The 69778-nt window shown below is 47.8% G+C and overlaps 4 protein-coding genes across 9 annotated transcripts in view; 2 read left to right on the forward strand and 2 right to left on the reverse strand.

The window, feature by feature from the left end:
* The first annotated feature begins 5533 nt into the window (after positions 1-5533).
* NTN5 (netrin 5) lies at positions 5534-17141 on the forward strand. Its single transcript, XM_084805666.1, has 6 exons — positions 5534-6500; positions 6979-7167; positions 7511-7660; positions 11190-11243; positions 13791-13871; positions 14814-17141. Exons 1-6 carry the CDS (start codon positions 5579-5581, stop codon positions 15140-15142), a joined length of 1725 nt encoding a protein of 574 aa, XP_084661792.1. The 5' UTR covers positions 5534-5578; the 3' UTR covers positions 15143-17141.
* On the reverse strand, positions 16932-28070 carry LOC146342117 (sulfotransferase 2B1-like). 2 transcript variants are annotated; one of them, XM_084805668.1, is made up of 7 exons: positions 27486-28070; positions 22922-23072; positions 22187-22395; positions 21697-21823; positions 20347-20441; positions 20015-20195; positions 16932-17809 (listed from the first exon to the last, which is right to left on the reverse strand). In XM_084805668.1, the coding sequence occupies exons 2-7, from the start codon at positions 23064-23066 to the stop codon at positions 17670-17672; spliced, it is 897 nt and encodes a 298-aa protein (XP_084661794.1). In that variant the 5' UTR covers positions 23067-23072; positions 27486-28070; the 3' UTR covers positions 16932-17669. The 2 variants fall into 2 exon arrangements, with proteins under 2 accessions (XP_084661794.1, XP_084661793.1); XM_084805667.1 differs by lacking the exon at positions 27486-28070 and adding an exon at positions 23387-23458.
* Positions 28071-33897: 5827 nt separating this feature from the next.
* CA11 (carbonic anhydrase 11 (inactive)) lies at positions 33898-52326 on the forward strand. Of its 2 annotated transcripts, none has more exons than XM_084805669.1 (9): positions 33898-35097; positions 35995-36069; positions 39479-39621; positions 40840-41025; positions 44183-44278; positions 44390-44462; positions 47916-48070; positions 48558-48723; positions 50457-52326. In XM_084805669.1, the coding sequence occupies exons 1-9, from the start codon at positions 35034-35036 to the stop codon at positions 50489-50491; spliced, it is 993 nt and encodes a 330-aa protein (XP_084661795.1). In that variant the 5' UTR covers positions 33898-35033; the 3' UTR covers positions 50492-52326. The 2 variants fall into 2 exon arrangements, with proteins under 2 accessions (XP_084661795.1, XP_084661796.1); XM_084805670.1 differs by having other exon boundaries at positions 33911-34019.
* A 1083-nt stretch (positions 52327-53409) lies between these two features.
* LOC146342119 (sulfotransferase 2B1-like) overlaps positions 53410-69778 on the reverse strand; it is a 33245-nt gene continuing 16876 nt past the window's right edge. For 2 of the 4 annotated variants that reach the window (XM_084805674.1, XM_084805673.1), the window contains 6 exons: positions 64189-64356; positions 62492-62700; positions 61170-61296; positions 60796-60890; positions 58066-58246; positions 53410-55753 (listed from right to left, as the gene is read on the reverse strand). In XM_084805674.1, coding sequence (XP_084661800.1) covers positions 55638-55753; positions 58066-58246; positions 60796-60890; positions 61170-61296; positions 62492-62689 — 717 coding nt within the window. In that variant the 5' untranslated portion in view covers positions 62690-62700; positions 64189-64356 and the 3' untranslated portion in view covers positions 53410-55637. Of the gene's footprint in view, positions 55754-58065; positions 58247-60795; positions 60891-61169; positions 61297-62491; positions 62701-64115; positions 64357-69778 lie in introns of all 4 variants that reach the window. The other 2 variants (XM_084805672.1, XM_084805671.1) reach the window with 1 other exon arrangement.

The raw sequence follows: 69778 nt of genomic DNA on the forward strand, positions 1-69778 counted from the left end.
AAGTTGCTCAATCAGAAGTAATCCTATTCCTGCCTTTAATGCTTCTGGCCATTAAGTGAAACAAGATAACCGGGGCAGGTGTCCCGGGGCAGGCATGATCGGGCAACTGCCAAGAGCCCATACCTCATCAGGGGGCCCACTGACAAGAGCCCCCTCGACCTGCTCTCCTCGTCACCACTGCAGTCTTCTTGTTCACCCCACTCCTGATCTGGCCCTGAGGGAGCGAGAGAACAAGTAAGCAAGCAAACAAATTAAACTGCATTGTGGGAAGTAGTAGCTGTAGCTACCAGTGCCGGCTTGCTCTCCGGTTCTCTGCTAGTCAAGCAAGCAGAAATGATGAGGAAGAGGAGGAGGAGCACAGCAGGCAACAGGGGCACTGAAGGCCCAGACTGACCGAGTGAAGGGGGCTCATTGAGGGCATCTTGTCCAAGGGCCCCCAAAGCTGGAGCCGGCACGGAGGGATAACTCTCACTCAGTCCTTATGAAATGTTATCAAATTAAAATTGACTATACTAATAGTTAATGCAATTAAATAACTTGAGACTTACTCAGTTTATTTAGGTTCTGGCTTTTCTGCATTGATCCTACACACACCAGACACAGAGGTATATTTTAGGCCCCCTTACCACCCAATTTCTCGCTGGGCCTGGTCATCCAGTTTCACGCTGATTCTCACTCATTAGACTCTCCTGGGGAAAACCAATCCACATGGATGACCAGGTCCAGCATATGTCACGCGTAGACCTCCATGGGAGCCAGTCCATAAGCAGAGGAGGCGAAGATTACATGGGACGGAAGAGGCTTTGAGTTGTGGCGTGCCTGGGAAGAAGGAACTGCACGGCAGTGAGAAGGAGCCGCACACACACTGTGAGAGAAGAGACCTCCCTGGTGGCCGAGGAATGCTCCGTAATCAAAGCCCCCACCGTCCGCCCCCCTGGCAATTAGCTATTGGGGGGGGGGGAAGAATCAGAGACAAGACAGAGGCATCACTTTTCTCTCCTGCGAGGATTATCCCCTACCATGGGAGAAGAAACAGGAGATCAGGCTTCTAGGATCGCCAGACCTCCATGAGCGCCTTGGCCCATCCCATAATTGACTGTTTCATCCAGAGCTCAAGCTTTATTTGGGACTGTCATAAAAAAACCAACCCACAGATTACAAAGCCTCTTTGTTTCTTCTCACACTGTGGGCGTTTGTACAAAGTGAGCCATTAAAAGGACCTTTTAGCATCTCAACACTGGTGTTTAACTGTGTCCTTCCAGGTAACCAGTCTCGGGGTCTGGAAAGTCAATAAATTCCAGAACTGGACAGGTATTGCCCATCAAATGCCAGATTCACCTGTGGCCCGTGCTCTAACTTAAAGTTTTGCCTTAAGATTTTGCCCTTACTCTCTAGACTGCATCCTAGCTCTGTCTTGGTCCTCGAGGGCATAATTCTGACCTGCCAGGTTTTACCCTGTCTCCTCCCCTGACCTGCTAGTTTTGTATAGGCTCCACCCACTGCCCAACCAGCAACTGCCCTGGCTCCTCCCTAGACCTGTCAGTTCCCCAGAGGTTCCACCCCTGACCAATCAGCTTATACCCTGGCTCTTCTCCTGATCCACCAGAGCTTTCCCACCAGCCTCTGTAGCTGTTCTTTTAAGAGAGGCTGGATGTGCAGATGTTACAGGTGATAAAGGTTCTCCATGCTGTGAAAAGCTTCGCCTGCTGGTTGCTTCAGATCAAGCTGGTGTTAGGCAAAAGAATAGGCCAGGCTGTGTGTTCTTGTTTCTGGTCATTTGGCAATACTAAGAATCAGTACAGAAACACTTTATTTCAGATTCATCAGCATTTCATTTGTACTAGAAAGAAATAATACCTAACCAGATATCTAACCAGTGTGATGTAGTGGCTAAGACTGCAATGCTGTGGCTCTTAGGAGGTTGTCCCCAGGGATATAGGATGTTTCAGATCTTCCTCTCCAAGGCGAGAGAAAGAGAGGTCTGATCTCGAAGTGAGACATACATCCAACCTTTCAACCCCTCTCCCAGCTGTTGCGGAAACGTCCGTGGCCCTTGGATCTCCAATGCTGGAGCCCCAGCATCAGTAGAGGCCAAAAGGGGGGATTCCTTGGGCATGTCAAAGGTGGATGAGGGGAAGCTCCCATTTCCCCGATACACCTCTAGAATTGGGTGGGGGGATTTATGCCAGCCATTGACCTGAGATTTGTAAGCAATGAAAGGGAAATCGTAAAAGTAAAATCATAAAAGGGGAGGGGGACTGAATAGGAGGAAAACAAAGAAAAAAGCCACTCTTCCCTCTCTTTTGCCTTGTTGGCGCAAGCCCAGCAGAGCTTTGGATAAGGCAGTTCTTCCACCTTTGTATCTCCCACCCATCAGTAGGATTGCTCTGCCCAAGTGCAACACTAGGACCAGGGAAACCCAGGGTCAAACCCACCCCCTGCCACTAAGTTTTCTGGATGATCTTGGGCCTGTTATTATCCCTCAGTCTAAACTACCGCAGGGTTGTGGTGAGGAAGGATAAAATGGGCGGTGAGAAGGAGAAAGCCGTATCTGTTGTCCCGAGGTCCCTTGAAAGAAGGGCAGCATCAAAAGGCAATAAGTAACTATCCAAGTGGCTTGTCCCCATCAAAAGTGCGTTTGGCAGCATCAAACTAGTGAGTTTGGCAGTGGGTGGACGGGGGGCAGTGGTAAGGGAAGCTGGGATACCTGAGTTTTCTGGGAACAGAGTTCCACATTTTTGGATCCCAGCCTTCCACCTTACCTAAAAGGTGAGCTGAGGCCATCCGCCCTATACGAAGTCTGGTGATAAATGGTTTTGGGGACAGCAGGATCAATCAAGCAGGGAATGGCTGGGGGCTGTGTGAATCCAGAAATGAAAAGTGGGGTTGTGCACTGCAAGAGAAGGTGAGCTCTAGGGTCAGGGGGCAAGGGTCCAGAACCAGAAGCAATGCAGATCAAGGCTCCAGAACTCCTTGACAGTTGTATAGAGTTTTAGGTTGTGCAACATGTCTCATCATGAGAAAATGTGCACCCACCAAAGTTCTCTTTTCGGCATAAGTGCTCATGGGGAGGAGCCCTGAGCGCTCCTGCAGCTGGCACAAGGGGAGCAGTGCAGGCTCCAGATGTAAGGGCAGGATAATGCCCTTCCTTGAAAGGCAATGAAGAATGTGGAAGTGGCACTACTGGTTAAGGAAGCCTGCAAACTGAGAGATGCTCTTTGGGGGAAACTTTCCCCCAAGCTTGGACATTGCTATGGAAACCTACTGTTCCAGGGCCTGCTATTGCTAGGCTGAGAGGAGACCCTTCTTCCTCCTATGTCCTCTCGCCTTCAGACTTTGCCGTCCAGAAGAGCGATGATTGTAGCCCCCTTGGGGAACCAGTGTGTTTACTCAACCCCCAGCGTGCTGGAACGCAGGGAAAATTGAGAATTTGGCTTATCATAATCCACAAATTAGCGCTCCCTGATCCATTCAAATACATACCACCAGTCTCAAGGCATCCCTTCCCCTAAACACACACACACACACACACACACACACACGTGACCAGATGCAAGCCCTCATCGCTTATTACCTTTTCCCTTCTCTCTTTACTTCTCCCCCACCCTGCCCTTGGGACTGGGTTAATTCCCATTCGTGCCTCTACTGTGAAAAGGGAGTTTAGGGTTAGTTTCTCACGCTCATTAAATTCTCATCTATTTGCCTCTTTGGGCCTGGTTTCTAGATCCAAGTGGGTTGTTGAGATGTGTGTGTGTGTGTGTGTGAATTATTGTCCCATGAATGATCAGAGAGCCAAGAACAGGTGCAGTAACAACTTGAGGAGGGGGGATTCATCTCCCTACCTACTGGTTACCAAGGCTGGCCACCCGCAGGAACATCCCTTTTTAAATGCAAGAGAGTTTTGGAAGACAAGGGTGTTATTGAATGCGTTTCAAGTCCTCTGCCCCTCCCTCTAGGGGGCACTGCAATGCCTTGGGATTGGCTGCACATCAGAGATTGGAATATATGGGGCCTGTCCCATGTTGCATATAAAGGGGCAGAAGTTAGTAGCAAAGTTGTGACAAGACAGGGTTGTGTATTGGTTGGAATGGATCAAAATATGATAAGGCAGAGAGTGGAGTTTTTAAGAAGACCTTCAGAATCACAGAACTCCACATCTCTATGGTGCAAACGCTGTGGCATAGCATTAGTCATCCCTCAAATAGCCACAACCAGTCTGGTAATGTTAAGCACTGGTCAAATGCATTGGGATTGTGTTAGGAGCGGGCGGCTGCTCCTGAGAGCCTTGCTGGCCCTGCTCTCCTGCTGCAACAAATGCCACGGGGCAGAGGGCTGGCAGGGCTCTCTGGAGCACCTGCTGGAAGCAGGGATGGGGGTGGGGGAGTAGGTGCAATTTGCCACTCTTCCCGCTCCCCTGCCTGATGTGGGGGCTTCACTTTGCTTCATGGGAGGGCCAGCCCTGGGTGTAGAGGAGCCAGGGCTCACAAGAACACAGCGCTGGCAATTTTTATTAGCAGGGACACTTACATCATCTGCCACCCCAGCCAGACTTCCCTGTTTCCTCTGAGCTTAGCTGCAATTCTTACAGCAGCTGGGGGGAAATGATTTTTCCCAACCACGGTATATTGTTCCCTGTTGTAATACAAAGTATTTTGGGGTGGCTTGGTCTTGAATGGGCGATTAAGACCCATTAGCTTTACAGAAGACCTGCTCCTGGTGGGGATGAAAACTGCTAGAATGGGTTTGTTGATATGGATCAACACAGGTCCTTGAATCTTTGGCTTCTCCTTGGGGCATGGCTATGGGTACTGTCGTGATGAGCGCCCACACTTCAAAATTTACCACTACATCACTGCCCCTAAGGAATGTGGTTTGGCCAGATCTTGTCCAGAGGATGTCCTGAGTTATCTGAATGGCAGATGACTCATCCTTTTGTCCTACCGAGCTGAGGGAGGGGACTAGCTTAATCTGTTGTTCTTTGATCAGTCTGTGTTGGAACTGGATCTCCAAAGGAGGCAGAGAACCTGCTCTATGCAGGAAATCCTATGGTGCTATGGGTTCCCATAGACTTCTGATGGGGAGCAGGAATCTGTTGGGCGCGCTAATACTGCGGACCTTCACCTTAAGCTCAGCCTGTTTATGTGTGTACATAAAACCTATCACAGAAATGTCACGGGTGTCCAGTGACCTCCTTCTAAGGAGACACGAGTAAGTACTGGAGCCCTCGAAACTTCTCATTGCTTGGACATGGGGTCCGTGCATGTCACGATACTGTGCTTTGAATGCTGGGAAAATGTGATACCCCACAGCAGAAGTGCTGTCTTGAGCGAAAAGGAATAACAATCTCATATTGTTCTGTGGTATATGTAGCGGGCTTGAATAGGATCAAGAAATAAGGGGAAATATTGGGGAAATGGTGGGTAGAGTAAACAGGACTGTATGTGCGTGTTGCGGGGGGGAGGTTGTGACCCTTTCTCCTTCCCCAACTGCCAGTACCCCTGTTGCATCAACTATTTCCCCCTTTCTCTTCCAGGTGATGTAGAGTTAGCTTTTGACTTCTGGCTCCTTCCCCCCAGAGATGCTTCACTTCCCATGGGGCTTTGCTGTTTTCCTTCCGTTTCTTTTGGGCCTGGCTTCTGACCCTTGCTACGATGCCAACCAACATCCACGCTACTGCCTCCCTGAGCTGTCCGAACTGGCCTCGGGGCATCTGGTGGAAGCATCCAGCACCTGCGGCAGTCCTCCTGGGCGACTCTGTGCCTTCCGGGATTCCACCGACCCAGCCTCAAAGTTCTGTCAGCGCTGTGACAGAAATGCCCACTTGCCAGAATATCTCACCGACACTGACGGGGGTGCCACTTGCTGGTGGTCCCAGCCGGCCACCAATGCCACACTTACTTTGGCTATAGGACGCAGAGTGGAAGTTCTCTATGTGGCTCTCCGGTTCTGCTCTCCACGGCCAGAATCCCTGGCCATTTACAAGTCTATGGACTATGGGCGCAGTTGGGTGCCCTTCCAACTCTTCTCCACCCACTGCCGGCGACGCTACGGTTTGCCCCCAACCACCACCATCCTGAAGGCCATGGAACATGAAGCAGCATGTATTGAGGCCCAAACTGCCCCCAAGCCTCTAACAGGGGGATTGGTGGCCTTCGTGCCTCTAGCAGGCCGCCCCTCTGCCAGGCTGTTTGAGTACAGTCCTGTCCTCCAGGACTGGGTGACGGCTACCGATCTCCGGGTATCATTTGACCGCATGCACCCGACACGGACACTGGGGCTGCGAAGGAGGGAGGCGTCCTACGGGGTGGCCGAGCTGCAGGTCGGGGGCAGATGCAAATGCAATGGACACGCCTCACGGTGCACAGCTGGGAAAGACGAAGGGGTGCCCCAGTGTGATTGTCAGCACAACACAACCGGGCCTGAATGTGACACCTGTAAAGCCTTCTACTGGGACAGGCCCTGGCAACGGGCCACACCCAAAGATGCTCATGAGTGTGTGGGTGAGACGGAGCACACATGGCAGGGAATTGTGTGTGTGTTTGCAGCAGGGCTGAGATGAGCTATTTGGTCCTCTGCATGAACAGGGAGACACTTATACCCAGGGAAGATCTCCATCCACCTGAGTCCAGGTTCCTTGAGCCTCCACTTCCCAAGGTTTAGCTTTGGGTGGTGGATTGAAGCCTAACTCACATGCTTACCACCAACAAACATCAACCCTGCTGGTTGTTGAGAGCATTCACCATTAGGCTGTTTTCAATGGGGCAGACAAACCCTGATCTAAGCTGGGGTCTTAGACAAACATGACCCTGGCATCCTGCAGGGGCAGTCTTGGTTCCAAGTGAAATATGGGACTGGGGGCAACCTTCAGAAGTGGGGGACTCCAGGGCTGGGAACAGTGGTGGAGGTGGGGGGACAGAACATTTGGTCGGGGTTGAGAGGAACTGGTGGAGCTGATAGACCCCCTTCCTGCGTCCTCAGCTTGCGACTGCAACCTCCACTCCCACCGCTGTCGGTTCAGCATGGAACTCTTCAAACTCTCGGGGCGCCGAAGTGGTGGAATCTGCTTGAACTGTCGCCACCACACAGCTGGCCGCCACTGCCAGTACTGCCTGCCAGGGTTTAAACGTGACCTCAGCCGCCCCATGACGAGCAGCAAGGCCTGCAAAGGTGAGGTAGGCCAATGTGGCGTTGCTATGGGCAACACACTGATGGAGCCCTTACCGCTGTCTGCTTTGCCCAGGCTTAGAACCATAACGGCAACTGCATGCAGCATAACTAGCCATGGAGGCTGGTGGCTCTGATGTCAGTGGGGAGGTGGGTCCGCTCCGGGTTTTAGTCAGAACTCTAAAGGAGCTATCCAAGGTGCTGCTTTAGGGTTCTGACTGAAACCTGGAGTGGATTCACCACCCCACTGGCATCCAAGCCACCAGCCTCCACTGGGAGGGATGGGCTGTTCTGGTGAAGTCCACAGCATTCTAATCCAAGAACCGTGACTGTGTTTCCTTTGCAGCTTGCCAGTGTCATCCCATTGGAGCATCCCGTGCTACTTGCAACCAGACTACAGGGCAGTGCTACTGCAAGAACGGGGTCACCGGCCTGACCTGCAACCGCTGCGCGCAGGGATTCCAGCAAAGCCGCAGTGCCCACGCCCCCTGCATCCGTGAGCTTTGCCGTGTCATCAAACCCTGTACAGAGTACCAGCCTTTCACTAGGGTTCCACCCACATGGCCATAGCTCACATCCAAGCATGGCTTCATTTATGGGTATCGCACCTCAGTTAAAGGCATGGATGCCTTCGTACTGCCATAAGAGGGTCAGAACCGGCCAGAATGTCAGAACAGCCCAGGTCCTTCTGAGAAGCCCATAGGCAAGGTATGAGGGCTGTAGGTGTCCCCCGTTGTTTGCCCCAAGAAAGCCAGCATCATATGGTAATAGCAGCGTGTCAGACTAGGACCAGGGAGCTCTTGGCTCACATCTCTGCAGAGACACAAAACTTGGGCTGGTCACTCTTCTCAGACAAATCTAGCTCACAGGGTTGTTGTCAGGATAAAATGAGGATAGGAAACCATTTACACTACCCTGAGCTCCTTGGAGGAAGGGCAGGATATCAGTGTGATAATAAAAATATTGGTATTCACAGGTATACTGTCTCTGAACATGGAAGCTCCATGTGGCTATTGTAGCTAGTAACCATTGATGGTCTTATGATAATAATAATTTGTCTAATCCTCTTTTAAAGGCATATTCCCTTCTATTTCTGATGTTCAGGAGTGAGTGCCAATATTTACATAGCCAAAACAGCACAACTCATGCACATAAGGGAGGTAACAGTAGGCTTGGTGCCCTGGGTTTTGCAGAAATGCAAAAAATCTTTAGGAAAAAACTCCTAAGGGAGTTAGGCAAGGTGAATGGAAAGGAGTAGGTGGGGGAATGCAATGGAGTATCCTGAAGGAGGGTGTGGCTGACTAAAACTAGACAGGGTCACTCCACACTGCAACACTTCGTTGTAGCTAGTGGCCACTACAACCTGGGGCCCTTTATTTTATTTTCTGCCCTGAGTCCAGGCATGGACATCTGCAACAGAGGTGGAATTCTAACTCAGGGGAAAGGTAGGCCTCCACAGATGATACGATATACCATTATTCCCTCGTCATTAAATGACTTACTTGCCTACTCTTCATCAGAGTCAACAGACCGCCAGTTCAGAAGATTAACCCAACACATTTGATCAAGAAATGCTGATCAAATTTGCAGATGACACAAAATTGGGAGGGATAGCTAATACCTTGGAAGACAGAAACAAAGTGATCTTGATAGACTGGAGCGCTGGGCAGAAAACAGCAGAATGAAATTTAATAGGGATAAATGCCAAGTTCTGCATCTAGGAAAAAGAAACCAAATGCACAGTTACAAGATGGGGGATACGTGGCTCAACCACACTACAAGCGAGAAGGATCTTGGCATTGTTGTCGATCACAAGCTGAATATGAGCCAACAATGTGATGTGGCTGCAAAAAATGCAAATGCTATTTTGGGCTGCATTAATAGAAGCATAGCTTCCAACTCCCGGGAAGTACTAGTTCCCCTCTACTCAGCACTGGTTAGGCCTCATCTGGAGTACTGTGTCCAGTTCTGGGCACCACACTTTTAAGGAGGATGCAGACAAGCTGGAGAGTGTTCAGAGGAGGGCAACAAAGATGATCAGGGGACTGTAAACAAAGCCCTGTGAAGAGAGACTGAAATAACTGGGTATGTTTAGCACTGAGAAGAGAAGATTGAGGGGAGATATGATAGCGCTCTTCAAGTACTTGAAAGGTTGTCACAGACAGGAAGGCCAGGATCTCTTCTCAATCAACCCAGAGTGCCGGACATGGAATAATGGGCTCAAGTTACAGGAAGCCAGATTCTGGCTGAACATCAGGAAAAACTTCCTGTTACAGCAATACAACAATGGAACCAATTACCTAGGGAGGTGGTGGGCTCTCCCACACTGGAGGCAGCCATCTGTTGGGGATGCTCTGACTTGGATTCCGGCATTGAGCAGGGGGTTGGACTCAATGGTCTTGTAGGCCCCTTCCAACCCTAGTATTCTATGATTCTACATCACATCAAATTGTGGCTTCTTATGGGCCATCACTCAGCGTTAATTACCCAGACCAAGAGGAAAGCCGAACAAACAATCTGATGTGTTCTGCGGCCTGATTTATGTTTATATTTATATGTCTGTGTGTATGAATACACACACATGCGCGCGCGCGCACACACCCCGTTTGAAATAAAATGCAAAAAGACACCCAGAAATTTAATTTTCTAAATTTTCTTTTGTTTCCTGTCATCGTCACCCGGCCACTCTGGGCGATGTACAATAATACAAATAGTTTAAAAACAATAAAATTACACATTAAAACATCATTTTCTAAAATTTCCCTAGCCAACCCCAAATGCCTGCCTGAACAACCAAGTTTTCAGAGCAAGGCAGAAGCTCATTAAAGAGCGGGCATGGCAGAGTTCCCTAGGGAGGGAGTTCCAAAGAGTGGGGGCCACCACAGAGAAGGCCCTCTGCCTCGTCCTCACCAGCCTAGCTGTCCTGGCTGATGAGACAGAGAAAGGCCACCCGAGGCTGATCTTGTTGAGCAGCCTGTCTGATGTTGCTGGAGGCACTCCTTGAGATAGGCTGGGCCGGAACCATATAGGATTTTAAAAGTCAAAACCAACGCCTTGAATTTGGCCTGGAAAACAACTGGTAACCAGTGCTACTCTTTCAGTACTAGTGATGTGATCACGCCGGTGGTTGCCTTTAATCAGGCAAGCTGCTGCATTCTGCACCAGCTGCAGCTTCCAAACCATCTTCAAGGGTAACCCCACATAGAGCACATTACAGTAGTCTAGACAAGAGGAGACCAGGGCATGTACCACCGATGAGAGCAGATGGTTGGGAAGGTAGGGGCCACCCCTGGTCTACATATGCTTATCAGCAAAATTAAAAGGAAAAGTTATGTGTGTGCTTTTAATTATTCAGTACAATATCTGCCAGTGCCTTATATTCTACTATATTCTCTCCAATAGTAAGTAGTAAGGCTATGCCAGTATATCCTGTTCTTTATGAAAAATCTTTGTAAACCAGGAACCATCTCCCCCTGCCCTGCCCCGTAATATATCAGGGATTACTGATGCTAATTATGGTAAAGTGTGAGCCCCTCCTACTAAGTTTTCCATCACAGCCCTAGAATGAAAGGGCATCTCGGGAAGTTCTGCCTCCCAAGCCATTGCTAAAACAGGAAGTGATGTCACAGCCATGGAAGCACATATTTTCCAGCAAGCCCTTGATCTTTCTGTAGGGGATGCTGTATCAAGAAATAACTTCATGGAGCATAGCATAAATATCTCACCTGTATTGAGAGTGATGAAGCATATAAGACAGCCTCACTCTGGACTTCTACTAAAAACATTTTTGAAAGCCTCAACTTGGGTGTGAGAATTCATTACAAAAATCTCTGGAGGATGAGATAGGTCTCATTACTAATATTCTTTTCTTTTAGCAGAATCACTGGTGCAAAAACAAGTGCATGCAAATAGATTTCATATGAATCCATTCACTCAGGCTTTGGAATTTATCACTTCTTGGTGAAGATTTCTCTCTCCCTCTCTCTCAAAAGCAAATGACTTACTCTAAACCTTCCATCTCTTAGGGATCCAGGAAGTGTTGACAACTACAGCTGCCCCCCCACAGGAATGGAACATAGGTGAGAAGAGGAACGGGGTGTCAAATATTATTTTGCCTTTTGAATGAAAGGGGCTTGATTTTAGAAAGAGGTGCTGAACCTTCCCTCAAGCTACACTGTTGAACCTGGTGCCCCTCTCCCCCTCCAGTGCTAAATTTGGGGGGCAGGCTGTAGTTAGTGGTGTGGGGAAAGGCACTCTGCACATGCTCAGAAGCGCTGTATCATTAGTGGTTATCATCAAAGCGTTGAAAACAGGCCCTGGCTTAAAGTAAGCCTTGCAGGTTTTCCGGGTTCCACCTCAAAGCTCAGTCCACCTTGTTCCTGTTCCCGAATGCAAGCTTTTTCGTTGTTCAAATGGGAAAAGCACACATTTAGGTGCACATTTTTAAAGTGCTCATTCAAATGCCTACTTTCCCCTCATTGACTGAAGCATGAAAATGTATTTTCCCCCCCAAACGTGCATTTTCAAAATGTGCATATTTCTAATGAATCTATTTTACGGACACAATTGCAAGCTTGGGAATATGCATGCTTTGGCCAAAAAATGTATTTGCACTCAGAGGGGCAAAGGGGGACAAGTTCTGATCTTTAATCAACTGAAACGAAATTGTCTTTCATCCCTACCTGCAGGGAGGTAACAAATCTCTGTAGCTAGCTTAATCTCTCTAGTGGGAAGAAAAAAGGGGAATAGATAAAAGGTCTTTACTGTTGTCAAAAGACTTTCTCTTGGCTGTTTCTGTAGGAGGATTATGTATGTGTTGAGCTGTACTCCCCCTTCCCAGTTTACCCAAACGACAGTAGTCACCCCAGCTCCACCCCTAGATCCCACTTCAGATTGCCTTTATTTCAAGAGTTGGCAACCCTAAAGATTAGGTAGCAGCATGTTCAGGGATCATCATGAAGTATGTTTGGGTATTCTTTTGGTTCTCCCAAACTCCACTCTCCCATTTTATATGAACCGCCACCAACACCCCAGTTGCTCATACCTTTTGCTATGTAGGCTTGCCTCCTCACCTTCCTTTGGCAGCCATTTTGAAGCAAGGAGCTAATGGTGGAAGGTGAGAGTCGGGAGCAGCCTGGGGGTCCCACATACACAGCTCCTTGCTTCTAATCACCATCCATGAGCCTCAGGTTGCTCTGAAATACATTAGCCTCTGCCAACCTGGTGCCCTCCAGAAGTGTTGGACTGCAACTCCCATCATTCCCAGCCAATGTGGCTATACTGGCTGGGGATTGTGGGAGTTGCAGTCCAACACATCTGGAGGGCACCAGGTTGGTGAAAGCCCATCACCACACATGCCCATCATCACATGAACACACGGAAGCATGAATCTGGCCGTACACTAACACAGCAGTTAGTACATTCATGGAGGCTGGGGCAAAAAATGAGACTGTGATTGCAGAAATTGCTGCTGGCTGTTCCTCTGTACGGCCCTGCTTTCACAAATCATGAAAACCAATGGGGTGCAAAAATAACAGCCAGCGATTCTCTAGTTGATTGCAAGGCATACATGTGTGGCCAAGAACAGGTCACAGTCACTCACATATTGGCAAACTGGCTCTGAGGCTAGCTAGACACATGCAGGAGAATGGGGTGGTAGCATGGGCTGTACCACTTTACACAGCAGGTGGGGGGGGGACCACCTTTGAATGTTCCCTATGTGGAAAGACTGCCTGCATGTAGAAACTAGCACTTAATAGATAAAGCTTCCAGCTCTATATCTGCTACTTTTCTACTTGCATGGTGTGCATGCGTGTGGTTTAATACAGAGGAACATTCAAGAACGTGAGACACACACCCGTTCCTGCAATCTGATGTGATACAGTCCATTCTACCACCTTATTCTGCTGCATGTATAAATCAGGCCTTTTTGAGCAAAAATGAGGCATGGAATTAGCTCAAAGTGTAGAGAGCTTGCTTAGCATGCAAGAGATAGCAGGATCGCAGGGCCGCAGCACAGTGGTAGAGCACATGCTTTGCTTGCAAAAGGTCCCAAGTTCAATTTTTGGTATCTCCTGAACCCCTGGAGAGCTGCTGCCAGTCAGTGTAGAACAGGGGTGTCAAATCTCTTCCAACCTGAGTGCTGGATTCACTTTCGGAGAAGCTCTCTGGGCCTGCATGGCTATGTGCGAGGGGCTAAAGGCAAAAGGGGAGGGGCCAAAGGCAAAGGAGGTGGGCCCAAAATATCAGTATATTGTAGCTTAAACTCTTACTGCGAGTGGCTAAGGAGAGGCATTCCAACAGTTTGGAATGGAGGGGAAATTGTACAAAAGCCAGGAAACCACCAAACCATTAGTGGTTGGGGGAAACCCCAGAGGGCCTGATTGGAACCCCAGGAGCTTGAGATCCGACACCCCTGGTGTATACTATATTGAGAGAAATGGATCAACAGTCTGGTATAAGGCATCTTCTTAACGTTCCTATGAGACAGACAGGTATGCATTCACCAGGGAGAGGTTATCATTACTCATGTTCCTGGAAATTTAACTTCCTGGGACTAGAAGATGGTTGATTTAGGAGAGTTAAGGGGATGATTTTACCCCAGCCTAACTGTGCTCATTCACCAGGTACTGAATGTCAGACCCACTGTAAGCCACCACGAGGACGTGTCCACATGAACCTAAGGAACTACTGCAAGAAGGATTATGGTAATACAGACTTGCATCCCAAACCACAGCTCCCCCTTAAATGCCACCTCGCTCGCTGCCCCCAACCTCACTGTGAGAAGTTGTTCTCCTGAAAGAGCAATGGGGATGCTAAACTAGGAAGTGATGTTATAGTCCCTGCCCCTCCAAAAGAAAACCAACCCCATCCAGGAAGCTCCAGTGACATGAGCAATCCTAACTTCAAGAAATACCATTGCTTTAAAAAGGTGAACACTGGAAAATCCTGCCTCTAAGGGTAAATATGAGGCAGGATGTGCAGTCTTGGAGCCTTTCTACATGAGGCTTGTATTGTGTGCTCATGATCGTTCACTCACGGTAGTTTGTGGGTCCTTTACATGATGCAGTCAGCCTCCAGGGCTTCTCTCATGCTTTGCAACCATTATCGTGTTTTTTTTTTTCTAATGAGGAAAGTCCGGTATTTTTCTCAATAGCGTTATAGACGCCTCATGTAATTGTGCAATTTTGCTATACCACAGTACCACCTACTGGTTGTGTAATGGAATGTATAGACAGGCAGAGAAAGAAACCCCCCAGAAAAACTACGTGTAAAGGAGCCAACTAAATCCCAGAATTTAGAATCCAGAAGCAGAAGCCTCAGTAAAGGTGTTGGTTAAAAGTCTCACAGAGAAAAGCCCTTGTTCATTCAGAAAGTGATGTCATTGTCTCCCCCCCCACACACATACACATCATAGCTGGAAGCCCAAGCTTTCTGGGAAGTATTGATTTTGCAAGGGATGGCCTGTCTGGTGGTGACATCATAGTCTTGAAAATGGGAACAGTAGGCAGTCCTACTTATGGGGAGGGAATAATAGAATAACTTGAAAGTCAGTGATGTCATAACTCTAGAATTAGGGCAATAACAGATAAGTTCACTTCTTGATAGTTATTTCTCTCTTTTTCTGTAACCTTCACATGCAACGGCAGTTCTCCGTGCACAGCTGTTGGCCATGGAGAAGTCCGGCACGTGGTGGCAATTCACCACCTCGGTCCTCACTGTCTACCGCCAGCGTCGTGTGCCGATTCGGCGGGGTGAGCAGCCACTCTGGGTGCCCGAGCAGGATTTGGCCTGCCGATGCCTCCACCTCCAAGTCGGCAAATCTTACCTGGTTATCGGCAACGATGAAGAGTCACCTGACCCTGCCCGGTTCATCCTCGACAAAAACAGCCTGGCCCTGCCCTGGAGGGATGCCTGGGCACACAAACTACGCAGTTTCCAGCAGCAAAACAAACGCGGAAAGTGCCGGGGCATCTGAGCCATGGCAGCGCGGGGGGGGGGGGAATCGGGCTGAAGAAACAGAGCTAGGGAAGGCGCGACCATCTGTTTGGGTTCTGAGGTACCGCCAGTTCTGCAAGCCCAAACTGCTGTTACAGAGAACAAGGGAACACTATCATGCGCAAAACAACAGTCCCCAAATGGAATGGATGACCACCTGGATTTTTAAATGCTAGTTTCGAGTACACATGACCCTTCTTAACTCCTTCATCCCCCCAGCAGGCCTGTGTGGCAAGACTACTGTCATTCCCCTTTTAGAGACTGAAGAGCTCTGGCTGAGCTAGGAAACTTGCCTCAGGCTGTGCCGGTGAAAAATATTTGGGCGCAAAAAGGCTGTCGAATCTGGCAGTGGGTGATGGAACAAGAATTGGGTTAAACAGGCTCAAATGAAACACAAGGTATCTGTGGGTCTGGAGAGGCAGATACATTGAAGGCAGTGGAAGCTGGTGGCTCCAATATCAGTGGGGTGGTGAATCCACTCTGGGCTTCAGTTAGAACCAGCCAGAACTCTTAAAGAGCTATCTAAGGTGCTTCACACCTTAGATAGCTCCTTTAGAGTTCTGACTGAAACCCGGAGCGGATTCACTGCCCCACTGACATCAGAGCCATCATCCTCCACTGATTGAAGGATAAGGCTATCAATGGCTACTAGTCATGATGGCTATATATTACCTCTAGGATCAAAGGCAGCAGGGCCCTGATTACCAGCTGCCGGGGAACACAAGTGGGAGGTGCCATTGTGCTCCCATCCTGCTTCTGGGCTTTCCAGGGGAATCTGGTTTGCTACGGTGTGAACAGGATAGATAGGCATTTGCTGTGATCCAGCAAGGCTCTTCTTTTGTCCTTATGATACCAATCCAGGTTGTCAACGGAAAGGGTGGATTCTCCTTAGCAAGTCCCCACCACCACGAGAGACCATGAGGTGAAATTCTCTTCGTTAGAACCCCAAAGATCTGGGAAGTCTCCAGGTGACCTGTGACTTTGGACCTAGAATGTACTTACTGAAATATGCAGAATGACATGAAATATGTTTTCAAAATCATTACCATCTTCCTGATAAATGTGTCACATGTGTGGGAGGAAAGAAGTAATGGTTAGGGGTTGACCAGTGTAAGCCTGACTTGCATTGGCACTGAAGAATCAGAGATGAGGGTCTTTTTGGATGGCATTCCTCCAATATTGGTTCCCTCAGGGGACCACAAGCCCTTGGGGCCTAGAGCTTCTTAGAAATGATAGTCACAGAAATACTCTCTAACCCACAGTGGGAAGACTGTGGTCCTCCAGATGTTTTGGCCTAGAACTCCCATCATTCCTCATTATTGGCTATGCTGGGTAGGACTGATAGGAGTTTTAGGCTAAAACATCTGGAGGGCCCCAAGTCGTCTACCCCTGCTCTAGCTGGAGGCCATTTTTTATCTGATTTTGGGCTGGTTAGGCTATGAGGCCTTATCATAGAGAAAGGGGAATATGGGCCTAAAATTAGGCCCAAGTGCACTTTCATTTGAGTCACTCAGGCTGCAGTCCTACAACTTACCTGGGAGTAAATCTAATTGAAATCAATGGGACTTACGAACAGAAAGACATTCATAAGATTGCATTGTTAGGGCAAGTATAAAGAGCAAAATGCAAACTAGTTTAACTATCATAGCTTGCTCTTACGCACAAAAGAGCTTGTGATTTGTGGCTGAGAGGGAAAAGATTCAACTTCCAGAGTTCCTTGGAGGAAGTCATGGCAGTTAAATCAGTTTAAAATAATTTCCCATTACTGTGGCACTGACAGGCCCACAATTTTATTATTCCCTATTGCCCTTGTTATGTCTAAAGCAACAGTACCATCTGGTGGACAGCCAGGTCAGCTATTACTGTTTTATTTATTAGTTTGGGGAGGCAAGATTTTATAACCAGTTGAGACTGCAAGTTTTTTTACATCCTCAATAAATTGGCAGACAAAACTGATAAAAATAAATGTTGCACTGTAGAAAAGAGAAACACAGAATTATATATGGCAGTGACAAAACAAAATAAACTCTTCTGTTCCATATATTCCATGGCAAAACTCCCTGCATGAAGAAAACTAGGAAATGAAGGAGAAGACTAGGCCAAAACTCTTTTCGTGATATGCTTTGTCCCTGGCAGGCTAGGCCAGATCTTTCTCCCTGGCAGGCTAGTTTTCTACATGCAGGAAGGCATTTTGGGGGGGCAGGTAGCATTCAAATATAACCACCACCACCTGGTATGATACAGTCCAAGAAAATCTTTACCACTTCATTCTGCTGGTGGCATGTGCTGGCCCTCTGGTTGGTATCCAAGTGAGTTAAGAGCTCTTACTTGGTAATTGCTCAAAGCCAGAATCCAAAATAGTGCCAACAGCAGAGATTCCTGCATTGTGTGAGAAGGGAGCGGGGCCTACTGGGGTAAAGGAATAGGCTGGTTCTCAAAGCAAAGACTGGTGGATGAGTGAGTTAGGGAAAAGGAAATGCAGCACTAACATTTCCCTCTCCAAAATCTTAAAGTTCCTGGTGGATTTCGCTTTGGAGTTCATCCCAGGGAAATTTGATCCCCATATCTTTCATCTTTTCCTGGTACAGCTGATGGAATGCAACACTCTGCTCCAAGGTGAAATGATTTTTCCAGTCCCCAGAAATCCCTGCAAAGTGGGGAGAGGAAAAATGTGAGAGGGAGAGAAAGATTCTGTATTCTACAGTATCACCTTTTAGAATGTCATTGGATTGCAGTAGGGCTGTGCACTGACCCTCTGATCCACTTCATGTGCCACTTCGGATCATCTAAAGCAACCTCGATCCGCCTCGGACTGATTCAGACCCCCTCCGATCTGACTCGGATCTGAATCTGAAGCCTTATCTGGATCGCACAGTTTTGGTGTTTTCCCATTGACTTGCATGGGAAAACACAAGTGGTCATAACTTTTCCATTTTTTAGGATACAGGTATGAAAATTGGAGTCCTCTCCTCCCCCCTGGAGAGGAGGCCACCTGCAAAATTTCAGACACTTTGGACAGTGGGTTTTTTTTTGCTAGGTGGAGTTAAAATCTGAGGTTTCCCAAAGAAACTCTCCAAGCGAAGGGCTGTAACTTCTCCCTGATTCCACACATGCATGTGACACCTCAGCCTCTCCCAGCCCCCCTCCAGGGCTTTGCACCCACCAAAGCCCAGGCAGTTTGGCCCATTGGCTTGTGTGCTAGGCACTGGTGACATTTGAGTTTTTCCAGGAAAACTCCCAAAGCAAAGAGCGGTTACCTTCTCCCCAATTCTACCCCTGCCAACAACCCGAAGATGCCTCATATTGCGCTGAATTGCTTTGCCACACAATGGACTGTTATTGGAATAAGAAGGTAATTAATATAAACACTATGTGTCTCGGGCTTTTTCAACACTGCCTTGAAATTTGGACGCATAATGTTGGTGGAACTACAACCTAGCACACACACGCACACCGACACAGACACACAAGAGCTAAAGAAAAGCAGAACTACCTAAGCAAATGATGGGTGTCTTTAATTTATTGTTTTAAATTTCATGTTCTTTTATAGAAAGGAGGATAACTTCAAGAAATACAGGGCAATAGCACAGGCGATTAGATAACAGCCAAATCAAACCCTAATTAAAAAAAAACACCCTTCTTTAATTTCTGTTTTGGGAGGATCAGATGGTTCGCTTCAGCACAGGGGGCGGGGGGGGCGGGACACAACACACAAACACTACACACATAGGCTGTTATAATATGCCTTTCTTTAAGAATTTAGAAAGAAAAAACTAAATGCTTGAATATGACTTAAAGGGGAGGGGGGGAGGAACATGCCCAGAAGTTAATGTTTTTTTTTTTAAATTGAAATAAGACTGGGTTTGTAAAAATTTAAAAGAGACAAGAGTTGGCTGACAAAAACGACCAGGAGATAGAACGGAGAAAGCAGAAGGGTCAACATTACACAACAAACACAGACTTTCCTGGAGTCCAAAAATGATATAAACAAACAAACACAGGAATGGTTGAGGAGGGGAAGCATAGCAGCAACTTGCAAGGAAAAGCTATGTTAGTTTGAAAAAATATGGAAAGGAGAGATGAATCTAATCAAATACAAATAACAAATGAGCTGTAGGTACAACGATATAGGAGAACACGGCTGGACAGCTGCAAAAGACACCATCCCAATGGGGATGGACGATCAAGGAGCGAGGGAAGGGAACACTCCCAGTACAACCAAACTGTTTCCTTTTAATTTAAATTCTGAGGAAAGCCTAATGGCTATCAAAATTGAATAAATTGAAGGAACAGCTCCCAGGAATGCATGTGCATGCATGCACACAGGCACAAACGATCATCTACCCACACCAGCCCTCTCTCACAAAGACACAGCTAGCGCAATGACTAAACACAGCCTTTTGCTGAAGTATATATACCCCCTTCCTCCACCACTCTCTCTGATTGGAGACTGCTAGTGTTGGTTCTGACTGAGGGTCCCTATTTGCCAAAGCACACTCCCTCCTTCTCCTGCGCTTGCCTTCCTGCCTCCCTCCGCCTCCGCTCACCTTTCCCCTCCCTCCCTCCTCCTCCTCCTCATGCCCCTCCATGTGAGCGTTGAGAAGTTGATAAATTTTGGAGACAGCCTGTCTGGACTGCTGAGGCATTCAGTAGAGCTCCGAATACACGAGGTGGAGGAGGTGCTTTGTGGGGAGGGGGCGCTTCGTCTCGGGGCACCTCGGTGCTGCTCTGAACCACCTCGTATCATGAGGCTTTTGCTCTGAAACAGCTCGCTTCACCTTGTTATTTGGGCTTCATAATGAGGCGCTGCACAGCCCTAGATTGTAGACACTTTCCTTAGCTTTAATTTTACCTTTCCTGAGGAAGGGGCTGATCTTGTGGTTCATAATTTCTTCAGGAACAAGGCTGTAATTCACCATCTTGTTGCCCTTCATCGTCTCAAAGGAGGCGTTTTTCACAACAGAGTTGACAGCAGATGCATCTAAGTCCATGCCCAGGAATTTGCAGATACGAAGAATGCTGCCCTGTAGGTCCTGGGAAGATGGGGTAACGTGGGTCAGATCTGGACTGCCAGGGCCTGATACTAGGTTAGAATGGCTTGTGGATCTAGGCTGGGGCAACGGAGAATGTAGACATACATACATACATACATACATATATATATATATATTTAAAGCCATTCACCTTCAGCAATTCATCATAGGTCAGAAGGAGAAAATTTGTCCGGTCCTTGTAGGTCAACCAGGTCTTCACATGATCAAACCAGGAGCCAAAAAGAACTGGGATAAACAGATACAAAGAAGGAAATGCTTTTTTAAGAACATGCAAGGATTTAAGATTAGGAATGTTAAGGCTGCAATCTCACCATGGCCAATGCCAAGGGTAGGCATGATTGGGCACCTGCTGAGGGCCCACACCTCAGCAGGGGCCCACTGACAAGAGTCCCCTGGACTTGCTCCTCTTCACCATTGCAACCTGCTTGTTCACCTCCCTCCCATTCTGGCCCAGACAATGGTGGTGGTGGTAGTGGTGGTGGTGAGGAGGACAGCAGCAGCAGCAGCAGATGCTGCTACCTACTTGCTCCCTGGCTCTTTGCCTGTCAAGTTAGCAAGTGATAGCAATGATGAGGAGGATGAGAAGCAAGAGCAGCTGGTGACAATGGCGGTGTCCAATGGCCCATGGAGCGTGTCTTGCCGAATGGCCTACAAGAACCTGGAGCTGGCACAGAATCCCACACACACTTACTTGAGAGCGTGCCCCATTGAGCTCAATGAAAGTTCCAAATAAACATACATAGGCCTATTCTGTAACTGCCTATAAACCTGTACACCAGGAACTACACTTTCAACTGCAGGGGTGAATGAGAGAGACTGAAAGGTGTGAAAAGAACCTATTTTTAACTACTAACAGCCAAAGCAGATTGTTAGAGCAGAACAGAGTACAAATACATGTCATAGGTTCATACAAAGAACTGACACTATGCTTGATCTGAGATCATAATTTAACTGGTTCCAGGTCAAGCAAACTTGACCCACCTGAACTCAGAAAGGATCAGTCAGATTTACCAATTGCACCTTTCACTAAACTAGCCAGTGGATTTTGTTTCAGAAGAGTAAGAAGTGAGGAAGTATTGATAGGTGAGGGATTAAGAGAACAGAGGGAGTAAAGGGCAAATGGGATGTCATGTGGGATTAAAGGGAGGGGAAGGCCACAGCCAATGGACAATGTCTGACATTGACCTCTCCTAAGTTGCTTCCAGACAAGGCTTTTAGGGTGCCATCTCCCTTGCCACATTCGCAGAAGCTTAAGGGGGCTCCAGAAGATATCTTCAACTTGTGACCCTCCCATGTTTTCCAACCACTTTTTTCATCTTTTTCTCTTACCATAGATAATCTGTTAAGAAAAGAAAAGGTGGAATTGCTTCACAGTGTCTTCTAACTGATAGTGCTGGGAGCCCCCCAGCTGGAAGCTCCCCTATTGAACTCTAGATGCCACTGCCATTGCTAGAGAACTGAGTCCTCATTGCCCACATACTTTTCCCTGCAGTAAAGAGCTTGAGGAATTCTCCAAAATTCTCCCTGTATTCCAGAAATGAAGACATCTTGGCATAATAGTAGAGCGATACGCAGACATCCCTGGGGTCACGGACAGTGTAAATGGCCTGGAAGAGAAGGTTGCCAGGTGTTGGAATGACTAAGTCAGCCTTCCCCAACCTGGCTGTCTGGGGGATTCTGGGAGGTGCAGTGCATCGCACATGGAGGGCACCAGGCTGAGTAAGGCTGCTCTAACCCAGTGGTTCTTCTCACCTTGCAAGGTGGGCCTTCTTACAGAGGCACAAACAGTTGCTGGGGCGACACAAGTACCTCCCAAGGTGCATCTCAAATGGGGCCAGGAGGAAATACCAACCGCTCCTGCCAATCAGTGCAGTACAATATGCTCTGGGACCCACCCTCTATGCTGACTGGCTCCCTAGCAGTGACAAGGGTGCCACACTCTCTTTTACCAACACCACCCCAACCCATACCTTAGCCTGTGAGGTGAAGAAAGATTCTGGAAAGACTGACGGGGGCAAGTGAGAGCTTATGAGGCGGGGGCAGGGCAGCTTCTCCAGGTATTCAGCTGCATTCATCTGTTCAATCCATGGCACCCGTTCCCAGGAGGGGACCGACCGTGACAGTGTGGGATCCCCGTTATTGTGGATCAGGGTGAGGATTTCTTGCATCCAAGTTGTTCCTGGGGTGAAGAAGGGGATCAGAGACAAACATTCCATGACCTCCCCCTGAGTTTGCAGGCAGAGCCATAAAGAGCATCTACAAACAGGATTTGGGAAAGTTCTAATGTGCATTGGGGTCACCTCCTGTTTCCTGACAGGGTGCCTGCACCTGTAACAGCTTGGCACACAGCACAGTTCAAGAGGTGCTGCATTTTGTCTGCTTCTCTGGAAACTTGTTGCATCTGTTGAACTTTTGTTCATCACACGGCTGTTAAAAGTAAAAAGGAGGCGCCTTAGCATGCGTCTCGACTGGCCTTCCCCAAACTGGAGCCCACCACATGTGTTTGAACACGGCCCCCATCAGCCTGAACCAGTATGCTGGGGATGGTGGGGTTGTAGTCACCTGAAGAGTGCCAGGTACGGGAAGGCTAGTCTGGATAGAAGAGCAGGTTTTTAAAAATGCTTAGAAAGAGACAAAACAAATAAATACTTTTTGTCAGTCCAGAAGGTCCGGGCAGGCAGGGGTTGTGCACCTGAGTGCCTTACCAGATTTGGGGTATGTGAGGTTGAAGACATCGCTGTCTTGCACCTGGAAGTTCCGATGGGCATACCGGACGCTTGCTTCACTATGCACGAGGCCAGGAAGGGTGATGCCTCCATACTCCACGAAATGTGTGATCCGTCTGGCCATGGCCTTCTGCAGCAGGGGAAACAGAGGCCAGAAAAGTTACGGACTTACATATTAATCTGCGCTAGACTCCCCAGAGCTGGGAACGAAGGAAGACCCCAACTAGGATTAATGGGTAAGGGAAAGGTGGATCTCTGAGGACTGAGGTGCATCCATTGGGAGTCCTGAACTGTTGGGAGAATTGCCCAAGCAACAGAGGGGAAGATATCGTTTGCTGTTCCAAACATTTCTCTGCTTGCTCATCCCTTTGCTTTTTCAATAGGATGAGAAACCACCCACCTTTTGCCTTCCCTTGCACAGGCCCAGATCCCCAATAAACCTACTTTTTCTCCCCCTTGAGTCTCCTCCAGCCTCCTTTTGTGGCACCTCTTTCTTGGCTCTTTGTAGCGCAGTCTGTGCAGAGAGGAAAATCCAAGCTACTAGCTACCGAGATACACAAAAGGAGACTTTGTTCTTTCAGGGGGAAGGGAGCCAGCATGGCAAAATCAAGGTCACATCTCTATATGGGCAACTCACCCTGCCCCACACAAAGTAAAAATAAAAATCCAGACATAGGAGCAAACTCTGCGATAGCAGTTCACCACCATCACTAGTCCTTAACCTTTATTTCCCCTCTCCCAATTAATTATTATTTTATTGTTGTTTTACATAATACATAATGGAATCATAATACCAAATACATAATGTGCTCATAGTGATCAAATTCTATCATCAAAAATCATAACACATTAAAATGCAATATTAAGAATTTAAACATATTTTTATATAAAAATTGACATTCAATCATTCCAAGTAAAGAACAGGGTTTTAATGTTTCCTGACCATTTAACTATAGTCACCATAACCCAGAGTCTTAAGACACCAGTCATTAACTGAAGCTAGGTTAACCTTCTTCCAGCTAAAACTGATTACCTTTCAGGCTGCTAGTAAGAGGTTGATCACCATTTCAACACCCTCACAAGCAACTATGCCTTCAACGTATCCAGAAAGGACTGCTAATGGGACCTTAGGGAGTACCTATCCCAAAATTAAGCTCATAGCCTTCAACATTGAAGACCAAAATTGTATCATCATTGGACAAGTCCAAAAGATATACAAAATGTTTTCTCTTCCAAGCCACACCAGTAACATTCATCTTCAGATCTTGTTAAGTCTAGCTGGTATTAAGTACCATCTGAACATAAACTTGCAAAAATGTTCCTTGATATTCATGCACAATGGGCTTTTGAGGTTGAAAGCCCTTAACCTTTATGCCAGTTCCTTCCATCTCTGTGGGTTATTGAAAAGAACATGACTTCCTTTGCTCAGAATTATTTTTTCCCAATGCATGCTTTGGTCTCTGCCCTCTAAAAACGGCATTGGTTCTCTTCTCATCTGTCTAGTCCAACAATATACTGTACTGCTCTCCCCTTCAAGAGAACTCAAGAGTTCTGACTCCCTACTCCCCCCACCATGTTGTTTAATCAATCAATCAATCAATCAATCAATCAATCAATTAAGAGCACAATCCTATGGCCCCCAAACATTGTCTCAGGGGCCATAGGATACTGGGAATTCCCCCCTCCTAGGTCGGAGACAACGCTTCGACGTTGGATGGGAGTCAGTGATCTGCTCCCCTCCCCCACTCCCTCGCAGCCAGCACGGAAAGAACCACGCCAGCTGCCCTCTGAGGTCATAAAATTGACCTCGGTGAGGGAGGAAAAGGGAGTGTTCCAGTGGGCAGGGAGGGGAGGAGACCAGAGAGGCCATACCAGGTGTCCTGAACCTCTTCCAACCTCCTTCCCTGCCCCTCCGAAGTGCCGTTGCTAGATGGGCTAGAAAGCCCATCTAGCAAAATATGTAGGGCGGGAGGACGGGGAGGCAAAGATGGCCTCCACCACTCCTTCAGCCCTGCAATGGATGATCGGAAGTCTCCAAGTTTGTGCCCTTAAGCACTATAATCCTACTCCTCAGCCAGAAAGGTTCCTGGAACGGCTTACATACAGTCAATAAAGACAAAATAGTCCCTGCCTGCAGGCTTACCATCTAAAAAAGACATAACAGGAAAGGAAAAAGGGCTGGGGAGGGAAGAGGAAAAAAAGCCATTTCCTCAGGGCTGGTGGAACAGCCCTGCTTCCCATCTCATCTCCCTCTGCTGCAACTTGCAGGAATGGCTGCTGGTGGCAACAGTGGAAGGAGGAGCCAGAGAACCCTGTAGTTCTGGCTCCAACTACTCCACCACACAGACAGCTTCTCCTTTTCAAGGGAACTCTGGTGTTCATTAATAGGTTTATCATGTTTTCTTCTGACAAGAGGGCCATTAACAGATACAGTACGCAGAAATTCAACAGGTGAAGCTTTGCTGCATCTCTGTGCATAGAAGGGCTATACCTGGCTCAGGTGACAACCTAAACTGCTACACCTCTGGAGCACTGAGCTGTCATGATCCACTCTTATCTATCCATCTACCTTCTTAGTTCAAATCTTTTAACTCACAGAATGAATTTCCTCGACTAGAGAAGCCAGGAGTCTTAGCTCCTACTCACCAATCATACTCAGGGTTGCCAAGGGTTGCCAAATGACCAGAAAAAACAGGCCTAGAGTGCTCTTATGCTTTTAACAACAGCATGATCCACAGAAACCGCAAGGGAAGAAATTCAGGTACACAGGAAAGGGAAGTTATGGCCTACTCATGTCTAAATAATTCCAGTGGCTGTTAAAGGCACAGTTGGCAGTCCTGAATTTAATTTGGTGGAACTCTCTCACCCTGCGAGGGAAACCAAAAGTTCTGGTTTCTGACTTTTTCCCCACTTTAATTGTAACTGACTAGCATGTATCAGTTGATTAATCATAGATTAATAATTAATCTAAAGAATTGGATGAGACCGTATAGCTTCTGCTTAAATACCTCCAGCAAAGGAGAGCCAACCACCTCCTGAGGAAGTTTGTTCCACTGTCAAAGAGGTCTTACCATTAGGCCATTTGTGCTAATGTTTAGCCAAAGTTTGCTTCCCTGCATGTTTATAAGTAGGTCTAGTCCTCTCCTCTGGAGCAAGAGGAAACAAAGCTGGCTTATCTTCTATGTGTCAGCCCATCATATACGTATTTGAAGAAGGATGACACATGGTCTCCTGTTCTCCAGGGGGCTGTCCTCCCAGGGGATTTGCTGTGAATTGGGAGCATTTTGAGGATGTTGGCAGCAGATGATGTTGTGGCCAATCTGCAGCCACCCCAGAGATTTCTGGTGGAAAAGATGGATTTGCTGAGACTATTTTTACTGTTTTATTTATTTAGTTCGGGTTCTCCATGTTTCTGGTGCTGTGTGCCCCTATCCTCCAAATTTACTTTGGCATGATAGCCCTGAACGGGGGTATGTCTTTCACTGGCCATTACCTCACTGAGCCTTTCCAGCCTTCAGAATCACTGTGCACTCCCATTTCACCAGTAATTAACCTCCGTGATGTTGCACTTCTGACTTTGCATTACTTCCCTTCTCCATTGTGTTAAATCACATCTCTGATACTGTGCAAAGTAGCTTCTTTGATGTTATTTAAGTTGCTTCTCTGATCTGGTGAGGTTTTGAGAGCTTGTCACTACAGGCAGGGAGAAAGTACCCAGAGAAGGAGAAAGGCGGGGTGGTGGTGGTGGTGGTGGAAGCAATGACTGCAACAGTTTGCTGGAATGGAGTGAAATTGGGGTGGGTGGGATACTCCCAGGAGGAGCTGTCAGATGCTGCACTCGAGAACCAGGGATTTTGTCTTCTCAAGGCAAAAGCGTGCACATTGAGGAAAAGGAGAGAAGAATAACTCCGCGACAGTTTGCTGGAAAGGGGCAAAATTGGGGTGGGAGTGGGATGCTCTCAGTGGGAGCATCTATTAATTACTCTCCATTCATAATAATGTAGTAGCAGGGGGGACATGGACTGGGAAACAAGCCTTTCTCATTGGTTGAGCAGCCCCTGCCAGTTTGATGATGTTCAGTTCTACTTCTCCCACCCCACCTGGAAGTATGTTCCTTTCAAGTGCTGTGTGACCCCTGAAACGGGGATTTTAAAGGTACAGAAGACTCAGCTTATCTTGCTTCGTGTGTCCCTGACGGACCAAAGCCAATTCCATGAAAATCCGGACAATATTCCAATGCACTTCTCATTCCATTGTTATGAAGATCCCCCATCCCCCATCAATAAGCATTCCCAGCTCTTTCAGGAATTATTTGTGACCAAATAATGGTCACAAATAATGTCTGATACAGGGTGATCAGTCCCAATCAGACCTGGGTTCTAAAAAGAATTGGAGTAATGAGACTGCACCCAAGAGCTCTTCTAATCTTATATTGCTTTATTGATTACACCAATAGCATATATAGAATTTGCACTTCAAAGCACAGATATCAGATATCACGTACACAGAATTTGGTCCCTATCCAATCATACTCAGCACTTACTGCACTGGGAGTCAGTGAGACTTTCCTCCAGAGATCATGGGGTCTCAAGGGGTGCACCTTCCTGATGGCATGAGAACTCTGATTTGGGCTGACCCTAAGCCCACTTTTATATCCATTGGTCTACAGTCACTGCATGGCTCTTGACCCATAGTCCAGTAATCCACAGTCGCTGCAGTCTTTCACAGACGCTTTACCGCAGACTCAAAAGTTGAGGGTGCAATGCTCCAGAGTGAGCTGAGCACAGGCCTATTTGTTATTCCACAGGATGTTACAGTGGCTATTTCGAGCTGCTGTTCTACAGGATGCTGTAATCGCTGATACAGCACTTGCTGATCTCAGACTGTGATAGCCTCTTCACCCAGTTTTCAGAAGTGCTTATGCCTGTCAGGAATGAATCTGAGCATGTGGAGATGTCTGGTAGCACAGATTCAGAACCAGAATGGGAACAGCAAGAACAGAGGGAGGCACCCTCCCTAGTAAGCCCAGATACGGCGAGACTTTCTTCTCAAGACCTTGACACACAGATGGCCCAGCCTGAATGGCTCTCCCATTCCTCTATCATGAGAACTCAAGTTTCAGAGGGAGAGGAGGAGGGCGAGGGGCGTGACTTGGGGAATGCTAGGGTCGGTTGCAGAGTGAAGCAGGAAAAGTTAGGGGCAGGGCTCAGATGCTCTGCCAGGTTGGCCACTCATGGAAGCCAACGCAAGAGGGAGCCACCCTAAGGGAGGGGCATCCCTGCGAAGCAAGTTTGAAGTTCACGCCCAGACTGCTGGCAACTTCTCTAACTTCCACTTGCATCCTCTATTGATATTCATAGATGTGTGGATTAGCTGGTTCTATGCAGTCTGAGAGTTTCCTAGAATCTGCATTTGTAAAGAAGCTAGTCCTTACTAATAAAGTAGTGTTGGCCTGAAGCTTTATTTCCTGGAGTGTGTTGATGCTAATGGAGAGGACGAAGGAATGCCGTGGTTCCTGAGACCCCAAATATGCCATAGCTCATGGCCTTCTGGAACCCATTTTCACTCATACTCTGGGAACCCATTCAACTGAAGTCTAATACATAATGTGGATACATAAATGCTGATACATATATGATAACACATAAAATGAAATGTAACACACACAGGGCAGCATTCCAGTGGTGGGTGGGGCTGAAGGCAAAAGGGGTGAGGGTAACCCCCCCCCCGCATATCTTAACTTAAAGCTCTGACTGCCAGGAACAAAGGCTTAGGAGAGGCATTTCCCTAAGGCCAGATTTAGCCCCTGGGCCTGACATTCTGAACCCCTATCATAGGACTTGGTTTCCCACAGACCCCTCCCCATCCTGGCCGCTCACCAGTTTGTCAACATCCTTCTTGGAACATGATGCTTGACTGGTGCAGAACAGAGTAGAGCTGTAGCCCATTCTGTTCAAGCTTTATGCCTGAATACGGTACATGAGCACAGGTAAGAGGAATAGGGCTGTGCATGCTGGCTCTGCCCTCAACATCCCGACCTCCGTATGCTAAGCAGGGAAGTCTGTGGGGGGAGGTTGTACTTGCATGCACTTCAACGTGAGTTGCCTATACAGAAACAGGAGTCTTGGTTTATCAGGGACGCGGCCCTGTCCTGATTAACTCAACATGGGGAGGTCAGGGATGTTGGGGGCAGGGCTGGCATTCACGTACCATATTCAGGCATAACATCTGAACAGGGCATTTACTTCTCATTATCTGGACTCTATGCTTTTGTTAATGCAGCCTAAGATTGCACTGATTTTTTGAGTGGCCACATCACACTGCTGGCTCACGTCCAGCTTGTCATCAACTAAGACACCTAGATGTCCTTTCACACATACTGCAGCCAAGCCAGTTCTCCCCCATCCTATACTTCTGCCTTTGATGCTTTGTATTTACATGCTTAATCTACAGAATGGGGCTGGGAATGACTTGGTAGAGCCCATGAGATGGTGAAACAGATAGTTCCAATGTAGACAGATGCAGGGGAACACCTTTTTTTAATGCTTTCCTAACTTTTTTTAAAAAACCAAACCAAACAAATTCCCTGGAGCTACAGAACTAGCAAATAAGACTAGAACCATTGTCCTGGTATGCTACCTTTTTCATGAAGTTCATGTAGGGGAGAACTCGGAATGGCATTCCCCTACATGCATCCTGAAGTGCTAAAGTCCATTCTACCACCTCAGGATTCTACCACATTCTTCAAGCCAGAGAAATTCCGTGTCACCTGATGCCAGGTCAAAAGCAGCATTCACACATCTGACTGAGAGTCATCAAGTACAAAGCAACCAAGCAACAAAGGATCAAGTGACAGTTACGCATGTGTGAACCAGATGTGTCTGGTACTAGCAGAACCAAACCAATCTAACTAGTCCATCTCTCTCTCGTCTTATTTGCTACATCCACACCTCTACCAAAGATCAAGGGATCCTGCAGCTCCCCACAATACACTTCCCACCCTCCGAACAGGACTCCTGTGCCATTAATAGCTGTACAATATGGAGCAATTCAACAGGTGCTGCTGCTGCTCCCCCCCCCCTTTGTGGAGTTGCAGGGGCAGGAAAACCCAAACTGGCTGAATTCCTGCTAGCTGCCAATGCCACAGGAGCCCTGCCAGGAAAAAAAAAAAAAACAGCTGGCAACTCTGCTTACTTTTAGTTTAGCTTATTAAAGCATTCCTCCTGGTTTCCAGTAAAATGCAGAAGTCCTGGCTTTCATCTTCACTGTAAACTACTCTCTGAATCGTGTCTGTGAAGGGGTCTCTCCACCCCACCCATCCCATTTAAACCCCCTGGACACAATATAACAACAACAACAACAACAACAACAACAACAACGTATATATTTTAAAAATCTCTAGGTAGGCATTGCTTTTTCTTAGCCCTTCTTTCTTTTCTTTAAGTAATAAACCCCAGTTCCTTTCCCAGAGTACCACTAAATCTGTGGCTCTCAGCCCTTCCCTTTTCATAACCTACTAAATTTCACTTCATTCCCACTGGACCCAGGAGTCCTGATTTTGCGATAACCAATCCAATGAGGCCAGCACTGGGCGGGACTTCCCTTTGAATACACTTCCAAGCTTTGCCTCCTAACAGGGAACCTTCCTTGTTAAGGTGGCTCTGCAGATATGCCCGTGGATCTTTCTGCTTTCTAGCTGAGTGGCTAAGTGGTCAGTAACAAGCTTAGCCAGAATTCTACCTTCCTGGTCCACCAGCACCACCCAGAGGATGTAAGGGGCCTGGGGCAGGTGTGATGTGTCTCGTAAAACAACCTGTTGCATGTGTGGGGCTCTGGTGAGCAGAGTCCAGTGGTACACAAAGGAGTTGAGGCAAGAGGCCCCTTGCTTTGTGCCGCCCCACTTGTCTCAAATTCCACCCCTCACCCTGCACAGCTCTGTGGCCCGTTGCCAGAATGAGAGGATACGAAGCCAGGAAGAAGGTAGTGGTGTCCAGCTGAGCCACCTGAAGTCAGATACTGTTATAGGAGTGGAAAACTGACCAAAGTATTTCAGAAGCCTGCAGCAAAATGTTAGCTGGTTCAGATCAATATGTGACGTCCCCCACCCCACTCAACAACCCCGCCTCTCTGCCTCTGGGTTCGAGAGCTGCCGCCCTTAATAGCCACCTGACAGGGGAAACTTCTTTTGACATGGGGGTGGATCCAGATTGAGTCATATGTAGAGTAGATACATTGGAAATCAATGGGACTTAAGTTGGTCATGACTAACTTAATAGTCATTTATTTCATTGGGTCTGCTCTACATATGAATAAGGGTGTAATCCTATGCATGCTTAGACAGAAAAAGGGCTAACAACTCAGCATGGCTGGCTGGGGCATGCTGGGAGTTGTAGGCCTTTTTTCTGTCTAAACATGCATAGGATTACACCTTAAGTCTGGATCCAACTCATGAAGATATGTGGTGGAAAAAGCTTTATTTACTTAATTGGTCTCCTTCATCTTCCTTTTGCCCATGTTGATGACTCTTGACCCATTGCCTATGCTGTATCCTTTCTTCAGCCCGTTTGCCCATGCTTTTTCTGGACCTCAACGTCTGTATAATGTGAGGTTTTAATCCCAGCCAGACCTATATCTTTCACATCATCAAAAGTGAACTCCACACATTCTGTTGCTGAAACAGAATCTCTGGATCTCTGAGCTGCTGGAATGTCGGTGACATCATAGCAACTCAGCCAATCAGTGTCAGAGGTTTCACTGCCACAAGGTCAATACAATATAGATAATGAGCCTTTGTGGTGGTTGGTATGCAGAGTTGGTCTTCCTAAGGAGGCATGAATGCTTACTAGGGAATGTGTTCAAATTCTCCCCTGCAGGCCCAAAATCGAAGGCTTGGAGGAACTCAAATGAGGAAACTCCACAGGGCCAAACAAGCCCACTTACCCACTGGGAAGCTACTTAAGCTTGGTATGAGCATCATCTATTCCTCATCCTCCTGCCACCACCACAGTCCTGTCCTGGAGGAGAGAGGAACTGGAGGAATGTGTATATCATAGTTGCTAGGCAGCTCCATTCCCCCCTTGGCCAAAGTTTCCAGATAATTTGAGGTAGTAGGGAAGTACCTCAGCAGTTGCCTAGCAACCACCCAAATGTTTCTATAATACCCTACTGGCTCTCAATACCAACACCATATCTAACCTACAGTCTTCCTCCAGAATCAGTTAATCTTCAATAAGTACCACTCCCTTGCTTCCATGCTCAGAGACTCAGCACCACAGATTAGAATCTCCATAACAAAATTGTATTGAAGAAGCAGGACCTTTTGCTGGCTTCAGTTATGAGTTCCGTTGGGTGTGATGGGAAAGCTAATGTGGTATAGTGGTTAAAGCAGGGGTAGGGATGTTTTTAAGACTCCAGTTCCCATCAGTCCTAAGTGGGAGTTGCAGTCCAGGGATATCTGGAGAGACACAGGTTTCCCACCCTTTGGTTTAGAGTGTTGGATTAGGACTGGGGAGACCTGGGTTCAAATTCCACTTAGCTATGAAGCTCATTTGGGTGAGTCATGACTCCCTCAGCCTAACTACCTCACAGGGTTGTCATGCAGATGAAATTTTGGGGTGGGGAAAAGGAAACGCAGGATACAAATAAATAAGGGTGCAATCCTATGCAGGTTTAGACAGCAAAAAGGCATACAACTCCCAGCATCCGGCTGGGGAATGCTGGGGGTTATAGGACTTATTTTCTGGATTGCACCGTAAGTGTATAAAAAGATCTTGGATATGTATCTTACACCCACCAAACCTACTTCACCCTCAACACTATTTTTTTCCTAGTGATTCACAGATCATTCTAAATTCTGGTATGATAATTTGGCGGGCATGTCCATTCATGTCCCAGTCACTGGACCCAATCTTTTAATTTGCTTCTTCTTGCACTGTGGTCCTCTGAGACTGTGAAGTTCTGCTGGAAATACTGGTTCCTCAGGGCCAGTTCACACATGTAACTTATTTTCTCCACAGAGTGACTGTGTAACCAGGGTGTACAACCATTAATATTCTGGTCAGCACCTAGATTTCATGTTGGACCACCATTTTGAGAAGAGAAATGGGAAGGGGTGGCCCACCATTTCTTCAGTCTCTACCCCCAACCATGGGCCTGCTTGCAACTTATAGAATCACAGAATAGTAGGGTTGAAAGGGGCCTACAAGGCCATCGAGTCCAACCCCCTGCTCAATGCAGGAATCCAAGTCAGAGCATCCCTGACAGATGGCTGTCCAGCCCCGTCTGGAATGCCTCCAGTGTGGGAGAGCCCACCACCTCTCCAGGCAATTGGTTCTCCACAGTTTTTTCTTTGTTTGTTTTGCCTAAGGTTTTCCACAGGGCGTGGGGATACCTGTAGCACCACTCAGGGGCTGGATTTGGTCCGGGGTCTTCTAGTTGTTGACCGTTTTGCTAGGGTGAATCGGATGATATGTGGAGCCAGCCACAAACAATCATGGAAATTGTATCCATATGCCACCTGATTCATGCTTCCATTCCCCCCAAGTGGCCATGGCGCACTTGACCATGGTAATGTGAAATTTGTTGTCAGATTATTTGTGACTTAATAATAATAATAATAAATTTATTTCCTGCCTTTTCCCATCTTGCAAGGAGCCCAAGGCACAACAACCCTGTGAGGTAGGTTAGGCTGAGGGTCAGTGACTGGACCAAAGTCATCCAGTGAGCTTCATGGCCAAGTGGGGACTAGAACCTGAATCTCCAGAGTCCCATTCCAGTAAGCACTACACCACACTGGCTCTCATGGGCAATATCTTGGACAAGGCAAATGCTCTCTCATTGCATCCGTGTGAGCTGACAGCACCAGATTGTGAGAATCCACTGTTCTTCAGATCCACCTTAAAACACATCTCCTCTCCCTCTCTCAATTGCATCTCTTTAGGTCCCTTGGGAGTGGGGAAGGGAAAGTGAGAGAGAAGATCTGTGCATTTTAGAAGGGGGGAGGGGGAGGGGGGAGGAAAGGGAAGCTGAGGCTGTGAAATGCAGAGAAGAAGAGAAAGGAAAAAAGCAGGCAAAGGAGGTATAAGAGAAGGGGAGAGAGGGACGGGGAGGGAAGAGGGAGACAGAATGAAGGAGGGAGCAGGAGAGAGGGAAGGTGGGAGAGTTCAGGCCAGAGGAAGATAAAAAAGGGAGGGAAGGTATCACAAAAAAAAGGGGAGGAGGAGAGAAAAGGAGGGGGAATAAAACAGAATAGCTAGAAGGAGAACAGCCGACAGGAGGTAGGTAGGGGGGGGAGACACAGAAGGAGTGGGGAGAAAGTGGAAGGTGAGGGCGAGAAGTGGGAGAAAAAAGGTGAATAAGAGAAGGTGGAGGAGAAATAGCGAGAAGTGCAGAGAGAGAGAGAGAGAGAAGGGAAAAGGTAAGCTAAGGAGAGGTGGAGAGTGTGTGTGGGGGACAGGGTGTCAGAAGAAAAAGAGGAGAGCAAGGGGAGGTGGGAAAGAAAGAAGTTAAGTTAGGGATTCCTCAAAGATTTCATCCCATCATTATACCGACTGCTTTCCTCCCTCTCCTCCATCATCTTATTCTCCAGTGATCATCCACCACAGACCCCGTAGCCAGGAGTCCCACTGCTCAACCCCCCTGACCCCTTCTTAAAAAGGGGGGGTCTGTTGGATGTACACCCCCATAGAGTGATACCCCTCCCCACCACCCCTTCACGGCCCCCTAACCCTTCCCCTTGCCCAGACACGCCATCTCCATCTTATCAGAGAGAGGAGGGGAGCAAGGGGTATCCCCTGGAGAGGGGGCGGGAGAAAGATGGAGCGATGGAGGAAAGCGAGCTAGGGAAGAGAAGAGGGGAGAGGGGATAGATTAGGAAGAGCGATTAGAGAAGCAGGGTATGGAGAGGGCAGGGGGATTTTGGGAGTGAGGGGGATCGTCTTGGGGGGCCACAAGGACTCGCCGGACCACGCGTGGATCGCGGGGGTCACGAAAGCCACCTTCAGAGGCTGCGGACAGGGGGGCACTGCCACGCGGGATGCGGAGGAGGGGGCACCTCCCGTTCTGAAACAGCCCCCCCCTTCCTCTGTACAACATGATGAGGACCAGACTGGGGGGGCTTTGCCTGTTGGGGGTCCTGACAGCAACTTGTATGGCTGGTAAGAGAGAGGAAGAGATGAATGGGCAAGTGGCGGAGGGTGCGGGGGCGGGGAGAAAATATTAGCCTGGGAAGCGGGGGGGGGGAGGTGAGTTGCCTGATGGAAAGGAAACGAAATTCCGGGGAGAAAAATGCTAGGTTAAACTAAAGGCAATTGGGACCACAACCAGTCAGATTATCTATTTATCTATCATCGAATTATCCATCCAATATCTCTCTATCTCTCTCTGTAAACACACACATATATGAGCTATTCATTCATCTTCACAAAAATACAGTTCACTGTAATTTATGTACACTAGCTAATCTGTATACAAAATCCACCCAGCCTTTGTACCCTTTTTTCTTTATAGATATCCCTTATCGTCTAATCTAGCTAGCCATCCCTCTTTCTAATCTCTCTCCCGTTTGTCTACCTGTCCATCTATGCATCTATCTTTTCCTATATGTGACTAGTGCAAGGCTTAATTTTTCCCCGTGGGTTCAAACCCACTCTGTTCTTCTCAGTGCCAGGGGACTCAGCCCCCGAACATTAGGTGAAGTGGTAAGAACAGGGACAGAGTATTTCTGAGCATGTGCAGTGTGCTTTCCCTTTGCTACTGAGCCATCGCAGGTGGTCTGCTCTCATCTGGGAGGCCTTCCGCAGCAGGGGATGTAACTCTGACCTGTCTTGAGTCCCAGTACCTCTCCCCTAAGAACTTCAGAACGCTCCCTGGTCCTCTGTTTGTCTTCTATACAATCTATTAGCCATTCGGAGAAGTAAGACAGAAAGAAGGATGTAAATGGCAGAGGGTTCCAAGCAGAAATATGATGCCCTTTCCATGCTTCTGTTTCCCGCACAAGCTGCTCCCCACTAATCAACCCTTTCCCTTCCACCCCCCTTTTTTTCCTCCTGCAGTGCAGTTTGTTCCTGCAAAGACCTATGAGGACTGGTGGGCTTACAAGGAGACTCTTCATGGTAGCTTTGTGCCAGGTACAAAATCCTTGGTGGCTGCTGCTGCTGGTGGTGATGGGGGGAGCTTCAAAGAATGAATAGTGGCTTGCCCCCTCCTTTCTTGCTTGCTTTCATAATATCCCTAGCCCAGGTGGCTGTCTGTGGATTCTGACTGGGCAAGATGTGTGCAGAGAATTCCTCTTCCATTGGCGTTTCTTGTGAGTGAAATGTATATAAGGGCCTAATGTAGCAAGATGTTTAACCAAGAAGGCAATTTTTTCCTTCTCCACACAACACCCTTTGTTGGCTGATGGCCTGTGGAACTCACAGCCACAGGATGTTATAAGGATCAAGAAAATAGCTGGGTCTGGGTTGGCCTTTTCACTCAGGACAGAAGGACCTAGGAAGGACCCCTAGCTGGGTAGAAGACAGAGGCAGGTTGAATCATCCCTGGCTTGCCCAGTTAAAAGGATCTGGTAGTGAAGGCTGAGGAAGAACTTGCCTGAGAGAGACACTGCTGGTCAGAATAGACAAATAGCCATTGGAGGCTGTCGGCTCTAATGTCAATGGAGTGGTGAATCTGCTCTGGGTTTCAGTCAGAACCAGTCAAAACTCTAAAGCTGCTATCCAAGGTGCTTCACTGAAACCCAGAGTGCATTCACCACCCCACTGACATTGGAGCCACCAGCCTCCACTGGACATAGCCTCATCTGGTTCCTAATGTAATAACATAATGGAAGGCAGGATGATCTACATGGCACTTGTTTAGATTAAAATAACATTAGAACACACTCTGCTTGCAAACTTCCCAAGGCTTATCACAGTCAGAAACAGAACACCGAAGTCGGTGGATCCCTTAGTCTGATTCGGCAAGGTGGCTCTGAATGTTTGGTGGATGGCAAGTGGATTTCTACAATGGAAAAGGGCAACTGTGGAGGTGGAAATGGCATGGCAGGCCTATATTTGCAGGAAATAAATGGTTATGGGAAAGAAACACTGCATGGTGGGGAATATGGGAGAAAAGAGAGTGGGCGGATGAAAGGAGGCCAGGGTGGACAGACCAACAGGTCATCCTTGACCCAGGACAGTTGGTTATACAGAGCATTTTCTGCCCCCAAGATGATATTCTTAAGTTCAGGTCTCTTAAATAAAAAAGTTTGCAAGCATCCTTATAAAAGACAACATCTTGCAGTTTAAAGTTTGGTTTGCTTGCCACATGTTGATTGGTACAAGCTGGCGGCTATGTCACATTTATTATCATCATCACGTCCATCATTTAAAAGGAAGACATGCAACTAGTCCTCATCATAGTGACAGGAAAGCTTGAATGGGTGCAGACAGTGCCTGATAAGAGCTGAGAAAACAAAGTGGCTATGGATGAGGATTTCCCTTGTCAAATGCTGGAGCACCTGAGCGTTGGTTCCCCCACGTCAAAGCCTTCTTGCTTTAAAATGTCTTCCCCCTCACTTCCCTTGCTGCTCTCCATTTCTTTTCCTCCCATCATAAACTCAGCATATGCTCTTCCTCCTCCCGTCTTCCTTTCCCAGGCTTTGGCTCCTGCAAAACTTCCAAATGCGGCGGCGGTAGCGGTGGCAGGGAAAACTAACTCCCAGTTTTGCCATCTGATAAGCGAGGCCGGTTAAGCAGATGCATGTAAATGGGGTGGATTTGCATAATTTATTCTGAGCTCAGGATGTGGGATTCCTCTGCGCGGAATGTTGGCACTGGCTCCAGACGGCCAATTAGATTTGGACGCCAGATGGGAACAAATGCCGGGCTTGTGACTTCCCCCCCTCCCTGCGCCAACGGTTGGGGATGACTTGTTGCGTCCCAAAGGTGGGGTGGGTGCACAGCGAGGGAACACCGCTATGGGAGAGGGCTGAGCTGCGCCTCAGTGCTGCGCAGTGCTGCGCCTCAGTGGGGGCTGGGCTTGGCTCAGCAACTGCAAAAGGCTGCATTAATATTTAATATCTCCGTCGCCCGCTCCGGCGATGCAGCAAGCAGAAGGCAAAGAGAAACAGGGCCACTGTGTGTGTGTGGGGTGAGGTGAGGTGGGGTGGGGTGGGGATTGCTTACTATGATGGGGTGGAAATGGGAACATGCCCCCATTTCCTGCTGCTGCCAGGGGAGTGTAAGAAGAGAAAGGGCCGAATGCATTCTCCGTTCAGAGAGAAAAAACAATTAAGTATACACATACAGATGAGGATACAAAAATGCACAGCTAACCACAGAGGGAATGAGGAGTGGAGCAAGTCTGTGCACACGCACGCTGAAATGAAGGAACACCCAGTGAGGACAGAGCAGAGATATTGCTTGACTAAATTGCACATATACATACCACCTAGGTAAAAAAAAGCTCTCTCTTCCTTATTAAAACACACAGAGAGAGAAAGAGAGACGAATACACCTCTACATGGTACACATCACAACTAGATAAATATACATTCACAGACCAGTGCCCGCTCCAGGTTTCGAAGGGCCCTTGGGCAAGGCACCCTCAATGGCCCCCCCCCCTCAGTGAGTCTACTACTCGCCGCCATTGTCACCAGCTACTCTTGCTCCTACTCCTCTTTCTCGTCGCTGCTCCCACCCACTTGCTTGGCAGCCAGAGAGCCAGGGAGCAGGTAGCCAGCGGCATCTGCTCCTCCTCACTCTCACCACCACTGTTACCTGGGCCAGAATGTGAGGCAGGTGAACAAGCAGGCTGCAGTGGTGAATAGTCCAGGAGGCTCTTGTCAGTGGGCACCTGCTGGGGTGTGGGCCCTCAGCAGGTACCCAAACATGCCTACATTTGACGCTGGCCTTGTCACACACGGTGAAAACCAACATACAACCTGAGTAAAACTCACTACAATTTATACGAAACCATGTAGCTGCATTGTTGCACAAATAACACACGCACACACACACACACAAATGTGCATTCGACAAATTCCAGAAGCCAACCTACAAATGGTGCTGGGAATTAGAGACACATGTTTTGCCCTTCTAATATCATGTTTGCCTGCCTACGTATCAAGTCACAGAAAGTTTTTCCGTGTGAGGCTGAGCCTGGTGTCTCCACCATCTAGACTCTGGCCCAAAGTAGTTTGCAGCAAAATTAAAACCTGATTAGGTTCTAATTTCATTTGGTTTCTCTTCCATATTATTCTATTTCACATTAAGAGTGTTTGCACATGTGACCAACTGTGGAAGACAGAGGTGCAAATGCACTTTAAAGCTTCATATACTCTCTACATATTTAAAAAGTAACACTGGAGGCTGTTGTCAAACAAACACACACCATCTTGCTGGATCACTCTCCAGATGCACTCTCCTTGTCTCAACTCTCTGTAATTGCACCCCGGGGACCGGGGGATAAAAATGTGTATTTTTCTTTGGCAGTTTCTCAAGCCTCCACTCCAGCACAGCTCAGTCCCAGAATCTGTTTTATATTGTTCTCTTGCAGGTCCCCCATTCTGGGGTCTCGTGAATTCAGCTTGGAGCCTCTGTGCCATTGGCAAACGCCAGTCACCTGTGGATGTTAACACGAGCCAAATGGTGTTTGACCCCTTTCTTCCTCCACTCCGACTAAGCACAGGCGGGAAGAAGGTGTGTGTGTGTGTGTGTGTGTGCGCGCGCGCATGCGTGCATGCGTGCATATGTTTGTAAGGTCTCTAGAATTTACTCTTCCTGGCTAATAACAACGTGAAAGATTACAGACATTCCTGCCAGAATGGATCCAGGCTGAAGTCAGTGATACTTACAAGCTTCCAGATGGACAGCTCCCAGTCCATCAGAAGACATTGTACAGCTATTCCAGCTTTTCTTCCTTAACAGATTTTTTGTGGTTTAAAAAAGGGGGGTGGAAGATGCAGTGGCAAACCACAGGAGGGTCACAAATGGAAGGCAACAGCGTCTCTCCCCTGACCCCACCCCCATCAAATTCCATATTTGATGCAGGGAGATTGCATGATAAAAGCCTCATCTGGAAACAGCCTTCATGATGACTAACATTTCACACTGATTTAAGTGGGACCTGAGTGCAACGAAATATAAATAGAACACAACTTTTAACATATTTTGGACTGGTTCCAGGTTAGTCTGGATCCAGCCCAGGGTGCTTCCCGACAAGGCCTTTATTGTGCAATCACCTTGCCCCATTTAAGGTACTGAGGGGGTGGGGGTGGTCTGGCTGTTGTCATCTTCCATTTATAACCTTCCCATTTTATGCCACTGGTTCTTCTGTCCTTTTTCTTACCTCAGAAATTCTGTTTGGGAGGGAAAGACAAAACAGCTGCATGGTGCCTTTGGATTGGTAGCATTAGTCTGTCTGGAAGCACCCTTAACACATTAAAATATTTTGGGTTGGTTCCAGATTTTATCAGACTACTCTTAATCTGGAACCAAATGAACAGTGGGTGGGTGGGGCCAAGAGAAGGGGGCGGGGCTATCCGGGAAACCCCAGAGGGTTGGACTGAGACCACAGGAGGTCTGGATTTAGCCTGCAGGCCTGGGGTTTAGCTCCCCTGATGTAGGAAGAGATATATCCTTAAAGGAAATAACAACAACAACAACAACAGCAGCATTTATATAAGGCGTTTTGAGTATACAGAGCATTTTGTACAGAATATCTCTGCATGTGTGACAACAGCCATTTAGGATAGGCCAGTATTCTGGGATTTACGGGCAGAGACTGAGAAATGGTGGCTTCCCTAACACCACCTACGGAATTATTGCTACATTGAACAAAGGGTGCAGTAACATGCCTTGCTTTTGGATCTGCCCCTTCCCAACTCCTTCCCCTGTTTCGCTGTCTCCCCCTGCCAGATCAGCGGCACCATGTACAACACGGGACGGCATGTCTCTTTCCGTCCAGACCCCTTGCAGCTGGTGAACGTTTCCGGAGGGCCCCTCTTGTATAGCCACCGGCTCCAGGAGCTACGCCTGCACTTTGGCAGTGAAGACGGTTTTGGCTCTGAGCACTGGATCGATGGCGAGGGCTATTCTGCCGAGGTGATCAAAGAGAAACATTTGTCCCTCTTGTAATTCTTGAATTTTGGGTCGCCACACAAGATGTGTTTACGGTCACTAGCTTAGATGGCTGTAACAAAGGGTCAGGAACATGAATGACTCATAGGTGTACCAAGTAACTTGGTCCCAACCCGTTTAAGGCTTTAAAGGTCAAAACCAGCACTTTGAATTGGGCTCGGAAACACACCGGTAACCAGTGAAGCTAACGTAGTATAGGCATTATGTGATCAAATCACTTCGTCCTCACCAATACTCGGGCGGCCGGATACTGCATGAGCTGGAGTTTCTGAACCGTCTTCAAAGGCAGCCCCACCTATTGCGCATTATGGTAGTCCAGCCTGGACATCACTACTGCATGGATAACTGAGGCAAGGTCCGTCCTCTCCAGATACGGCTGCAGCTGGCGTACCAGCCTAAGCTGGTGAAAAGCACTCCTGGTCACTGCAGCCACCTGGGCTTCCCCAGTTAGCTCAGAGTCCAGGAGGACTCCCAGGCTGCATTCTTGATCTTTTAGGGGGACTGCAACCCCATCTAGACCAGTTGTAAACCTCCATCCAAAGTTGGTCTCCCAACGCACAGTACCTCCACCTTGTCTGGATTACGTTTCAGCTTGCTCACCCTTATCCATCCCAAAACAGCTTCCAGACACTGGTTCAAGAGTTCCACAGCCTCCCTGGGATGTGCAGATGGAAACGAGAGGTAGAACTGAGTATCATCTTCGTACTGATGACATTTCAGCCCAAACCTCCTGATGACTTCCCCTAGTGGTTTCATGTAGACGTTAAAAAGCATAGGGGACAAGGTAGAACCTTGCGGCATCCCACAGGCTAATGGCCATGGGGTGGAGCAGAAGCCCCCCAGCACTACCTTCTGAGACCGCTCCTCCAGAAAGGACCGGAACCACTTTAAAACTGTGCCGCCCAAGCTCAATCCAGATAAACGATCCAGAAGGATACCATGGTTGATGGTATCGAAAGCTGCTGAGAGGTCCAGAAGAAACCAACAGGGTTGCACTCCTCTCATCCATTCCCTGGTGTAAGTCATGAACCAGGGTGACCAAGGCTGTTTCCATCCCATAACCAGACCTGAAACCTGATTGGAATGGATCTAAGTATCAGTTTCATCCAAAACAGCTTGGAGTTGTGAGGCCACCACACGCTCCAGCGCCTTGCCCGAGAATGGCAAATTTGACACAGGGCGGTAGTTATCCGAAACCATAGGATCTAAATTTGGTTTCTTCAGCAAGGGCCTCACCACAGCCTCTTTCAAAGCTGCAGGGACTTCACCGTCGCTCAAGGAGGCATTTACAACCTCCAAGGTCCAGATACCCAGCCCAGCTCTGGCAGATTCCACCAGCCAGGATGGGCAAGGATCTAAAGGGCAAGTAGTAGGCCTCAGCCTCCAAGCAGTTTGTCCACATCCTCAGGGTGCACATCATAGTCTATTGGCTATGAGGACTAAATTGCTGTGTGCACATGTGAACATATGCATGCGAGCATGTGTGCATTGTGCGTGTGGCCCCTAACTGCTGGCCCAGCATCACAGGTGGCCCTCTGAAAAGATTGTGTACCCCTGAGCTAGAGCCCTGAAATTCAATACATGGGTCATCAAAGTTACCCCAATTACTGTACCCTCAAATGGTTAAGATATTTCCAGACCACCCGGAAAGCTGAAATTCTGGCACGCACACTGTCAAAGACACACTGACTACAAGAAGCCTGAAAATAGGCTGTTTTTTTCCATGACAGAAGGCAGCACCCAGGACTGTAGCTAGGATTACGGGCTGAGGTACAGGCTGAGACTTCGAACCCAAATACAATTTCTCAAACACCTCTATTTAGATAGAATGCAGTGTAATTCAGTCCACACACACTTTCCACATTCACTTGGATAGTTACCAAATGCAGGAGCAACAGAACCTGATGGCCAGTCAGGCCGTATACTCGGAAGCGGGAGGTGTGCTGCGCACAACTGCGTCTCCGGTGTCTGTGCCTTCTTTCTGTGAATTCTGCTGATTTTGGTGTGTCTTAAATACTTTTTCTCCCAAGCCTTTGCACGCACGATGTGGGAAAACACACCTGCTGACTATGTTTCCTGGTTGTGCATTAATAGGGCTTGTCTTATCAGTGCTGAGGGACAACACCTTTCCCCCTGAGGTCTTGACTGCCCCTTCATCCAAACACTGCCTTAGGCTCCAGGCTTATCCAGGCCCATTCTTCCAAAGAACACTGATTAGCTGCATCTTGTCGGTTATATTTCTTTGGTCAGCTCTGCACCTGCAGGCACCTTGTTTCTCCCAGTTCTTTCACCTTCCTTTTCCCCAGTAACACTGCAAATTATTTCTGGTAACTCTCATTCGTACTTTAGGAACCCTTTCACCCCGAGGGGGCCATTATATGATTTTACTTGGCACATGGGGAGCTGAGGGTCTGGTTGCTTCTTTGGGCTTGGATTTGGGGGGCCTGGCTCAGTGCTGGCACCAGGTTTCGGAGGGCCCTTGGGCAAGGAGCCTCAGCGAGCCTGCCTTCTCGCCGCCATTGTCACCAGCTGCTCTTTCTCGCCGTTGCTACTGCTTGCTTGCTTGACAAGCAGAAGGTCAGAGAGCAAGGAGGTGGTAGCATCCACTGTTCCTCCTTCTCACCACCATGATTGTCTGGGCCAGAGCGAGAGGCAAGTGAACAAGCAGGTTGCAGTGGTGAAGAGGAGAAGCAACTCCAGGGGGATCTTGTCAGTGGGCCCCTGCTGAGGTGTGGGCCCTCAGCAGGTGCCCAGCCATGCCTACCCTTGACGCCAGCCCTGGCCCAGCTCATCCAGCTGCAGCCAGAGCCATCAACCCAGTGTGCTGGACTGGTTAGAGCGTTGGGTTAGGATTGAGGATACCCAGGTTCAAGTCCTCACTCAGCCATGAAGCTGAATGAGTGATCACAGGGCAATCACTATCTCTAAGCCTAGCCTACCTCATAGGGCTATTGTGAGGTTGTACTAGGGAGAGAGGAGAATCATTCACACAGCCTTGAGTCCCTTGGAGGAAGGGAAGGTTATCAAAGTAAGGACTAAATAAATCATTCTGTGCCTGCAAAATGCAAGCTCTCCTAACATGCCTGTGTGTACTGTTTTCTATTTCACACCTCACCTCCAGGTGCAGCTGATCCACTACAACCAAGAGCTCTACCCCAATATCTCAGAAGCCTCGCGCAATCCCAATGGCTTGGCTGTCATTTCCATCTTTGCCAATGTGAGTCCATCCCGTTCCCTCTAGGGACACCAGGCTTAACCCTGGTGGGCTCAAGGTGGGGTGGGCAATTGAGAACAGGACCCAAAGCCTTCGGTTGATTTCTGTCTGCAGATCGGAACAAGTCCCAACCCCTTCCTAACCAGGCTGTTGAACAGGGAGACCGTTACCCGAATCTCGTATAAGAGTAAGTGGGAGAGCTTTGGGGGATACAGAGGAGGGCAAAGATGGGGATACGAGGGACATCTTTGTCAGTGGCAAAGATGGTGAAGACTGGGAAAGTGAATGATGGAGTTGCGGTGACAGACAGACGAGACATGATAGGTGTTGGTAAAATTATAAATGGCGTTAAAGAAGTAGATAAAAGATACATGCTTGTCCCTCTCGTCTTACTTGAATTTAAGGTCACCGCGAGATGTTAAAATGGTCCGCCCCAGGTGTCTTATGAATCCGAATGGATTCCTGAATGCGCTTGGGGATTCTCTGGAGCATGCAAATGGCCACTCAGTCAAGGCCCTGGTGGGTGGCTGGAATGCTGCAAGCACTGGGGCATTAGATCGGGTAGCTCCGAAACGCCCTCTCCCATGGCTAGAGCACTGGTGGCAGAAGTCTCACTCTGAAGACAATCAGACATGGGCTAGAGTTGTATCTTCAGCCTATCACGTGGTGATGAAGGCAGCAAAAAAGGAATACTATGCTGCCTCTATTGCGTCCGCAGAGTGCTGTCCCCGGAGGCTGTTCCAAGTGGTCCGGAGCCTGGTCGGTCCAGTTGCTCCAGAACTGCTGGAGCATTCTAAGGCCTCCTGTGAGGCCTTGGCAAGGCACTTTGCAGATAAAATTGATGGGATTAGGAGTGTTATTCCATGCGCCGTGGATACAGTTAGCGAGTGAGAGGCGGCCTGTGGCAAACCAGTTTTGTGGGATCAGTTCCAGCTTCTTCCTTCTGATGAAGTGGACAAGGTGCTTTCATCTGTAAGGCCGACCACCTGCTTACTTGATCCTTGCCCATCCTGGCTCATTATGAGCTGCAGAGAGAGACTGGGTGAGGGGATCAGGGCGGAGGTGAACGCCTCCCTTGAGGAGGGAGTGATGCCATCAGCCCTCAAGGAGGCAGTGATAAGACCACTCTTAAAGAAGCCCTCCTTGGATCCCCAAGTTTTGAACAACTTTCGCCCAGTCTCGAATCTGCCATTTGGGGGCAAGATCATTGAGCGGGTGGTGGCGATGCAGTTGAAGGCACACTTGGAAGAAGCCGATTATCTAGATCCATTTCAATCGGGCTTCAGGCTTGGGCATGGGACAGAAACAGCCTTGGTCGCCTTGGTGGATGATATGAGGAGGGCTCTGGATAGGGGCGAAGGCTCCTTCCTTGTTCTCCTCGACCTCTCAGCGGCTTTTGATACTGTTGACCACGGTATCCTCCTGGACCACCTGGAGAGGATGGGTATCGGAGACATTGTATTACAGTGGTTCCAGTCCTTCCTCTCCGGCAGGTACCAGAGGTTAGCACCGGGACAGGAGGTGTCAGACCCGTGGCCGCTCATGTGTGGGGTGCCACACGGTTCCATCCTCTCCCCAATGCTATTTAACATCTATGTGAAGCCACTGGGAGTTTGGGGTGCGGTGTCATCAATATGCGGATGACACGCAGCTCTACCTCTTGTTCAAATCTTCACCAGGGTTGGCTGTGGAATCCCTGTCTGGAGACGGTGAGTGGCTGGATGGGGAGGAATAAGCTGAAGCTGATCCCTGACAAGACTGAGGTACTTTTGGTGGGAGACAAAAGGAGGCTGGGGGATGTTGACCTGGTGTTGAATGGGGCATGGCTACCCTTGAAAGACCAGGTCTGCAGCCTGGGGGACATTTTAGACTTCCAGCTGTCCATGGAGGCTCAGGTGTCAGCCATGAGCTGGACAGCGCTGTACCAACTCCATCTGATACGGTGGCTGCACCCCTACCTTCCCAACCATCTGCTCCCATCGGTAGTACATGCCCTGGTCTAGACTACTGTAATGTGCTCTATGTGGGGTTACTCTTGAAGACGGTTTGGAAGCTGCAGCTTGTGCAGAATGCAGCGGCTCGCCTGATTAAAGGCAGCCGCCGGCATGACCACATCACTCCAGTGTTGAAAGAGTAGTTACCAGTTACTACTGGTAACCAGTTGTTTTCCAGGCCAAATTCAAGGTGTTGGTTTTGACCTTTAAAAGCCTATGCGGTTCCGGCTCAGCCTATCTCAAGGAGCGCCTCCAGCAACACCAGGCAGGCCGCTTAACAAGATCAGCCTCGGATGGCCTTCTCTCTGTCCCATCAGCCAGGACAGCTAGGCTGGTGAGGACGAGGGAGAGGGCCTTCTCTGTGGTGGCCCCCACACTGTGGAACTCTCTCCCTAGGGAACTTTGCCATGCCCCCTCTTTAATGAGCTTCCGCCTTGCACTGAAAACTTGGTTATTCAGGCAGGCATTTGGGGTGGGCTAGGGTATTTTTAAATAATGTTCTAATGTATAATTTTACTGTTTTAAATTGTACCATTGTACATCGCCCAGAGTGGCCGGGTGACTGGCCAGATGGGCGATGAAGAAATTTAATAAATAAATGAATGAATGTGGTTACGACAGGGGCAGCCCTAGACCAGCTGCCAGCGACTGGTGCCCTAGGCGAACCGTGCAATCAGTGCCCCAAACCCCACGGGCAGATGTAGGTTGAGGTTTTCGGTAAACTGGGAAACATTTTGCCCTTATTTTCCATTTAATGAAGAGGCAACCCCCCCCCACGCATCTTTGGAAGCAGAAATATCATTTATAATAAAATGCACCTCAAATGGTGTTTGTTTGTTTGTTTGTTTGTTTGTTTACTAAGCACTGTATCAGCACAGAGGGTCTGATGAAAACAGCAAAGGGACAGATACCCGAGGGACATCCCTGGAAGAAGGGTCCCGGTTGCATCCTCAGGGCGACGTGACCAACAGGGCTCTGTCAGCCCCCAGGCCCAGCCCCCCAAGGGCAAAGGAAGTGGCTGCGGGGCAGGGGGCTCTCACTCCCTGTCTCCAACTGGGAGCAGCCGCAGAGCAGGAGGACATCCTGTGTCACCTGAGGGCGGCCCAGGCCCCAAGGTTGGGCAGGTGGCCTGACTAAACCCTCCCAGTCGGTTCTTCACTTGCCTCCACAGCCTTGGTCACATTCACTCTCCATGTGCATGGGAACTGAAATAATGGCAACGTTATTTTATTTGTATTTTTAAAAAAATTTGCATTTTTTAAGTTAACTCACTTAACTTGGCACCCTAAGCGACAGCCTCATTCACCCATATGGACAGGCTGTCCCCTGGGTTACAACCGCTAGCTTAGATCGCTTCTACAAAGGATAAGAAACAGGAGTGGAGGGTAGATCTTTGGGCTATGATAGCTAAATTGATCCTCCAAGTTCCAAGGCAGTCTGCCTTTGAATACTAGATGCTGTGGGCAAAAGACAGGGGAGGGTTGTTGTTACCCTCGTGCCTTTCTTACCAGTTTCCTGGAAGTATCTGCAAGGGCCACTGTTGGTGACAACATGCTGGCCTACCAGAGAGACCTTTGATCTGATCCCACAGGGTTCTTCTTGTGTTCTTAAGGTGTGTGCGGGTGTGGTGATCTCTCTCCCTGCAGACGATGCTTATCTCCTACACGATCTGAGCCTTGAAGATCTTTACCCAGAGACGTTTGGTTTCATCACCTACCAAGGATCCATGTCGACCCCTCCATGCTATGAAACAGCCACATGGGTCCTCATTGACAGGGCCATCAACATTACCTCTGTACAGGTGGGTTCCCTGAGGAAGCGGCATCTCTTAAATCAGGTCAGATTTTCAGACCAGCTAGTTGCCTTCCCTGGATGAGCAGTCCAACCCTACCTTGAGGCAGACTAAAGCAGTTGCCTCAGGCAGCAAATGCTGGGAGGCAGCAGCTAGGTGTTGGAGACACCTGTGTGCCGTGCGGCCTGCTCTGTACCCTCTAAGTTAGCCTGCTGCCTTCAGGTGTAGTGGAGGATGTTGTCTCATCATCGGTGGTGAAGACTGATTCATCTAGTCGGCTTTTGTGCTTGGAATTGGAAAAGCCACCATCTTGTTCAGGCAGCAAGATGTCTTAGGCCAACCCTGCAGCTGAGAAAGTCTAGGTGTCCTAGCTCCCAGCCTCCGCCTCTCCCAGCCCATTAGATTTTTCTGCCCCCCACACCCCATCCTGAGAATCTCGAAGTCCTGATGCCCCCTGTTGTTCCTGGCCTCCTTCTCCCACCTCTGTCTTCCCCAGATACACTCCCTTCGTCTTCTCAGCCAGAATCTCCCTTCCCAAATTTTCCGGAGCATGAGCGACAACTCGAGACCCCTCCAGCCCCTGTTACACCGAAGCCTTCGCGGCAACCGGGATCCACGGCGCCCTACTCGACGTTGCAAAGGGGTCAACTACAGGCTACATGGTATGCAACTCAGGAACCCAAGCAAGGTTCTCCCATGCTTTGACCCACCAGGCTTCGCTCCCATTCTACTTATTTCGTATTGTGATTATTGTTTCTTTTCGGCATTTATACTCAGCCTTTCTAAGAAATAGTCAAGGCTGTGGGCAATCAAAAATTAAATAATCCACAATGATCAAAACAAATCAATAAAACCAACGACAACCTTAAAAGACTAAAATCATAAAAAGGGAGTAGCAGCATAAAACAGTCTAAGGATGGTAATCGATGGAGTAAACAGTCTTCACTGTTTGTCTAAAAGCAAGCAGCAAAGGGGCCAGGTGAAGGCTTTGGGAGGCTTTCCATCCTGGGTGCCACCACCGAAAGGCTGTGTCTCTGTACCTACCAACCCACTGGATTTCTGATGGTGGGGAAACCCAAAGCATGAGCCCTCTCCTTATGATCCAATGGGATGCCATGTTAAAGAGTTCCCCCTATTACACAGGAGACTTTCAGGGCCACCCTGCTATTAGGCAAAGTAAGGCAGCAGCCTCAGGTGGCAGATTTTTTTCTAATTCGTTTTTCCTGTTTTATATCCCATCTCTCCTCCAAGGAGCTCAAGGTGGTGGTAAAAATTAGCCTCCCCATTTTTATCCTCGCAACAACCCTGTGAGGTAGGTTAGGCTGAGTGGCTGGCCCGAGGTCATCCGGTGAGCTTCATGGCTGAGAGAGGACTCAAACCTGGGTCCCGCCGGTCCTAGTTCCACACTCTAATCACCACTACGGGACAGAAACTGTGTGTGTAAATCAGCTATGCATTTTTGCAAAATGCAGAAGGTCTTTGCATTCATGTGCTGCTTTTTAAACAGCAACCCAACCACCCTACCTACACACAGCGTGTCGATAGGGGGCAGAGTGCAAGGGGGGGGTGTTCCTACCACTTCTTCCTGTGCCACAGACCTAAAGAAAATTGCCTCCAAAGCTTCTGTTTGTCCTGCGAGGGAAGCTGGTATTGGCAGGGTGAAGGCACCATAAAATCCTCATCCGGAAGCACCTGTGGCTGCAGTCCAACGGGTGTGGGTTCCAGGCCCAAGTCCTCACCCGAGCTGAATTGCATATGTTTAATTGGTCAGGGGAATTGTAAGCATATTCAGGAAGGTCATCTTACCTTTAAATACAAGGTGCCTAGGGATCTTTCTTTCCTTCAGCCTTGCTGCTGCATCAAATGGCCCATTTTTGGGTCATGATGTTAGCTCGAGGGGAAGGTTTAGGAGTGGCAGGTGGGGCTGGGAAAGGTGTGGCTTTCCCCATGGGCAGGAATGCAGCTGGGCTGTTGAGAAGAGCTGTCTTTTTTGTTGCTACAAAATAGAAGAAAGAAAATTCAGCCCCCTGGTATTTAAAGGTTACCATGTGCATATGCACCCCATTCTCAAAATTTGCTCCTCTCCTGAAAGACACCGAATATCCCCACCACACACACACTTTTCCAGGAGATGAATTGTCCCATGAAAGTGTGTGTGTGAGATATTCATCAAACCTTGGAATGAAACACAAACAATTCCATGTGAAGCTGCATTTAATGCAATTTGTAATTTGGCCCTTACGGTATCCCCAAAACAAGGGAGGGAGAGTGATTTACCTGGGAAAGAGCCCAGAAAGTAGAGATTTTCTGTTCCTGGCAAATAGGGACAGTTTGGCACAAACGAGAGAATGAAACAAATCCTTAGCCTAAATTGTGTTTTTCTTCTCTTTTGCAGTTGATGGAACACGGCCTCCCAAAACTGTCATGTAGCTGAAGACTGTTGGAGCACATTTTCTCCTGTTGAATGTCTGAGGCTGGCTGTTGCTCCCTCAAAATTTGATGTCTAACTGAGGAAGCTACAACCTCCCACCTCTGGGTGACTAAGTTTGCCTCCCACCATGCAAAAGGGAATAAAAGAGGGAGCCTGTGAACTATATCGGAGAGTCTGCCTCAGGGGTGTTTGGAACATACTCACTCCAGTGTGGCTTCTGGAGCTTTAAAACCATGAGACCAAGGCTATCTATTAGCCGAATGTGGCATGCCCCCAATTGAACAGTCATATCATAAAAGGGAGTCCCAGAAGCTTGAGGACTAGTATGTTGCTCTCTGATATTACCTCCCTGCTTTCCCAAATACAATTACTTTTGTGCTGGACATCAAATAGACCTAAAATCTCTATGAATCCCAAATGCTAGGGAGAGAGAATGTACCCCAAATTCTGGGCAGTCCAGCCAGCCTGTATTGGGCAGATGGATGTACCCCAAAATGCTGCACACACCTCAGAATGTTTGGTTGGACATTCAAAGGAGGCTAGTCCCATTGTGTCTGAGTGCACCCTGAGATATTCGTGGGACATTCTGTGAACCTTAGGGGCCATGGGGCACAAAAATTGAAAGCACGACTGTTTTCTCCAAATGTTAATGCCCTAAACCTCGGGGGGGGGGGGCAAGGCAGAGATACACAGGAGCAACCCCACAAGTCCTGAGCTTCTTTCATTAATTTGGGGAAGAGGTATACACTTGGAACTTCACCCCACTTTCTGTGTAAAGGTGAGGGAATCTGGGATAGAAGATACAAGCAAGAGTCCAAAATTTCCAAATTCTCAGTCTATCCTGGGAGGTTTGGGAGAACAGAAAATACACAGGGATATGGTGTTGCTTTCTAAATGGCTTTCAAGACCCTTAGCTGGGAAGCAGGAAAGGGAAGGATTTTGTTGCCAAAAGAATCCACCTTTTGAATACGGATAAATATTATTATTAATTAAAAGACAATTTTCAAAACAAGCTTTGATTTTCTTTGAGTGAAATTTCTTCCATTGAGAACAGAGCCAAACCCGGACATTATGATGCCTTGACCCAACTCAGGTCATGTTGAATTCATCATATAATTGGGGGTGGGGGTGGGAATTTAAAGCACAATCTTTGAGCGTGGGGTGGGAGCTGAACCCTCCATCCTGCACACATACACCTGCACTTTCCCCTCCAAAATGAATTCTTTCCAGCTGTTTTCCTTTCAGCAGTGACCATTTTAAAGGCAGCACTACTAATCAATAAAAAGACCATACAGGAATCAGATGACAGTACCTTCATCTCCCTAATTCTGAATTAACTGTATCTAGAGGGCTGTGCAGATGTTACTTTCGTGTTGTCCAGTGGTGAGGGACATATAGCCCTCCAGATGTTGTTCAGCTGTCATGGGAGCGGCAGTCCAACAACATCTGGAGGGCCACATGTTCCTCATCCCTGATGGAGACTGAACTCATGTACGGGATAGTGCCCAGTGCCACCGCATCCCCCTCCCCACATTCAGCACAACAGAACCTAGCTGTGTACAGTTTGTCTGTGCAACTGGTGATCCTCCAAAAAGCCAGTGTGGTGTAGTGGTTAAAGTGTTGGAGGATACAAGAGATCCAGGTTCTCATCTCCACTCAGCCATGAAGATCACTTTGGGCCAGTCACTGACTCTCAGCCCAGCTGACCTCACAGGGTTGTTGTTGTGAGGATAAAATGGAGAGGAGGAGGATAATGTAAGCCGCCTTGGGTTCCTTGCAAGAGGAAATAAAGGTGGGCTATAAATACATAAAATCATTAAAATGGGTCTACCCTAACTCTAGTTTCAACCCTATGTCTTTTATTTAATGCAGAAAAACGACCAATTTCCCCCCGCAACAATCCTATCACAACTAATATCCAGAGTCCAGATGTTCTTATCAGCAACCAACATCTATAGTAATATAAATTCTAGATATTGTTCAATGGAAATTATACATTACTTACTTCTTACCTACAGAAATTTATTAAAATATATATATATATGTAATTCCACCACACTGGCTGTCTAACCCCTACACCACGCTGGTGTTATGAAACTCATGAAAGAGAGACAGTATAATGGAAAATTCTTTCTGAAATAGTTACACTCGCACAAATGTAGCATGAGGGGAAAGATTAGCAAGCTTCTCTTTGTTTGAATAAAAAGCACACTCTGCACACGCTCAGGGAATGACAAAATGAGGAATAAACATACCTGGAAATATGAAGAACTACATTCTGCCAGTGTGTGTGTGTGTGTGTGTGTGTATGTGTGTGGGGATGGGGGATTAGCTTCTCCCCCAATCCAGCTGTTTCTTTAGAAGCTTCCCTCCCCCAAGGGTCTTCTGAGATAACCTAACAGGAGGTCTGGGAATGAGCTGGATGTGGAAATACAAAGCTGAGTGCGGTGCTGACATGTGTGGGATTGCTCTGGAAACCAACATGAATGTGTGTGGTTGCAGCTATACATACTTACCTGAGAGGAAGTCCCGTTGAACTCAATAAGACTTACTTCTGAGTAGACATGCGATAGAATTGCGCTGCAGATCAGTTAAAAATCCCCAAGGCTTCTCAAAGGTCCCATTGAACGCAGCAATGCTTACATCTGAGTAAACCATGTAGGAACTTTTCAGCCAGACAGCAAGAAGCCTTGAAAGCTGGGATTCTCTGGCTATTATGCTTTTGAACTTTTAATAATACATCGTGCAGGGCTCCAAAGATTGGCGTGGCCATTTTAAAAGTTTTTTTCTTTCTTTTAAAAGTAGTTGCTTTAAACAAATAGTTTATCTCTCAGGCACACCTGAGACAGCCTTCTTTTGGAAAGCCCCTGCAAGGAAGTGTTTTTGCTGAAAGTACTGCACCACTGGGGAGACTTTTGGGAAGCACGGATAAGATTTCAATTTAAAAAGAACACCCAGGAACACCCACTCGATGGTAAGCACAATCTCGCCCCTCCCCGAAATTTTAGAGAAATTCGACCCACCCCCACCAAAGAGGGAGAAAAACAGTTGCTTCTTTTGCAGGGAGCGAAAACTTTTGCGAAAATGGGAGGGTAAATTTGTCCCAGCACTGACAGGCATTCTCCTTCCCCGGTTTGTGCAAAGCTCCCCCCAGAGCAAATGGTATCAATAAACAAATGATATTGTTTTGATAGCAAATGATAGCAATAAAATCAGCAGGGCTGATGGGGTGTGCGGTCTGAGGGAGAGTCCTGAGGTCCGAACTGAGAGGCCTGGAGATCTGCATTTGGCTAACAGACATTACCTGTCCCTGCAATATAGTAGTAGGCTAGATGGGCCCATGGCCTAACTCAGGGTAAAAACAGTGGTTATGAAAGGGTTGTCTGAATGTTTCAGAAAACAGTAGTTTTCAATTGTTAACATAATGAGCCTCCTCAAAGCAAGAAAACAGCTTTTGGGGTTTCCTAGGTTTAACTGAACGATTCACTCAACCCTATGGAGCTGAATCATAGAATAGTAGGGTTGGAAGGGGCCTACAAGACCATTGAGTCCAACCCCCCTGCCCAATGCAGGAATCCAAGTCAAACCATCCCTGACAGATGGCTGTCCAGCCTCATCTTGAACACCTCCAGTGTGGGAGAGCCCACCACCTCCCTAGGGACTTGGTTCCCTGTCCTATGGCTCTAACAGTCAGGATGTTTTTCCTGATGTTCAGCCGGAATCTGGCTTCCTGCAACTTGAGCCCATGATTCCGTGTCCTGCACTCTGGGATGATCGAGAAGAGATGCTGGCCTTCCTCTCTGTGACAACCTTTCAAGGACTTGAAGAGGGTCTGATGAAAAGTGGCAATTTAATTGCTTCATATAAGCTCTCTCCCCGCCCCCGATAAAGTTCACCACTGGCTTGGTGGCATTACGGAATTCAAGCGGATTTCATTTCCACTGGAAGATCCAGCAGTAGCTGCTAACACGACAAAAGAAAAGAGGCATCACCACCGGCAGCTTCAAGATTTCAGGACAGAAATAGGACAGAAATAGATGACTAGGGCGACCTTGTTAAATACCGCTCCCTTGAGGGATAGCCATTGCCAGCACAAAACGCCCAGAACCAGAGAAACTGGGTCATCAGAAAGAATTACAGTGGGCAAAATTGTTACCATGTAGATGTAATTACCTGAGTAAGGGAAGAGCAAGAAGAAGATTTAAGGGTGAATGGACCTTGAATTTAGTCAGCAGGATGTTGTAAAAATCAAAATTCTACTGCCCCCTGGTGGAAGTCTTCCCTGAACTGGATCTTAATTGAGGAGGTAAGGGACTTCTATATTATTTTCATCTGCAGCTGAGAGCACAGAAAGATGCACAAGGCTGAGGGAGAAAGAAGGGGGAAAGGCAAAAGTCACAGAAGCCTAATGCTTGGGGAATAGGGTTTATTCACTCTTTCCTTCTTCCTCTGTGTTCCAAACCTCCTGAGCACATCAGGAGCCACACAGGAGTTTTCTTTGGCCTTGGCCTAACTGCCTTTAAGTACTTGCAGCCAAGCTTTGCCCCCTCCCACTTCCTGACCCACATCCCCATGGTTTCCTGTTGAAGACACGTGCCAGTTGGCCAGAGGGTTGGTCTTCGCCTGTTGGTGCCATCACAACGAGAGACAAAGCAGTTCTTCTGCCAGGGCTTTGGTTCCCCAGGAGACACTGGCCTCACAGAGAAACAAGATTGTTGGGAGTTCTCTTGTTAATGTGTGTTTCTTTCTTTAAACCACTGGATATTTATTTATTTATTTATTATTACATTTGCATCCCGCGGTTTTTCCACCAAGATGGCGTATGTAGGGTCATCAGATGGTCTCCCATCCAGGCACTGACCACACCCAGGCCTGCTAGCTTCAGCAAGGTTGCTGCGTCATGTGCCTATAAACCATGCCCTGAGACCCTACAGCTTCCAAGCCATAGTTTGGGCACCTCTGGAATCTCATCCACCTCAACCCCACTCGCTTCTGAGAGCCCGGCTCCCCATTCTTACTCACTACTCCTGCCTGCCCCACCCCAGAAGTTCCCACTAATCTATGGCGTGTTGTGCTAGGTAATTAGTATCCTGATGAGTCATTAATCAGTCCAGTGAGGGAGGGAATTGGCGGGGAAAGCCAAGTTCATTCTTTGTCCCATGGAAATGTGACATTTAGATCTTGTGTACGCTCCTGGTAGATCTGGTCGAAACATTCACTCTGTGCAGTGGTCAGATGATTCTTCCAGTCACCAGAGATCCCTGGAAACCAATGACAAAAGTAATATCCCATTAGATTTTGGACAGACATGATGGAGGAAGCATTTCTTGATGCAATGCATAAGCAACATAGGAATCTGTTGCCACAAGTTGTGACAATGGCCACAATCTATTTTTTTTATTATTTGCTTCAAATATTATTATACCATCACCAGCAGCAGGCTGTACCGAGGAAGATGAGAGTGGGAAGAAAGTGGGGCCGTTCCACCAACGCTGCTGAAAGACTTAATTTCCCCCCCTCTTCTCTCCCAGTTCCTCTTTCCTTATGTGTCATGTCTTTTTAGACTGTAAGGGACTGTTTTGTTTTACTGTTTATATGTAAGCTGCTCCTAAGGGCCTTTTTGGCCGAGCAGCAGGATAGAAAGAAATGATAAATATGTAACGTATACCGCCTTTTGAGGCAAAGCCTCCTCAAGGTGGTTGACAAGGCAACATTTTAAACAATAAAATATAAAACACAACAAACTAAAAAAGCAGCACAAAAAATCTGAAAGAACAAAGGTAAAAAATATAAAATAAAAACAGCCACCCATTCATTAAAAATATATATTGGAACATCCAGGTCTTTAAGGCCTGTTGGAAAACATTCAGGGAAGGAGGCCACACATGCATCCCATGGTAGGACATTCTACGAGGATGGGGCCACTACCCTGTCTTTTGTGCCTACCACCCTCATAGATCTTACTTAGGGTCCGGGCAGATACATGTAGGTGCAGGCAGTCCTGCAAATAACCTGGTCCTAAGCCTCTTAGGGCTTTAAAGGCATTCACTTGCACTTTCCAACTGGGTCTGGAAACACACTGTCAACCAATGCAGCTGGTACAGAGAGCCTTTCCACATGAGGCATTTATTGTGCACCCCTGATTCCTCACATTAGTTTGTGGGTCCTTTGCATGATGCCGTCATCCTCCAGGGCTTCTCCCATGCTTTGCTGCCATTTTAGTGTGTGTGTGTTTCTAACAAGGAAATTATGGTATTTTTTGTGAAGGGCGGGATAAAGCCTAGTTTAATCGCGCAATTCTGCTATACCAGTGCTTGTGTAAAGGAACATAAGGAAATAGAGAGAAAGACCCCCACCCCACCCCGGAAAAAAAAATGTGTAAGGGTTGTTTTATGTGTGTGGCATACATCTTGATGTTGTCCTAAGTATGATGACATCCAGATCGCTTTATAGCAGTGTTTTAGCAATGGACACTAGGAAAGGCAGGAGAGGGGGAGGATGCAAATGAACGGAAAGATCAGAACGCAGCAAACTCCACATGCTTCAGTTCCAGAATGTTATAAATTATGCAAGTTAAAGCCAGAGTTCAGGAAGAGTGGAACACAGAGCAGAGAACACCCATGGACCATTCATCCTGAAGGGGTGCAGAGCTGAACAGAAGCACATTCTGCCCCTGTCCATTGGCCAGGGAATGAAGGGATGCTGGGTTGTTGTGTGGGTATGTGGTTTGGGTGTGTGAGGGTATTATTATAATCTATTGTAAACCACCCTGAGGATCTAAAATAGGATATAAAACTTCGAAAGAAATAAATAACAGAGTGGCTTTTCCCAACTGGGTGCTCTCCAGATTGTTTGACTACAACTCCCCAAATCCCCAGCAACTATGGCTATCAGCTGGGGATGATGGGAGTTGCAGTCCAACACATCAGGAGGCTGGCGGGTTGAGGGAAGGTGGCCATCCAGGAATAGAAGAGGGGAACTCTGTTTATCTGTAGTGATGAGAGATGGTGATCTATAATGGCGCAATAAACATGCCTTCAACAGGAAGGAGAGGAGGGATGACCTGAGGATCTCAGCAGGTTGCCTTGGGAACTGGAAAGGAGGACTGCTTTTCTACACAAGGCTGTTAATCACTGTATCTACTTTTGCTTTCGGCGTGAAAGTGAGATTCAAGCGCTACACAAAGTTTTCCTGCTTTTCTGCTACATAACCTCTAGGTGGCACTATGCTATAGTGGAATAGCGCAAATATACAAGCAGTTCTTTCACTTTCAGAAATAATACCCCATTTTCCCCACTCTAACCCCCCCCCCCGAAAGTGCTCTCAAAAAACAGAAGCGAAACTGGAGGATCCCAACATCATAATACATTCCTCATGTAGAAAAGCTCGGAGGATGCTCACATGGAGGATGCCAAGTCACAGACCCAGCACCTGGTACCAAGGGTGTGGAGGTTCTCTTTGGGGGTGCAGCAGTGTCGGTGGTGTTAGAATGTGGGTAGCATATCAGTGGCTGCTGTCCCTGACTGAGGCACACCCAGAGGGCAGATTGCTCCCCATCCCACCCTACTGTCACCTTTGCGGAGGAAGGCACTTTTCTTCTGGTTCATGAGGAAGCGCGGCGAGAGTGAGAAGTTAGACATCTTATTGCTTTTCATGGCTTCGAAGGAGGCGTTGGCCACTACAGAGTCTATGGCTGCGTCATCTAAGTCCTTGCCCAGAAACTGGCTAATGCGGACTATGCTCCCCCGCAGGTCCTGGAGAAGGGGAGGGCAATGAGGTAGGTGAGGCTGTAAGTGGCTGCCGAGGTTATACTCCCAAGATAAATCTTCTCATGCACATTTCCACCACAAATTGAGAACATTTCCATCTAGTTTAGTCGTCTTGGCCCTTCCAAAGCAAAAGATGACCCCACAGAGCTTTGGGAACTGTAGTTTGAGGAGGGTACAAAAAATGCTATTCCTGAGCCTTCACAGAACTATAATTTTCAGGGTTCCTTCTGCAGCTGGGCACCCTGGCAATTTATGTGTTTGAAGCGGAGTTGATTTGTATTACCCTGAACACTGACTTCCTCCGTTCCCATTCCCAAATAACCCTAGAGCTTTAGCTCCTCATTGCTGATGGACATGCATATCTACTCAGAAGTAAGCCCCAGTGCAACAGCTTTCAGGCATGCAAAGAACAGCTCCATTCTAAAATGTAAAGGTAAACTTTAAATATCCAGCTGAGTTGTTCAAATGTCTTTAAGGGAGTTTAAATGTCTCTAAGGGAGCAGTCCTACTGGGATAGGACTCCTCCGAACTTGGAGGCAGCAGCCTATCCAATGCAGGGCAGGAGAAGCGCAGAGGGGATCGTCCTCTCCACACTTCAGCCACCCTGCATTTGCAGCTAGACAGCTGATTTTGGCTGTCTAGTCACGGGAAGTTGGAGCGTGGGAAATGGGGGCTGGACATGTTGGATGTGTTGTGCCGGATTTCTGGCTTCCCCACCCCAGCACGCCCCCAGGAACGCCCTATTTTCGCTACTCCACACTCCTCTTCCAAGTGGGACTGCAGGGCTGTTCCGCGCTGCCTATGAGGCAGCACGGGAGGGGGTGAAGGTCAGTTCTCAGGGAACCGACTTATCTTATGGTCATCTAGCCGCTGACTAGTGGCCATAGGAAAGCACCCTAAATCGCTCTTATCTCTGATTCACTGATTGGAGATCTCACAGATCAGAGATAAGAATGCAGTTTCATTGCTGACTGCTGAAGAAAGCCCCCTTTCTGTGGTCTTTCTGAAGTCCTCCTTTCTGCGATCTTTCCCCACACTAGGCTGCAGGGGAAAATGAGTGGGGGCCGCACAATCCATAAGCGAGGGCCGCATGTGGCTCACAGGCCACAAGTTGTGCACCTCTGTTCTAGTCTTTCACAACTTAAGTCTAGTAGGACCCAATCTCTTCCCAATTGTGGGTTTGAGTATTCCTCCTTCTAACCTTCTTTTGGAAAAGACAATATCTCAGCTTAATCTACCCTCACAAGGCTTTTATGAGGCTAAATAAATACAGGACTGGGAGGGTGCAATCCTATGGGGACAGTCAACCGCCTCCGAATTCGGAGGCGAGTGACTATCTAATCCAGGGTGGGCGGAGTGTGGAGGGGATCTTCTCTTCCATGCTCCGGCCACCCTGCATTTGCGGCTAGATGGCTGATTTCGGCTGTCTAGCTGGAGAGGTTTGGAGCAGGGTGGGGAGGCCAGACGGCACATAGGAAGCATCGTACCAGCACTTCCCCTGCCCCTGGGAACGCTCCCTTTCCCCTGCCCTCCATGCTGATCTTCCGAGTGCGGAGGTGGAGATGAACCGCGCCACCTACAGTGGGGTGGGGAGGCGTTTTTCTGGAAACTGACCTCAGAGCGCTGGCTCCGAGGTCGATTCCCAAAAACCGAAAAATCCTGTGGCCATCTAGCCACTGTCTAGTGGCCATAGGATAGCACCCTAAAGGACCTCAGTGAAAAGGACAATGATCACTGTTAACCATCGCTGTATATATAACAACAACAAAGGTTCTTGTGGCACCTTAAAGACTAGCAAATTTATTCTAGCATAAGCTTTCGTGAACACTGTCAGATTCATGAAGGGTTTACTTCAAATTGGCAGATAATATGCCCATACCGGTGGGGAGGGGAGAGATGTAAACTGTGTTGCCAGAGGGAACTTCGTGCATCTGATGAAGTAGGCAGTGTATCCCAGAATAAATTTGTTAGTCTTTGAGCTGCCACAAGACTCTTTGTTGTTTTTGCTGCAACAGACTAACATGGCTACACCACTGGATATGGTATTAATAAAGATGTTTGGGCCTCATGCATGAACTCTTGCTCAGTCACAGGGGTACAGAGAGAAAGCTGTTGCATATTTACATGTAGCCAGAGACACCCTGATTACTAGAAAAATCTTAAATCTGGACTTTTTAAAATGTCATTTACTTGAAACCAGGAGGCAATAACTGCCCGCTAATCTCAGCCAGTGGTCTAGCACAGAGGAAGCCAAGTCCCATGTGACAGAAAGACAAGATATGGGATGTCCCCCCTTTGCACCTTCGGACCCTGGAGGCAAGAGGGTGTGTTGGCTAGGAATATAAAGCCGGAAGGCAAGACAGCCACACATCTTGCAGGCCACAGAAGAGACAGCGTGGGAATAACTCTCCACACCCTTTTAATGACCTTCAGACTCTGGCTATCTTAGTAAATGGAGGTACATTCTGCTCCTGATGGACGTACCTCTGCTTGCAAAATTACTGTGTTTATGAGTAAAATAACATAATAACAACCTCTTGCAGCTCCTCGTATGTGATGAAGAAGAAGTTTTCCTTGTCCTTCAAGTTCATCCAGCCTTTAACATGGTCAAACCAGGATCCAAAAGGCACTGCAACCACAAGCAGCATTAGACAGGGACACTGAGGCATGGGGAATGATCGGGGGGGGGCAGAGGGAAGGGGTGACCCTCTAAACCAGGGATGGGGAACATGGGACCCTCCAGATGTTGTTGGAATGTAGTTTCCATCGTCCCTCACCATTGGCTATGCTAGCTGTGCCTGATGGGACGTGCAGTCCACAGACATCTGGATGGCCACAAGTTGCCCCCTGCCCCGCTCTAAACCAGAGGAAGGTATACAAAATCACCCATTCTCACCCACTCACTCACCATCTCCCTTTAGGAAGCCCTCGAGAAACTGATCCAAGGTGCCAGGGTCTTTATAGGGGCGAAACATGGAAGCAAAATGATAGAGGGAGACCAAGACGTCTTTGGGGTTCCTGACTGTGTAGACGATCTGTTGGCAGAAGGGGGAGGGAGCGTTGTTGGGGGCAGAAAATGAAATTCAATATCAGAAGATGCAAGCAGGGCCTACCTGTATGAAAAAGGTGGATGGGCTGCTCATACAAACAGGCACCAGCAAAAGTAGATTACATTTCTGCCTCCCCCTCCAGAACTCCAAGGCCATTGATGAAGGCAGGCAGGTAAAAAAACATTTTTAACCCTATAGTTCTACAATCCTTCCTTTCAAAAATGAGAGCCGCTGGGGCAGGGCCCTGCCTGGTGTCAGGATCTGACTATGTAGCCCTTTCCTTGGTTTGCAGAGCAGAGCCCTGGCACTGAAATCAGTTCCCAAGCCTGGTTGAGCCCTGGGGTGGCCGGTTGCAAAACTGGACAGGGCTCTTGGCGGAAATTGGGCCTTGTACAAGTGAGACCTACAACAAAGTGCTGCAGTGGGGCCTCACCCTCTATCAGGAGTGCTTCTGTTCAGGGTTCCAGCCACAGCTGGCTCAAGATTTTTGAGGGCCCCTGGGCAAGATGCCCCCAGTGGGCCTCCTCCGTCAGTGAGTTTACTGTCTTGCCACTATTGTCACCAGCTGCTCTTGCTCCGCATCCTCTTTCTCATCATTGCTACCACTTGCTTGACAGGCAGAGAGCCAGCGAGCAAGCAGGCAGGGGCATTCACTGCTCCTCCTCACCACCACCACCACCACTGGCGTCTGGGCCAGAAAGAGAGGGAGATGACCAAGCAGGCTGCAATGGTGAAGAGGAGGAGCAAGTCCAGGGGGCTCTTGCCAGTGGACCCCTGCTGGGGCATGGGCCCTTGGCAGTTGCCCGGCCATGCCTACCCTTGATGCCGGCCCTGGTTCCAGCCAGTCAGCTATGCCCTCCTCTGGGATACTATAAGCTGTAAGGGACTCAGACTGACCAATTCACTCTCCCCTCACCCCGCCTCCATTTTCCATTATTCTTTTCCAACCGACTCAACATTTCAGGGCTCCTGGAGGCCATGTAGCACCCTCAGTCTTTACTATCTTTTGTTTTTAAAAATATTTGTACTTCTGCATACTTCCCTCTTGTTTCTCAGTTTCCCTGTTGGGGCTCCAATCCCGACAGCATTCAGCCCCCTGAGTTCGCTGTGAGAGGGAATGATGACAAGAGTGACAGCAAAGGGCTGTGTGTGTGTCTTGTGATAAGGACTCCTCACTTACCTTGGCTTTGGATTTGAAGAAGGACTTTGCAAAGAGCTGTGCCGGCAGGTGGGAGCTGATAATGCGCGGCGACTTGTTGGTCAAAGCCATTCTGTATCCTATCACCGTCTCGTACCATGGGGCCCGGTCCCAGTTGGGGACTGTTCTGCACCAGCTGGGGTCACCATTGCTACAGATGAGACTTAAAATCTCCAACATCCACACAGTCCCTAAAAAGGAGCCCCCAAACCACCCCAAGAAAGCAGTGTTTAATTTGTTAAACCTGTGCTTCAGTTTGCCCACAAGTGACAATTCCCTGATATATCTAACGTTTCTGGGCTCACAGCTGGTTTCCCATCCAGGCACTGACCAAATCTGGGCCCGCTTAGCTTCAGCAAGGTGGCTACACTATGTGTCTTCAAAGCTGACCCATTTATATGACCCATATATATCTGGTGACTATTATACCACAAATGTCTTGAACTCAGCAGGCACTGACAGTTCCATAAAACCAGAACTTCTGGTTTGCATTTGCCTTTGCTAAATTTCCAAGTTAGCAAGATTAGGGCACAATCCAATGTGTGTTTAGGCAGAAAAATGGCCTACAACTCCCAGCGTGGCCAGCTGGGGCATCTTATGAGAGCAAATTCCATACGTTACTTTTCTGAATCTACTGCCCATGGATTTCAGTAGTTTCACTATTATGAGAGACAGAGAGAGAGAACATTCTCTCAACAGACTATTCAAAAGATATATTTAAGTGAAATGTTTTGGCTTCTGCTCTCATCAGTAGCTGTGCTACACGCACAAACACACACGCACAAACACACACACACACACACAATATGAAGAAATATCAGTGATTTAAAACAGGGGTGCAACACTTCAGGGCAGGGAGGCAAATCCAGACCTCCGGGGTCACTGTCTGTCTCTCTCGGGCTCCTTATATGGCCACGTCCAGCCCACTGTCCTCCAATCACTAGCAGCTTCCCAGCTTCTGTGTGGTTTCCCCCCATTCTAAAAGGCAGAAATGCCTCTCCTAAGGCTTAGCTACTGGCTAAGAGCTTTACCAGCTACTAGGTGGTATTTTTAGAATATTGCCTCTGCTCCTTTTGCCTTTGGCCTCACCCACCACTGGAATGAGGTCCCCGAAAGCTTCTCCGAAACGGGATTCAGCCCTCGGGTTCAACACCCCTGTTTTAAAATAAAGTATCTGCCTCTTGGTTTGGTTTTGAATATATTTTAAATATTTTAACTGCTGTTGAGTTTTTATCTTGTACTACCATGTTCATGTTTTAATAATGTTTGGTGGCTTTGGTTTTAAATTGCAAGGATGTTTTACATCTTTATAGTTATTATTTTGGTTGTTAACCACTTGGAGCTCCCAAGGAGGAAAGGCCAAGTATAAATGCTTAAAAAAAAAAAATACAATACAGAAGCTGCATTTTATAAAAAATTCTAGCTCCAAATTCCCCTTGCCCCAGAAACTCCAGACTCGGCTTGTTTTAGACTGCAATCCTATACACATTTACCTAGGAGTAAAGCTCATTGAACTCAAATGGGTCTTACTTCTGAGTAGACATGCATAAGATTGTGCTGTCAACCCACTGACCGTCTCTTCCACTCCAACCATCTCTGGGAGTACCTGATTTCTGGTAGGTGACATTGAAAATATCATCGTCTCGAACTTGGAAATTATTTTCCACCATCTGTAGCACCTTTTCAGAGTAGATGATTTGAGGAAAGCTGATCCCCTTGTATTGGAAATATTCTTTGAACATCCTCGGGACCGGCAGATAACGGGAAGGATGTTAACTGGTGGCAGAAGTTTGTTGAACAGTTGAACCCAAATTAAGATCTGTGGCAGGGAGATGTAGATGACTCCTCTAAATGGGAGAAAAGATTCATGAACTATCAGGCATGCTAGTGGCAAAAGAGAGTAGTGTGGTGTAGAAATGGACTCTTAGAACAGGTAAGCAAGCAGACATTCGAACACAGAGCTGCCTGGTTTTCATTCTTAGCTACCACAACACACTGGCTCTCCTCTTGCAGCATTTTTACTTATTTATTTATTCATTTCATTTCAATACCGCTCAAGTGATGAAGCTCTCTGGGTGGTTCACAACATAAAGCTTAAAACCATAATTGCTTTTTGGTAAAATCTTAATAAAGCATAATGTCAAAGCTAAAAGAGTTTAAAAGCAGCAGAAGAAAACCAACGTAAAAAACTAAAGTAAAAAACAGCAGCAGCAGCAGTACAAGAGATCTAAAAAGTACTAACACCATTTTAAGAACTGAATGACTTTAAAAAGTCTGGGAGAATAAAAAGGTCTTCACTGGCACTGAAAAGACCATAAGGTAGTCATCAAGTGGGCCTCTCTGGGGAGGGCATTCGAAAACTGGGGGGCCACCATTGAAAAGGCCCTCTCCTTAGTAGCCACCTGCTTCAGAACATTTAGTGGGGACACCTGCAAGAGGGCCTCTGAAGATGTTAGGGTCCAGGCAGGTATATATGGTAGGAGATTATCTTTCTGATAACCAGGGCTTATGCTGTTTAGGGCTTTAAAAATTAATAGCAGCACTTTGAATTGGGCCTGGAAAATGAGCAGAAGCCAGTGCAGATAATGAAATAATATGATCATACATGCTGGTCCCCACACCGCCCAAATACCAAGCCCAAGGAGAATGAAGCCCTAATTTCTCTAGGCCAGGGGTCCCCAAACTTTTTGGACCCATGGGCGCATTTGGGAATTTGACACCATGCTGTGGGCACCACCACAAAATGCCTCTTCGGCATCTGCCTTTCGGGTCTATGGGTCTTAAGCTGTGTCTTATTCAGCAAAAACTTCTGCTTTGTGTCTATTGGACCCCGCAACATCTCTTTAATAAGGCATTGTCTAATTCAGCTAACTGCTGGCGGTGCAATACAGCTAATGCTTCTTTTAAACATATGTTTGGTGGTTTCTTTTTGGGAGGAGGTTATTAAAAAATAAATTTTGCACTGGAACAGTCTATAATATTCACTAATATTCACACTCTTTTAAATTATTTATCTGCTTCATGGAAATTAACAAATGGTCAGCAGAAATGGATTCTCTGCACCCTTTTGACAGCTAAAAGACTGATATTACAGTATTGGAAGGATAAACTCTCACCTCCTATAATGCAATGGACTGAGGACCTTGCGACACTTTCAATATTGGAAAGGGTGGAAAATAGCCGTCACCTTCAAATAGATACTTATTTGGATGTTTGGTCCACTTTTTTTTGCAGCCCATATGTAATTGCTAGAAAGTTGTATCCACTTCATACAAATCCATGTATTTATATTAAAAAATGGAAAATATTTTAAAAATTAATTTGGGTGCCTGTGGGCGCCACACTGGGGACCCGCGGGTGCTGCATTGGAAACCCTGCTCTAGGGGCACAATCCTATGCATATTTAGACAGAAAAAAGTCCTACAACATGGCTGGCTGGGGAAAGCTGGGAGTTGTAGGACTTTTTTACTGTCTAAATATGCATAGGATTGTGCCCTAGGCGGCCTTAAGCAGGTTGTTGTGTCTCTCAACCTAACCTCCCTGATAACGATCTTGCTGCCCTATTTTGGACCACCTGAAGTTTCTGGACCAGGGAAGGGACCACAAGAAATTAGGCAGGGCCCTTAAATTTCACATGCAAACAACCACAGCCAATGGAAGCTCTGTTCAGCTTCTTTTCAGCTGAGACACTGCATGTAATTTTCAAGCTTCACAGGGACAGCAGACAAGCTCTGCTGGATCAGACCAAAGTCCCATATAGTCCAATATACTGTTCCAGCTGAGGTTTCTGGGAATCTCAGGGCTGGGGAATAAATCAGATCTCCTGGTGTCCCCAGAAGGCCTCGCCCCCTTCCTTTTGTCACCAAGTAGTTCCCACTCCCCACCCCTCAGGTTGTTTGGTGGCTTCCCAGCTTTTGCGCATTCCCCCTCCCCCATATTAAATGGTTGAAAAGCTCCTCCTAAGGTTTAGTTAGGGGCAGAAAGAGCTTCGAGCTCAAATATGCTGGCTTTTTGGCCACGCCCCTTTTGCTTTAGGCCCCCCCACCACCAGAAAGCGGCCCCTGAGAACTTCTCTGAAATGGAATTCAGGCATCGAGTTGAAAAATGTCCAAGAACCCTGTCCTGCATCACCCCACCCCACCCTTGAGACCTCAATGGAGGCCCTGCACCATGTTCCACCACCAACAGAGGCATAGTTACTGGCAGTAAATGCTTTAAGCTAAAATATGCCAATATTTTTTTGTGCTTTGGCTCCACCCCTTTTGCCTTTGGCCACACCCACCACTGGAATACAGCCCCAGAGAGTTTCTCCAAAATTTACTTCGGTTCTCTGGCTAAAAGAGGTTCAGCACCCTGGCAGCAGCCTGCTCCTGTCATTTGCCCTCAACATCTAGTATTCCAAGATACACTGCTGCTGAAGATGGATGTACCACTGCAGCCAATGGCTGCCTGAATGATCTCCATAAATTTGTCTAATTCTTAAAAACAACAACAACAAAAAACAAAGTTAGTGAACTCTACATATTAAGTATGCGTTGCCTGAAGAAGTACTTACTTTTTGTCTCTTCCTGACCCTAGTGCTGACCAATTTCATGGGCTGACTCACGACATCTAGCGCTTTTTGAGAGAGGGGGCTAGAAAAACGTCCTTCAGCCTAGATGATGTTGAGCATCAGCGATATGCCAAGCATGCTATGTTGGGGAGGCTGCTAAAATCATGCGTGGCGTGGCTAATTTCACTTTCCGCCCCTGTAATCAAACCCAGATTCTGTTCTAGGGATGTTTTCTCCATCCCTCACACTGAGGACTTGTGTACTGGGGCGGTACTGGAAATATCAGATGATAATATCGCACAAAAACCAGCCACGCCAGTCTGACCTGACCAGGCCTCTCCTCCTACACGCTGTCATAAACAACACCTAGGTAATGAATGGCGCCTTCCTGAGCATCAGTGTTTGGGTGTCAAGCACTCGTGGATGTCATGAGAATACTGCTCGTGTGCCGTAAGGTCAAGTCCACCTCTACTGCTTTTTGGAGACATCTGCTGCACCTCTACAGTGGATGAGAACAAGTCTTAGTTACATTTTTGTCCTACCCTTCTAAGAGCTTCCGGATGTCATACAAAGTTCTCTTCCCCCACCCCAATTTTATCCTCACAACTACCTGTGAGGTCAGTTATACTGAGGGGTGACACAACCACCTGCTTAAGGTCACCTAATCAATGTAGGGCTGAGGAAGGGAGGAGACCTACTCAGGATCACCTAACCTGTACCCACAGCCAGAGTCATGAACGTATGATAGTTAGGGGTATTTCTTTATTTCATTTATTTGCAATGATTTAAAGAGGCCACCCTTATGGGCGGAATGCTCTCAAGGTGGCAGACATTTGCACTCACCCGGTACAGAAAATCATAGAATCACAGAGTTGTTAGGTACCTCAAAGGTCATCTAGTCTAACCCCCTTTGCCAGCACAGGAAAACCCTATGGCAGCATCTGTGAGTGGGGATTTCCCTTCATGTTACTGGTTACGTGTGGGAGGTTATTATTCCACCAAGCACCAAGTTGGATGAGAGGCTCAGCCAGACTGCATCATGCACTGCGCAGAGGGTCACCAACTGACCAGAAAATCAGCCATGCTGTTCCCATGGCTTCAAGAGCAGCTTGGTGTGCCGAAATCAGTGTGGAAGGAGATTGGTGGGGAGATTTATTTATTTATTTATTTATTTATTTTTATTTACAATATTTATATACCGCTCCACATCAGAAGATTTTGGAGCGGTGAACAACATGATAAAAGAATAAAACAACAGGTTGAAAGACTGAAAACATTTTAAAAAAAAGACAAACCCCAACAACGTGAAATTTAACAAACCACGGTTGGTCATGCAAGGAAGGCCTCTTGAAATAATGTCTTCAGGAGGCGCTGGAAGGTACATAATGTTGACACCTGCCTGACCTCTGAAGGCAGGGAATTCCACAGGAAAGGGGCCACCACACTGAAGGCTCTTCCTGATGGACTCCAGCCGGGCCATGGGTCCATGTGGAACTACCAGGGACATGCCCTCTGATGACCTCAGTGACTGGGCAGGTTGGTAAGGAAGGAGGCGCTCTCTCAGGTATCCTGGTCCCAAGTTGTTTAGGGCTTTGTACACTAGTACTAATACCTTAAACCTGGCCCGGTAGCAAATAGGCAGCCAGTGCAGTTCCCTCAGCAGAGGAGTTACATGCTGAAAAGGGGCAGCTCCCGACAACAGCCAAGCTGCTGCATTCTGCACTAGCTCCAGCTTCTGAACCAGCCTTAAGGGCAGCCCCACATAGAGCACATTGCAGTAATCCAGTCTTGCGATTACTAATGCCTGTACCACTGTGGTCAAGCTATCCCTGTCCAGGAGAGGCCAGAGCTGGCAAACCAGCCGAAGCTGGTAAAAGGCACTCCGAGCCGCTGCGGCCACTTGGGCCCCCAGTAACAATGATGGATCTAGGAGTACCCCCAGACTACGGACCTGAGCTTTCAGAGGGAGTGCAACCCCATCCAGGACAGGCAATGAGCCTATCTTCTGGACCCGGGAACCACTCACCCACAAGGCTTCGATCTTGCCAGGATTCAGCTTCAGGATATTGGCCCTCATCCAACCCATTACTGAGTCTAGGCACTGATTCAGGACTTGCACAGCCTCTCCTGATTCAGATGTCACAGGGAGATAGAGCTGTGTGTCATCAGCATACTGATGGCATTTAACTCCAAATCTCCTAATGACCGCTCCCAGCAGCTTCATATAGATGTTAAACAATACTGGGGACAAGATGGTATCCTGCGGGACCCCATAGCTCAATTGCCAAGGGGCCAAGGAATAGTCACCCAATGTTACTCTCTGAAATCAGCCCTGTAGGTAGGACCAGAAACACTGTAGCACAGTGCCTCCAATACCCATCCCATGGAGTGGATCCAGGAGGATACCATGGTCGATGGTATCAAAAGCCAATGAGAGATCGAGCAGAATTAACAGGTTTGCACTCCCCCTGTCCCTCTCTCAATAAATCCATCAGGGCGACCAAGGCTGATTCAGTCCCGTAACCAGGATGAAAACCAGATTGAAATGGGTCTAGATAATCAGTATCCTCCAAGAGTGCCTGCAGTTGGTCCGCCACGACCCTCTCAAGTACCTTCCCTAGAAAAGGGGTATTTGCAATTGGGCGGTAGTTGTCTAATACCGTTGGGTCCAGAGTGGGCTTCTTCAGGAGTGGCCACACTACTGCCTTCTTAAGGAC

Source organism: Heloderma suspectum, chromosome 6 (assembly GCF_057233095.1).
Source record: "Heloderma suspectum isolate Gila_16-S chromosome 6, 16-S_ref, whole genome shotgun sequence".
Lineage (NCBI taxonomy): Eukaryota > Metazoa > Chordata > Lepidosauria > Squamata > Helodermatidae > Heloderma > Heloderma suspectum.

What these genes read in the sequence shown, in the direction of transcription:
- NTN5 (XM_084805666.1), top strand. Translation starts at nt 5,579, where the DNA reads ATGCTTCACTTCCCATGGGGCTTTGCTGTTTTCCTTCCGTTTCTTTTG. An exon ending in TGCCCACGCCCCCTGCATCC is followed by an intron (nt 7,661 to 11,189) that starts GTGAGCTTTGCC and finishes TCCATCTCTTAG; the next exon opens with GGATCCAGGAAGTGTTGACA. An exon ending in CTACTGCAAGAAGGATTATG is followed by an intron (nt 13,872 to 14,813) that starts GTAATACAGACT and finishes ATGCAACGGCAG; the next exon opens with TTCTCCGTGCACAGCTGTTG.
- LOC146342117 (XM_084805668.1), bottom strand. Translation starts at nt 23,066, where the DNA reads ATGGCCAGACGGATCACACATTTCGTGGAGTATGGAGGCATCACCCTT. An exon ending in CCTCACATACCCCAAATCTG is followed by an intron (nt 22,396 to 22,921) that starts GTAAGGCACTCA and finishes TCTTCACCCCAG; the next exon opens with GAACAACTTGGATGCAAGAA. An exon ending in CAGCCCCTTCCTCAGGAAAG is followed by an intron (nt 17,810 to 20,014) that starts GTAAAATTAAAG and finishes CCCACTTTGCAG; the next exon opens with GGATTTCTGGGGACTGGAAA.
- CA11 (XM_084805669.1), top strand. Translation starts at nt 35,034, where the DNA reads ATGATGAGGACCAGACTGGGGGGGCTTTGCCTGTTGGGGGTCCTGACA. An exon ending in TCATTTCCATCTTTGCCAAT is followed by an intron (nt 44,279 to 44,389) that starts GTGAGTCCATCC and finishes TTCTGTCTGCAG; the next exon opens with ATCGGAACAAGTCCCAACCC. An exon ending in TCAACATTACCTCTGTACAG is followed by an intron (nt 48,071 to 48,557) that starts GTGGGTTCCCTG and finishes TGTCTTCCCCAG; the next exon opens with ATACACTCCCTTCGTCTTCT.